We start from the raw sequence: 72,089 nt of genomic DNA, 5'->3' as shown, positions 1-72,089 counted from the left end.
CAGCCCAGGATTATGCTTTTTCCTTTTTTTAATGGTTTGTAATATTTTATGCTTATCACTCATTTGGTTAAGCCATTAGGTATGGTTTATATTTTGAAACACAGAGCAAAACCCCCAAACTGTGTTGATTTACATTTGATAAAATACTAGTGACAGTTGGGCATAGAGTTTAAGGTGAAGTGTGCTTTCCTTTTGCAATTCAGACCTCATAAACTTAAGCATATAGGCTTTTTGCAGGAGAAAAATGCAGAGATTGGGAGATGGAATAGTGCTCCTTCGGTCTCTCGGGAGAGCAGAAGGTAATAACGCGGCTCCTTCAAGTCTGGTGCTCTCCTGGTTTTATAGAGGTGGCTACTTGCTCTTACAGGCCCCGCCAGTCCATCACTTATTTCAGTTTGCAGTGCCCACAACCTAATAGTTTTTACATTATCCTGGTCGGGTTTGTCTAGCACACTTTCCCCAAGGCTTGTTTGAATGTAAAGATCTATAATCACCTACACAATTATGCTCTGTAAGTATCACTTGTCCCTGATTGTCTGGAGTAACTTGGGGTAGTTGTGGGGCAGAGGAAACTGTCATACTTTGACCAAAAAGGTCCAAATTTTAACAATGTCTGTTCTTGCAGATCTTGCACAGGTATTTCTTGTGGCAGACCCAGGGGAATTTGTGCTGAGACTCAGTCCTGGCCAGACAGCTGCAAGGGGACTGAGTGAAATGCTGAACAAGGATGTTTGAAGTTTACTTTGGTGACTTGTTTTTTAACTCTGCCTCATTGCAAAGTAAGCAAGTGCCAGCCTCAGTGAAGATGGAGCCTCTTCTGTGACCTGCCAGGAGAATTAGCCCATACTTAAAACACCTTTAAACACAAGCCAGATATTTTTTCTGTGCACACGGTAGAAGTTCAGCTGGATAGGAGTCCAGTATGAGCGTGAAACACATACATAACCCAGTGCATTTTTTCTTTACCACCACTAAGCATCAGGGATCACAGAAGCCTTGGGGGTCTCCTCACATGCTTAATTTTCAGAAGCAGTATACTGTTGCTAATAGCTTGATTAATATGCTGAATTAAATACGGCAGGTCCCTGACCATCCTCCCCCAAATACAGTTCTCATTGTTGATGGTTCTGTGAAGTTAATGTACAGTCCTAAAGTTCGTAATTACAAGTAACTTTGTTAATATAAAAGTTGTATTCGAGCAGTGCAGGGTTTTGTTTACAGAATAATTTGTAGTAGTTCAGATGATGAAGCCACCATATGTTTGAGGTGCTGATGTTTCTGACATGCTGCTACATCTGATATGAATTGATAGATAATTCTGATAATATTTTTTTACTTACAGGAGCTAAATAAGGCAAAAACTAGGAAGTTCTGTTCAATTTTGTTTGGCAATACAGTGACTTTCAAAAGTTCATCTTTTAGGAGTGCTCTGTGCAGTAACTTAGACTTAGGTAGAGTTACTGATTCAGATGGATTAAACAAATCACAAGGTTAAAGTGAAAGTAGTTATTTAGGATTGTGGTTGCCAGAATATTATTTTTATGAGCTGAAGTGGTTTTGTTGAAGCATCACTATGACATTAGTGAATTAGTGGTGTACATTTGGGCCCTTCATACCCATGTGTAAATTGTCTATAAAGAATAGTTATTCATATAAAAGGATTATCCGGAATATTCCTCAGTATACTTTTATCTTGAGCTGAAATGATGGCACCTTCAGAGGAGTGCAAACAGTTGGTGGTACATGATAAAAAGACTGTGCTGTGGGCAAAGATCTCCTCGTTCATTGCACAGAATGCGGCCAGTCCCCACTGACGTTTCTTCTTATTTTTCAGTACTGTTGTTTTAAGTGTAGAAGCAAGATGTGATATTAATGGGATTCATTCAGGACTGTTTATTTGTGTTTTATCTCAGCATGAGTATTCAGCAAGTTCATATTTGGTCATAACATGCCTGAAAATGCTTTGGTAATTACTTAAAAAAAAATGGAAATTGAATGTGCAAATAAGCAAGACTTACTTGAAAATTTCGGAGTAGTTGCTTTAGAACTGCCTTTTATACGAGCGCAGCTTTTAGTCCCTTTCATTTTTTAATCTGCTACAATATTTCAGGTTGTAAGAACTTTGATGGAAAACTTTAAAAAGGCGACCACAACTGTACCAGCGCTGCAACCCCATTAATCATACATTCATTCTTCAGAACCAGCGTCTCTGGTTTGAGAAATTCAACCAGCTTTCCCTAGGGGCCGTTCGCAGATGAGCTCTGGTGAAACTTGCTGCGGTAGCTGGATGCTCTGCGGCCCCGACGGTTCGAGGGGACGCGAAGGTCTGCGCGCTCTTAAGGGGCGTCGCGGTGAACTCGAGCTGCTGAGATGAGTGCAAGGCTGTGATTTTCCGTGTGTCACCTCCGTCGCTACAGGAGTGGGAACCTCCAGCAGAGGGTCGGTGGCAAACGGGCTGGGAGAGGAGCGATACCATCGGGATCCATTGCAGCTCCTTCCTCTGCTGACGTGACTCGGGATCCTCATGTGGTTTTAGCAAAAATCCCTCAGACCTGCTAACCCAGCTAATTCGGAGAAGCTTTCCAAAAGTATTCAGAGCTTGTGATTCACTTCAGTAGCATGCCTTTTATTTATTTGTTTTGAAAAGACCGTGATTCTGTTTCAAAAACATGGTTCTATGCTAAAAACGTAAGATGAAAACTGATAGTTGCGTACAAATGGGAGTAATAATAATGGCAAGGCACGAGTATTTGAGTCTTTTCTAGTCAGTAGGCTTTTTAACTTGGGCTTCTTTGTATTTGACCTCTAATTTGAATGGCCAAACTGCTGAAATTCACTGTTAGATCATTGCTTGTGTGGATGTATTAGAGATGTATTCTGGTGCATCTGTGTGCATCTTTTGTCTCTGCATACTTTGGATAATTTTATTAGCTATTGTTTGAAAATGTCGTTAGACATTAAATCAGTTTATTTAGCTATTGTGGGCTAATCCAAACATACAGAATATAATACACTGCTCCTGACCTTTTCCTGTTACCAAGTTTTCAGCAGCTCTTCCCTTTGCAGACCTCAGGTGGTGGGGATGGAGGAAGGGCCTTAACCCTCTTGGGTGTATTTGGGGAAGACTACAGGACAGGCTGAAGGCACTGCAGCTCACTTCGCAGCACAGGAGAAACAGGAGAGGAGATGTATAAGAAGGGAAAAAGTCCGGGGCCTTACTGTCTTCCTTACTAAATGCTTGGGTGCAGTCTCCCCACCCCTAAACCCTTTTAAAAAGTTGTAAAGCAGCAAGATTGCATGCTCAAGACTGTGGCTAGCTAGCAGGATTTCATAGCCAGCTGACCATGAAGCACTCCCATCTTCTGAAGTCTGGTTGACTGAACATTGCTTCTTGAAGCCTTCCAGATTTTGGTGAAAATTCTTGCACAAATATCTTTTAAGATGAGGTTGCATGGTTGAAGAACTACTTCTTTTACAGGATGTGGAGAACGGAAATGGAGTTAAAACATCATTTCCTCTAGCTGTCCATTTTAATATTGCTACTTTTGATCTATGTTCATTTGAAAATACAATTTACTAATAAATCTCTACTCCGACAGGTATTTTGATAGCATAAATCTATTGTGCTTGTTGTTAATAGCAAATTTTAAAGGGAAGAAGAAAAACAGAGGAAGAATGCAACAAAAATGTTGACCTCAATGAATAAAAATTGGACTGTTTGTACTGTGAGAAAATGAGGTAATTATGGCTATAAAATCCTGTGCTCAAAGAATGAAAATAAACAACATACATGCTATGTGGAAATGGGAGAGAGCCTTTATATTAGGACAGATTCACTGAAATCTTTTCTCCATAATAATTCTTAATAATGTGGGGATATTTTTTTAGTTGAGGACTAAAACTATCCTGGAGAGTGTTCCTGGAGTTTGGCAGCAGTGCAAGAGGATAGTTTACAAACATTCCACACCAGGAAAATATTTGGAAACCAGTAATGTGGTGTTTGGCCACTACTATTGTAAGCAGCATTAGATGCATTTTTTGTTGCATTAAAGCCATCTGGCAGGTAAGCGGTCCGTTTGTGTGTTAACATACAAAGATTTCCTAATCAGTCTACTTTGCAATCATTCCATATAACATTTAATTTTAGGCTTACTCTTCTTTTGGGCGAAAAAAAAGTCACTAAAAAAAAAAGGCATGTCAGAACAAAGGGTTAAACCATCAGTTAAATACAGCACAGTAGCACTGCAAAGTAGTTAGAGCCATTGTGGAGTTTGACTCTTTGTTTGTAGATTTTGAGAATGAATTCTTCCCTTAAGCGATAGCTAAATGCTTTTCTTAGATTGTTTGTGTGTTACACGAACCATATCAGATCAGTCTATGAAGTTCAGCATTTTCTCCAGAGTGTCTGAAATCCTACTACAAAGAGGACTTGCATCTTAGAGTCTGACACCAAGTAGAAATAAAAGGCTGAAATAATAACACCACTAACTTGCTTTAATTAATTGTATGTTTCTGTACTTAAGCTTGAAGGGTGGAAAGTATTGCTTTAAAGACTACCTACAAAACTGGTGAATGAGCAGCCACTTAGGGTGCCACTTCAAAGAGAAACACCCAAAAGAGCAACAGAAGGGAAGCTGCTTTTGAATTCTCTGTTCCTCCTGGCAGCCCAGAGCTTGCAAAGGAAAACAACCTCGAAATGGTTATTTTCTCTCGTGTTAGTTACATAACCAGCTCCCAGCAAATAAAGCTGGAGGTGGAGCAGCCGTACAAAGATCCACTTAATAATAACCTGTGCCTACTGTAGCTGCTAAAAGAGTCTTACCTGACTTGAATAGTTTTTCCTTCCTGGCTAAGGGAGATTCTTCACCCTGTCTCCAGACAAAAATCTGGCAAAATTCAGGAGCCAGCTGTAGCTCTCAGTTGCACTGGTGCCTATTGTGAGATTCAAGCCTTTGTGGTTACTCCACATTTATACTTTATTGCTGAAGCAAACAGGTCTTCGTTTCTACCATTTTTTATTTTTCACATTTCTCTGTATGCAATATTGCTGTAGTTAATGCTAAAGAAGTAGAAAAAAGTATCTGAAAATGGAAACCTGATTATTACAAGAGCGTTTAGCCTTTCCTTTAGGGTCAGTTGAAGCTCCAAGAATTGTGCTTTCGTGCTAATCATCCTATGCTGTTTTTAAAGTTTGCCTTTGCAGTCATGCCGTAGCTTCCATTAACCAGCATCTGAGATGCAGGCTGGTACTTCGTTCCTGTAGATGACAGCTCCAGCTGGTCAGCGTCCTTTGTTTGGCAGTTGTGCTCCTTGCCTCCCTGTTCGCATTAGCCATCCTCCCTGCTACCCACTGCACACCATGCATTGACCTAGTCAGCTGGCAGATTGCTGTCTCTGCCTCCCTTGTTATTTTCTTCCCACAGCTCTACTACTGGCCTTGTCTTGGCTTTGGGACTTCAGTTTGTGATTTACTAGTTACGAAATTCTGGGATTACATGTGTGCTCTTACAGCTGACACCTGAAGACAATGAAACACCACTGCAGAGATGTTAAAGTATAGTGCCATCATTTAAAGGATGATTAGGAGACCAGTTTGAGGGTAGCTGTTACTGATGATATGACAGGCAAAAAGGATTGAAAGACTTTATGCATTTGGCAGTTCTAACCATATTTTACACTTTATGTGAAATTAGACCTGGAAAGGAAGGACTTATTATAAGTATGAAATTCTAAAATGTCACCTGTGCTCAACTTCTACAAACTTTATTATTGTTACCTCTATAAGAATTAAAAGTGAGTTCATAGAATCATAGAATGGTTTGGGTTGGAAGGGACCTTAAAGATCATCCAGTTCCAACCCCCCTGCCATGGGCAGGGACACCTTCCACCAGACCAGGTTGCTCAAAGCCCCATCCAACCTGGCCTTGGACGCTGCCAGGGATGGGGCATCCACAGCTTCTCTGGGAAACCTGTTCCAGTGCCTCACCACCCTGTTCATGTAGTCCAGAGCAGCAAATATTGTCAGACAATGTGTAATGGAAATTTATAAGAGGCAATATTTAACATCTTGAAATGAGAAGCATCCAGGATAATTTTTGAAATCACTCGAATTCAGTATATATTACAACAAAATATGAAGGTCAATATTAAGGTATTTTCATCAGATGGCTTTAATTTAATCTCGGGAATTCCGTTTAAAAAAGCAAATAAAGAACCTTCGAGTAATGGAGAAACAGGGTACTCTTCACATGGCTATCACTCTGAAGTATGACAGTGAGAGAAAAATTACTTAGAAATAATTTCATTTCCATGTTTATAGCTCTGGTTATTTGAGTCTAGAATGCTTTTAAAGGATCTGTTTTAGGCCTTGATACTGCAAATTAACTTTGTATAGTTAGATGCATATATAGAGGCAGAACAAAACCCCACTGAAATTAATAGGTCTTGTGTGGCCTGGGGTTCTGTCTCATAGCTGTTTGCAGTGCTTTTGTTTATTTTTGAAGTGTTCTAGAATGCTTTTTACAACTAAATATATGATGTTCCGTATATGACAGATGACTAGTACCAAACTTCAAACCATCCAACAAAGCAGCTTTCCTTTGCTTTGTTTAGGAAGATCTCTTTGATTCTGCTTGTATTTAAAGTGTGCTGCTGGGTAATCATGGAACATGTATCTGTTTAAACCAAATTCAAAGAGTATCACGAACTGACACCTGCTTAAGTCTTTAATTAAAAAGTGGCTTAATCTCTAACAATCTCTACATACATAAGCAGAAAGTATCTGTGTTTAATATGTACTTTGAACTGCCATTCATTTAGAAATCAAAGATTTGTAAATGAAATACAGTATGCTAGACATGATGATGTTTGACTGGAATCCCTTCTTGTTGGCATAGCCTAGTTTTCCTGATGCTGTCAGCCCCTGGGAATACATTCTTATTAAAAATTATGTATGGAGGGAAAATATAAAAGGCTATCTTAAAAAAAAAGTGTGTGTATCAACTATATATAAAACATATTTAAAATAGGCAAATCTCTCTCTCTCATGTAGTAGAGAATTGCTCTTCCTTGGAAGGATCAGCAGAGGCAATAGTGTTTGTATTTCCAGAAGTATATACCCTATAGAAAGATATGTATTTTCTATATTTTTCCCCAACTGTGTGAATTTGGCTGGGATAATATGTCTTAAAAACTGATCTTAGTTTAGTTGACGTTCATTAATGTTAGTTTATATTCTTTCTCAAATTTCTCTGCTTTCCTTCTCCAAAAGACCTCCCCAATGTTCTTGAAACACATGTATAGACAATCTTGTATTTTCTTTCTTTTTTTTTTTTTTTTTCAGCTGGGTATGGTAAATGGCAGTAAGTGATAATAAGCATTGATTTTAACTATTGAAGAGTATTGGCTGTGGGTGGGAAGGTGGCACATGTACCAAGCCAACGGGATGGAACGGGAATGCAAGGGAATCCCTAGTATGGGTAGTGAGCTTGGCTTGCGTGAGCTTAGAAGCATTATAACTCTTTTGACATGCTCATCTTGTCTATCTTGAATTATTGCAGTGTCTGTGTTATGTATGTGTTGAGTTAAATTACTAGCAAAGATGTGTGGAAATGCATCCGGAAAGGAGATGAACATTCCTTGAAAACATTTCAGAGCTGATGTTTGAGAGTACTATGTTAAAAGCATTTGCTTTTGATTTGCTTTTGACCTCCTGCAGAGCTCACCAAACTAGTTTTGGGTAAGACAAGACAGCACGAAGAACTGTGGCTTCATTTAAATGTGGGTAGTTGTGCTTTTAGGATAGAGACTTAAATTCTGAAATGTTAGGTGTTTGATTTTTTTTTTTTTTTAAGAAACTCTCTTTTCCCCTTACACTATGCTTTGTTTGTAGTGCTAGTTTTAGAATATTTGGGATGTTGTTTGGGTCACTGTTACCTGCTGTTTATAAGTACGTTTGTATTTGCTGGGGCCAGTTTATACCGTGTTACAAAGAATCCAATGTGACAATCAAAGGATCATGGTACTTCACCCTAAGAAAGATTAGACCTAGCGTCTCTATGAGCTGCATTCAGGGAAAGACAGCTGAGGTAATTTAAAAAAAAACACCCTCTTTTAACTGTGGCACTGGTATTTCACTATGAAGTTTATTGATGGCTGTTGTCACTATATGTCCAAAACTCATTAAGGTAAATCTTTGTTTGCCCTCTTTTCTCTTGTCTGAACTTTGCTTCAAAAAGCTATAGCGACCAGTGGAAGATTTCAATTAAGATTTCCGTTAAGAAATTGGGAGTCTGAGGTTAAATGCTCTCCACAGCTGTTTTTCTATGATTATTTTAAAAAATTATTGCACCATAGTATTAGCAAACCAATATGCCTATGATTATAATAGATAGTGAGAAAAAAATAAAAAGACAGTCTGAATAAATTCCAGATGCATTCTGTTTCTGGTATTTAAAATCTTAACTATTTTTTACTGGCCTGAATCAATCATAGAATAATTTGGGTTGGAAGGTCATCTTTCCAAATTCCTGCCCAAACCCCACGGTCAGCTATGAGATCAGACCAGATCCTGAAAATCTCTGAGGATGAAGACTGTGCCATCTCTGGACAACCTGTTCTAACACTTGGTTGTCCTAATGGTAAAAAAAATATAGATATTCCCTTATATGTTGGAATCCATTTGTTTTTCAACTTATGCCCGTTGCCTTTTTTCATCCCACCACGCATCGTTGTAAAGAGCCTCAATCAGGCTTCTCAATAAGCTTCTTGTAGGTGCAACGTGGTGGTTGTTAGGTCCACCCAACACCTTCTCTTCTCCAGCCTGAGCAAGCCCAGTTCCCTCAGCATCTCATCACAGGGCAAGTGTTCCTGCCCCCTGGCTATCTCGGTGTTCCTCCATTCAACTTGCTCTAGTTTATTGAAAGCTTTCTTGTACTGGGGAGACCAAAACTATACAGAGAAGTATCAGGTTGGTCTTTGTGCAAAAAAAGACCTTTTTGTAATTCTGTTACCTGGACGCTTAGGGAGGTTTTTGTACATTTCGTATCTGGTCAATGGGATCAAACTTTTTTTAGTTGAGTGTCTTGCAGGTGTATACCTTAGAGGAGTCTTTTCTGGGCCAACTCTAGGTTTTGGGATAACGGACTTTTTTTTTTTTTTTTTTTTTTTTTTTTAACAATGGCCCCTAAAAGGATGGCTGTCCATGGAGCTGCATACATGTAATGGGTTTATGATTGGCCTTCAGTGAAGAATTTAAACTAGAAGCTTGTCTTGCTGTAGCTGGTATCTTACTCAATATATCCTTTCTGTCTTTATACATAGACTCTAAGATTAGTGTGGTTGAGTATATTGAAAGTAATAAAAAACAGACACAGAAAAATTGTTGCATGTTTAAAAAAATCATAAAATGAAAGAGGAAGTGCATCATTTATTATAACACCATGTAGACTAATGAAAAACATACTGCAGTCTGGAAATTTGTTAAGAGCTGAACTCAAAAAGTTTCCATTCCCAAAAATGCCTTGGGGCCTCTGGCTGTAAGCTTGTGGCTAAAGAGGCCCTGTGGTAAACTGGCATAAAAAATAACTACTCCATAAACATTCAGCTCCTGTTTCACAATAGTTGGAAATAAGTTTTTTAAAAGTGTTACCTATTGATACTGACTGTACTTTATCAAAGGGAGGCAGTGCATTTATGACTAGAATATTAAATTGGGAATTAAACACTGGGGAGATGGGCACTGGGCACAAAAATGTTACGCTCATTGTACATAGGAGAACGTGAAGAAGATGAAGCGACTTGCCGAGAGCAACAGAACAGCACTCGGTACTGGCAGAGTTGGTGTTAACCTTAAATAATTCCTGGCTTCTAGTCCTTTGCTCGTTAACTAGACAGGGGTGAACAACTCGCCTACCCCCCACCGCTCTGAGCAGGTGCCAACCCTTGCACTTGAGCACATTCTTCAGGCTGCATCAAAATACACCCTCAGAATATTGACGGTATTTGCATCATCAGTGCTCAGATGAGTGGTATCGACCACGCAGAGAAGACCAGGTTTTGTGTGTGTCTCCTTTAATCTGTTTGGCTTTGTTAAAGGTGCGTCTTTCCTGCAGGGTTAGCCCAAGCTGATTGACTAGGTGTTGGCTTTGCCTTTCACCTCCTCCCTGATCGGCCCTTGTCAATCTATGAAAATCTTTGATTCCTTCCTCACATGGATTGGCAAGCAGTTTGCAGAAATAATGCCAATTAAACCTCCCGAGTGCTGATGTTCCTCCAGTCTGTTTCTGTGGTTTTTCTGGATGACAGAGGTTTCCCTGCCTGGCAAGGAGCCCTGGAGCGCCTTAAAATCATGGGATTCTTCCATGAAGTCCAAATTTCACAACCTGTAAAGACGTAGTAAATTGGATGTATCTTTGTGTGAGACTACTTAGGTGGCCAGTTTGTGATCTTTGAGAAGAAGGACAATCCGGGAGTAGATATTGCTTGCCTTAGCTAACTTTTCAGTGAGGATTCAGTAGTCCAGTACCTTTTCACAGAAGTAAATAGCAGGTCTAGAAGTCCCAATTTTGGTAAATATTTGCACTGTTGTACATTGGTGAAATAAATGTATACAATACTGGTCACACTGTATTGCTATAGCTGTACTTACATGAGGTGCAGCCCAGGAGAATGTCAGTCTGAGATTGAGCCACTGGGAGGAAAACAGAAAAGAAAAGAAAGAAAAAGTGAAACAGTTGCTTGTAGGTGATTGAAAGAAATTAAAAGAAAATATAATCAGTTCTGATAAATACAGATAACTTCATTTTTTTGTCTTGCGTCTCACTGTATCATGCTCTGTGTAGCGTTTACAATACACAATGTTTTCGTCCAGTGATTAGAAAAATCTATAACATAATTGTTCATGATGTTTGGTGTTGAATTGCTGCATGTACTGACTTGACTGTAGCTGAAAAGTTGATAGAATTAATGTGTCACAGTGGTGTTGATGGTTTTATTTACATTTGTGAAGGTGAATTGAGGATCTTGAATAAAAGCTGTACGCTGATCTAAAAATAGAAACATAACTTTCTTCTCCTCATTGAAAATGTCATGCTTGGTGGGTTAAAACTGACACATAACAGTCCTGATAGGAACTATTTGTCATGTAATATGATATGATGATAAATGCCAGTTTGGTTTGTTATTGTAAAAAGTAGTGGTTTTGGCATACTGTGTTATGCTAATTCACTTTGGTTACTGAGTATATATTTGCTCCTTTGCACATTGTGGGGAACAAGTATATGTTATTAAATTATAAAAAGAAAAGTATAATACATCTGACCACTCAAAATTTGTAATCAGTATTTCAATATGCAGATGTAACTTATCTAAAGGAGAAGAAAAATGAAGTAAAGCACTAATTTCCCTATGTCTTAGAGTGAAAAAAAAAATATATACACACACACATATATAGTCATTAAAGAGGTTTAAGTGTTTTAGCTTAGATAAATGATTGAACAGTAATATTTGGAGAGCAAGATAACTTTTAAGAATAGATGAGTTTTCCTCCAAAAAGCAAAATTAGCTAGTTCAAGGGTACTTAATTATGACTGAATTTTAAGGTAAGCAGAATACTTTATTTGGGAAAAAAATGGTTTAAGATAGCAGCCTGTGCCGCTTCATTCTTTTTATATTGAAGTTTTATTGAGAGGTGCAGTAACGGTCTGTAAAAGATCTGATCTCTTTCTGGTGCCCGTTTTTCCTTCCCCTTTTCTCTGCTGTCGCCACGGGTTCTGGTCTTTACCACCACGTGTTTCGGTCAGAGCCACCCAGCTCCCCCGCTCCGCTTGGCTGCTCTTTTCCCTCTGTTTCACATATTGTGGCTGGCGTTTAAGGGCCCAAGAAAAATAAACAGTGCAACCAGTATTTTGCTTGCAATTTTAGTCTCATAATTTGATGAAGAATAGTAAATAGAAGCACAAACTGTTACTGTTATGTGGTCTTGACCTTAAGAGACAGGGATTTCCACGGCTAATGTGTGTTTGTGGTGTGTCACAGGTGGAAATCGCCCATCGCCGGCTCTGCTGGTCTCAAAAGTCTGCTGCAGTGGCTGGCCCCTCTTCTCAAGAACAAAAATGAATGTGCCACTAATTCACGCAAAGAAACAGCGGGTCTTCTGTTTAGACTTTCCTAGAAATTTAAGTTGTGTTCAAGGACCTACTAAGACAGCTGTGCCGTGCATTAGAGCAGAAAATGGATGTGGGTAGCTCTCGTCCTCTGTGTTTTTAGGTGGGAAGGAGGATTTAAATAGTTAAACTGGCTGATAGCTCTCACTGCTGAAGTCCCACCTGTGGAACAGCTGTAAGACCTGCTGGAGCTTTGGGAGCTCCTGCCGCGCAGGGACAGGCCGCGGGAGATGGCTTCTCCTGACTAATGTGGTCCTTCGGCGCCTTGGTTGGGGTCTGTGGCGTCCTATCCACGTAGGTATGGCTATGACTGGAATCAGGCACGTGAATCGTCGTCGAATTCAGCTGGCGAGGTTGCACGAACTTATTTACGTGCACGGCAAGGTGCGATAGTGAGGTCTGCGTTGCGAGGACTGCTGTCGCGTGGCCGTGGAGCTCGTGGTGTGGGCTGGAGAAGGGTTCTGTCCGCAGCGGTCACCTAGCAGTCACCCAAGAGCAGCTTTGCTTCTGCTGACCTCCAGATTCACAAGGATAACGTCTATCTCGTTGCCTTCCTCCTTAGTGATTCAGTACCTCTTCTGGATTGATCTGATTTTCTTGCTTTCCGATCCTTGTCGTTGGAGTACAATTTCTTTTATGTAGCAAACAATGTTTCAGGAATGATTAAATCGCAACATGAATCATAAGTGAAACGCTGAGCTATACACACTGCTCTTCACGTCTATAAGCCTGTGGAGATGAATAACAAGTTTTGTAGTGACAGCCTTAAAGTGGGTTTGCAGTTTTGCTGGGAGCTGAACCTACTGGTTTTTGTCTTTTAACGTAAGCAACTTGAGGGGAATAAAAAGCTGGTTAATAAGTTTGAAATGAAGTTGTAGCATGGACAGAATGAGCATAGGTAGCTTAAAGAACGGAGTACGTTTTCAAGTATCATATGTAATATATAATTTTATTCATGAGGCCTGTGTTTTCTATTCTATCAAATATAAATCGTGTTGTATTAATCATGTATAATTCTGAATCACAACATAACGTTTTGCAGTGCTATAATTAAGAAAAGTGAAAGAGATAAGGAGTAGCAGCTGTATAGCTAATGAAGGAGTTAATTTCAACATGTGTTTTAGACCATTAAGTACTATAAAGCAAAAAAGCATTGCACTGCCAGCACAAACCAAAGGAAGGCAGTTAACTACCACTCCCTTCCCCGGACTAGCATCGCTGGGGATACCGTAGAGCTCAGGCTTCACTAAAATTGATTCATTAGTTCAGGCAGTAGCGTGCACTAGAAATGTGGAAGAAGATATAAATCATTGTTGCAGATTGTCTTTTAGCATGGAAAAATCTTTTGTGTTCTGCATGTGAATATAAATTTTTCTCTATGAAAATGTTTTTTATCCTTTCAGGTTGGAATACATTTTATAAACTTATTTAACAGTTTGAGAGCCGAGAGTTCAGGTGGTTTTTTTTTCTGCCTGGCAAGACTCTCCAGAGGCCGAGATCTGCAGGCCATCCAATACATCATTGTTCACATTGTACTTTTTTTTTTAACAAGTCTGAAACGTTTTCCTTGTGTGGTTTCGCAACCCCATATTTTTTTTTCCAAACAGCGTGAGTCCTATCACTAGATCAAATTTAGAATTCGCTGCTTCCAACAATTGTCTAAAGGATCCACATGTTTACACAGCGTGACATTGGCATCCAGATAGTGTCCTGAAAGTCTCCAATCAGCACTACTGTTCATGCTTCCTCCCTGCTTTAGGGAAAAAAAAAAAAGCTACAGGCACAGTTATTCTGGTATGCAAGGGAGCAGTGAATGGTCCCTCTACTTCAGCCACCAGTATTGTCTCACAAAGTTTAGAAATCGAACCTTTTTCATCTGCTGTAAATGAAAATGCCAACTCTTGGGAATCTTATCAGTGCCCGTTGCATCCATAAATAGATCTTAAAATGATACTGAATGGGAGACTGGACCCAATCCTTTTTTGTGTCCTGAGATTCCCAGACTGAATGAAAACTTTCACCTGAGTATGCCCCTGCTACCGGCCGGTGTACCGCTGCCTTGATGAAGCTCCCAGCTCCTTCTCCCTGCCGCTGTATCTGCCTCTGTGGTGGTACTAGCGTTTGCGTAGCCTTGTGGTGAATCAAATCACCGAATTGATCTTTCTGAAAACTAACCTACCAAGCAGCAGGCTCAGTCGCTTGGCATTTGCGTAGTATGGGAAGACCTTTTGTAATTAACTTGCCCGTGTGTTTTGCAAAATGTTTAATTCCTGTTCTTTGCGATTGGATGTAAATGAATCAGTAGCAATTACTTGGCAGCAACCTTCCACAGTCATTTTCTCTGAAGAAACTTAGTCCCTGGTAGCACTAAATGAAGGAAGAGGGGTTTGGCTAGGACACCAAAACCTTTCTTTTTTTAATGCTCTCATGGGATCTTTCACTTCCACACAAGCAACTGCCTGAACTGGCCAAGTGGTCTTGATTTAATATTGCTTTATGAACACTACTTGTCCCAGCTGCAGGATGTCATAACCTCTATTTCCTTAGCTTAGATTTGAAATCTGGAGCCATATGATTCAGACGAACCACAACTGCCCTAGCTTTAACTTGATGTATTTGTTTTGAAAATACTGTTGTTTGCTCCAAGTTTTAGCTGCTAAGCAAATTAAGCTGATCTGCACTGGTAAATGGGGAATACTTACCAGCTTGATTAAAAAAAACCCTAAAACCTGCAAATGAAGCTGAAGTTGTTTTTAACTCATCAGTGCCAATGAAGATACTTCATTAGTGTAAACTTAAAAAATGCAAAACTTTTTAAAAATAAAAATACAGATTGTCCCTAAGATAAGCGTAGCTATGATGAAAAAAAAAAAAAAATCTTACAAATATAATTGCATGTTTTTCAGTATTTCCGTGAAGGTTAGTGAGCTCACAAAAAAATGTTGCTGCACACATTCAGAATAGAGGATGATGAGCAGAACTGGGTTGGCTTTGCATTCAAAATTTCATTTTACGTGGGCTCCTGTTCTTGCGCAGCTTAGAAACAAGCTTTTGGATTTGAAGTAAAGCCAACTGGATTTGTAAAGATGCTTATCTTATTCTCTGGCCCTGTTCAAATCACCAGAAAATATTAAGGCTGACAAGCCTAACTCGATATGCTTCTCAATTAATATTTTTATGCTAGATTATAGTACACAGAGATCTGCACAAATGCTGGGTTTGTAGTCACTCAACTGGTATTTCTAAGTGGCAGATGCTTGCTGCCTTTGCTACTGTGTTGTAGCCCTGTATGTCTACTCTCCACAAATAAAGTCACTGCAAATATTAGTGTCAGTTTAGTGCCTTTGCATGTAACTTGTTGCATTACAGAAATCTTAATTTCTCTGACAGACAAATTTAATATGGCACTAAACTTTTCAGTTCTAGGTTCATCTGTACAGTGTGTGTCAGCTCCTCTCAACTCCCTGTTCTTTTTGGCGTTTTGTCTCCCATTGAAATGTATGTGCTTATCGCGCAGGACATTATTTGTTGGGGTTTTTTAATTTTTTTTTTTAAAGAGTAACTTAATCCAGAGTAAGCAGGCAGAATAAATGCTGTACGACATCCTTTCTGAAGATACTTGATGGCATGCTTTAAAAACGTAAAATTAAAAAAAAACATGGAAAAACAGTCTTTGCCATGGCTGTAGCCTGTTTAAAAAACCAAAAACAAAAAACCAACAAAACCCAAACACCCACAAATAAAAACCAAAAACTTGCAAAAAAACCCCCCTTTTATTAAAAAAATTGAGGCATAGCAGAAAAAATGGAAAGTCATCCAAGAGGGTCTGCAAGTGTACCCCATTCCTGAAGATCAGTCTAAATTGCCATTATGTCCTATGAGGTTTTGTCATTACTCGTTATATAAATGAAGATGTAGAAATCTTTTACAATTAAGCTTATAAACGTCATAATCTAATTACATTCTTTACTTTTACTTCTTATAATTGCCATTTTGTAGTGGTTATTTTGTGAATTTTCTTATTTATTTATTCATAAATGCTCGGAGAGACTAAAAAGAAAGTTTGAGAGCTGGGATGGTTTCGCAAATATAGTTTAGAGCTGTTGGTCAATCAGCGAACTGCTTCTGCAATCTGAAATACAAGTAGCCCTCGCAGCACCTGCGAGTACAGCATGTAGAGGGTGCTAAGTTTGGCAAATCAAGATTTTTGTTCAGGTGACATGCAGAGGCGGATCAGTCTTAGGCATCTGCAGAGTTGCTTCTATTTGTCAGGCGTATCTTACGGATTGGAAAAATATTGAGGAAATTGCATTCAAACACTGAAAATGACCTTACAATTAAGATGCAGTTTTACTTGATGGATTTAGGCAGTTCTGCTTGCTGCCAAACTGCATGGACCGAGTGAGGTTTTTCTTCCTCCTTTTATTTCCCCTCTCTCCCAGGGTAATGCAGTTCACTGGTGTATTGGGTTTGTCTGGCAAGGTCAACCCACCACAACTGGTTCTGAGTTTGGTTTAAGACAGTGGAGCTATTCCGGATTTAAAAGCTGGTTTTGGTGTCTGAAGGCAATGCTGTGACCCAGGGACATGAGCTGAATTCCTTAGCAGTGGCTACACGACCAGCTGGAGCGGTTTCTTGCACTTCACTGCCTATTCTTTTTTGACAACGGGATTTTGCCCATCCCATTTTTATATTTTGCGCAATGTCCCGACCTCGTGGGCTGATCTGACTTTATTTACATGTACACACAAGAGCTTACGTTTCACATCTCTAGGTAGACCTGCAGAGCTGACAGCTAGAGGAGCGCTTTCTCGACCCTCCCAGCCCCTGAGAGCCGGCGGGTGCTGCTGGGCTCAACGGCACCATTGCTGGCCAAGCGGCTCCCCAAAAGGGAATATTTGTGCCTCCTGGCTTGCGAGCTGATTTGAACGTGGGCATTTTTTTGCCAAGCAGCTGGCCCATCTGAATTTGACCACCTCCTGACAAGCTGCAGCTGGGATGTCTGCATTGCCTGGCTTTCTGGCATGTGCCTGATGGCGTGAGGTTATTTCTCAGCTAACCTGCTACTAGGACGCATAGCGAGAGAAGAGAGCTGTCTTTGTGTCTTTTACTAGTAATCAGCATGACTAGAGGTAAGGATTGTAGAAGGGAGGCAGAAGAAAGCACGCCGAGCGCTGTAGCTGTAGCGCTCGTGAACGGAGAAGCTGGAGGTGGGCTGAAAGTGTTGTTACGACAGAAAAGAATGGGATTTTGCAGTGAGGAGGAAGTAGTGTGGTTGATATTGCTACACCACAGTTCTCAGTAGCCCACCCATTTGTTTTGACATAAATACCTACTATTGAGCTATGGGGAGGCGTGAAGACTAGATGCATACATTCAGACTTGTGGCCTCCAGGGTTTGTTATTACTCTTTGAAGCTTGAGCTTGATGTTTTAATATTTTGTTTGGAGACTTAAGCGTTTAGATTTATAATTCTGCCCTTCTAGCCATCTCCTTGATTTACCTTGCAGAGTAAACACACTTTCGTTCTGTTCTCCAGACTTCCTTTTCCTTTTCTTTGCTGTTGGCTTAATTTTAAGATACAATATTCAAGTCAGAGGCAAGTGTCTCTTTGGGAGCGAAAGAAAAAACCAGCTAAGGATTTGAATGAGCGAACTATTTTCTCTGTTGAGAAGCAACAGCTTATTTTTCAGTATTCTGCAAGTCCTCAAGCACAGGTCCTGCCAAAGGCACTGACTTTAACAGCAGCAGTGCTTAGGAGAATGTGCTCAGGTTTTCTGGCAGTGCTTACAAGCCACTTAGGAAAAACAGGCATATTGCTTGTAGCAAGTGCCCCACAGTTTGGAAAGCACTGCTTAAGATGAATTTGTAAAGAATTTCTTTTTGTCATGATAGTTCTCCATTTTCATTTCATCTAGAGTGGGCCCAGTTTCCTCAGTGTTTGATATCTAGGATCTTAACATCAGATCTGTAATTAATACAGCTGCATTTAGAGACTAAGACATTTGCAGTGTTTATAGCAATAATTCACAATGTGGAACTCAGCATGTTTTAAATATTCTCCACTTGTGCATGTACAGATTTTTATAGATGAATTAAGAATTTATAACATGCTGGGTCTCATATTCCAGGTCTGTTTGTTTCTAAAGCTATACACAGAACTTGGACGAGGTCATAAATTTCTGTAGATGAAATGAAGGCTGATTAGAATTTTAATATTAAGGAAGGAAATGGCCTTGGGTAGTGCACTAGGGAGCAGAACAGGCCTTCTGTTAATACACAAGAGTATTACTGTTTTCTTGAACTTTGCCTTCCAATCCAATTACCACTTGTGCCTAGAAATCATAACTCTGATGCCTCCCATTTGATAATGTTGAATGTTATCCTTGTCCAAGTTTATATAATTTCCAGTAGTAAAAATGATCTTGATTATAAAACTGCTAGATAATACACTCCTAACATTGAATTATGGGCAGTAGTGTGTGGTATTTGTTGATAAACAAAGCAGAGTCATGATGGTATATCAAATTGACCCAGTTCTGTCTCTTTTTAAATTAAATGAAATCAAGAGGGTTTTCTTGTGACATGTTTTTCTTGTGATAACATATTGTATATTGCACTCTTCGTGATATGAATGAAGACAAAGCTTTCAGTGTAAATGATTTCTTTTTTTTCCGGTCAAGCAAAATAACAGGAATCTGTGCTGTCGGCTTTCATTTTAAGCACTTCTGTGATAGCATCATGCTCACGGTATGTAATGAGCTCATACAAGGAGTAGTTCCAGCCAGCTCCTTTATCAGCGTAAGCCATCATAGCTCAGTATGTGTCCTCCTGTGTCCTCCTCCCCTGCCCTCACTGGTAACTGGATTGGACTAGATGCTGCATAATTCTCTGGATCTGTATTACCGAGCCCTCACTGCACACATCTTTGCTGCACATTTACAGCAGAATGTTATTACCAAAGTGTGGAATCACATTCTGGTATTATTACATGAAAATCGATTCTGATTCCTCGGTATTTCAGAGTATATTATTAGCATAGTACAGCTAATCATTTTCTTACAAGGGGAATGACAATCGTAGCCTTGTTTAGATGCCGCGTGTGTATTTATAGGATCGTGGTGCCCAAATCTGGTGGCTAAACTTGGCTGCTTCTCCTGCTGGTTTCTGTGGTTTCATTTCATTGTCCAGAAAAAGTGACAACATTCTCAACCCTGTAGCATCCATCACCAGGATTCCTGTGATGTCGACTTTTGGCAGGAAAGGAAAGGTGTATATTTGTTTATTTGGTCCTTTAAATGGTACAGCAGACTTCATAGTTTATTATCTGTCTTTAAGAAGTTTTGTTTATAGTTCTCACACCATTAAAACATCACATTAGTGGTACAGTCTGAAACATTTATCCCACTCAAAAGACTCAACCGTTTATGCACAGTCTATTATGCAAGTTGCTTTACTTTAGATTTCTTCCTTTTTTTCTTTGATCACTTGTGTAATGTGTTTGAAATGTATGTCTGATGTTGATTCTTTTTTTGTGTTCCATTGGGTGCATTTGATTTTGCAGCTAAAAGGATTGAATACTAAATGTTCTTTTTGCATGTGTACATAACAACATTTTAGTTTTCTTCTTTCAGACAGAGCAAGGGCATTCCTAGGATTTAAGGCCTGATAAAGTAATTAAAAAATACAGCAAAACCAAAAAGACTGAAAGAGAAATGTATTTTTATCATTTGGGGGATTTTATACTGTAAATCAGAGCAGAAGGAACAAACTGTATCAGAGATAATATTGAAAATGAAAACATTCAAATCATTATATTATGTCATCCACATTGTAAAAACAGTATGGATAAACTCTGACTTCCTTAGTGCATTTTTTCCCCCTATATTAACCCACCAGTGTTTCAGTAACCAGCAATATATGGGTTTATGGTGACTTGGTATAATGAATCCGGTGCTGAGAAAGGGACTTGTATTCAAAGATTTTTGTTTTGCCCTTCTTTCTTAAAGCAGAAAAATGCTAATGTTTCCTTTCCTTCCTGAACTTCCAGACTGGAACAGTATTTGATAAGCTGGCTCCCAGGGTAAAAGTGCCCTTCAGAGATCCTCTTTGTAGAGCATATGAATTCTTTTGTTTCATTTGTTGCAGTTTTTAGGCACGGCACAGCAAGTATAGTTTAGTTTTGGTATCTGCATTAGACGTAGCATTTCAATAACGTTCCTGTTAAAGGGTTCTGTAGTGATTCAGTGCTGAACATGCAATGATTCTACAGCTTGGGAGAGACTCATTTCTTTTCGGTCCCTGCTATCTTTAATGAGGAAACCATTTGAACTGTGATGCCTTCAGATATAATATGAGCAAATATAGAAGTTCAGACCTTACTAGACAGTTTTACAAACTGCAAGGGAAGATCCAATTGTGGTTTTGCCAACAAACGCTTTTTATTTGTTGAGTTACAGTTTTTAATTACTCACAACTGTGAGTGATTTTATGTCAGCCATGTGAGCTGTATGAGCATTCAAAACTGAATTATCATTACAAGTTTTCCATGTATTTTTACCTCTTCCCCCTCCTCAATTTACTTCACTGAAAAGCTGAGAAGAAGGGAGCACTGGCCTTGGGCGACTGGAGGGACACCTCTTCCTTCAGTAGACAAAAATGGAAAGCCTTAATGCAGTGATCCAGCTGACATCTCATACCAAAAGCTTCTCAAATGACCCAGGCATCACACAAAACGCTAGCATCAAACCAGCCAGTATAGCGATACTCAGCGCTACCAGAACGGAACAGTACTGCTCTTAGTGAAAGACACTGAGAAGCCCTGTGGTACATCGCGTGCCAGGAGCAGTGTTCCTAGCACTAACCCTGGAGATCTTCCCACCCTCGGTGGGACCTGCCCTGCTGGACGTGGATATGAAACAACCAACCAACTACAGAACCGACCAGGCACGTCTGTGCAGACCGGAGCGCTCCCATGAGCATTGGAAGAATATTTGCAGCTTTGTCAAAGGTATCTCCATCGAAGAGTTTACAGAAGAACTGGTGGGAGTGCAGATTATGCCTTCACCCATCATTTCTTCCTGAAGGACGATGCTACGTCCAACGCTTGTTCTGGCAAAGCCATTTTAGTCTTATTGTAATAGTTTCTAATTACTCATTTCTGCAGGATCGCTGCCTGAGAGTCACCGCACGCCAAATACTCTGTGAACAATTATCCCAAGAAGTTGTTAATTACTGTGGAGCCACTACAGCTCTTTAAAATGTATTGCCTGTACCAATACCATAAATCCACTTTCCTCTCCACTTTTTATGGAGCCCTTTGTATTCTGGATTCTGCATTAATGAAGGCACTGAAGTGCTGCTGTGGCTTACTCCTCGTGCTGCTGGCCGTCATGTACAGACGAGCATGTGAGATGGAGACCCAGCTACAAAGGACCCTGCTAACCAAGCAAGTTAGGTATTTCATGGTCTAGTTTTTTAAATTCTGATTATCGCTCCAGAGCCACAAAAATGCTACAAAATTTTCTATCTTTGTAGTGGATTTTGCAGCTTCCCATTTGCAACGTTTGTTGCATGTAAATTTTTGCACTTTGGCCAAAACAAGACTGTTTTTATGACTTTACTTGCAAATGTGTTGAAAGCATATGTTGCTGGATTATTTATTGTACAGCACTTAAATAACTTTATATACTGAACATATGCTAAAGCAGAATTCACAAATGGCATCTCTGTCAGTGTAACTTTTGAAGTATTTCAGAGAACCTACAGTTGGTGTCCTATTGTAACCATGTAACTTTGTAAGGAAGACAGATTATTAACATTTTTCTGACAGAATTATGAAAATTATTAATAGTTGAAATTATTACAGTACCAGGAACATTAAGCCTAATTTGATTGAAATCCAAATACAAACCTTATTCTAAAAAGCTAAAAAGAAAGCAATGAAAGTTTTAAGGCATTTGTTATGGGTGAAAGATTTCAGAAGCCGTTAGAGGTCTGTGTGCTCTTTTATGTTTCTGACACCTCTCAATGTGGGATTGAAAGTAGTTTTTTTACTTAAAAGGCAAAATACACAAACAGTTTGGCAGTAGATCTACTCTTTGAACAGATAAAAATGCTTAAAAAACTTGACAATTGCATGTAAGAGGAACTGTATTAGAAAGTTATTTTTCTGCTTTTATTTCTAATAAATTTATAGGCTGAACAGTTTATTCATTTGGAAGTAACAGCTCTTTTTCAGTCTTTTGATCATGCTTCCAGTTTTAAACTGAAGATAAACCTTGAGATGATTATGCTTTTTGCTTCTTTAGACTTTGTGTTTTGCAGCCTGTCAGAAATTTTGCATAGATTTTAATATGAATGTTTCTACTGTCAAATGTTTCTTCCTTTCACCTAAATGGTATAGTGATGTATTCCACTGCAGTAAGGATGGGTGTTCTCTGGTTCAAAATTTAGCAAGTAGTAGCGTATATCAGCTCAGGAGTACCTGAGCTGCGTGGTGTTAATTGCATCTTTAATTTTTTTGTGGAAACGTTATAGATTTGCGCTTAAAGTATTTACTTGTTGAGTACTGTATTGTTGAAAAGGATATTTAAATATTATGGATAAAAAATGTCTGGTAGAATAGTAACGTAATAACTGATGTATAATTCCTTTTCTACTTGGGCCAAATCCCCTCCCTAGGAGGAGGTCACCAAGACGCTGGAGCCAGGCTCCTTGCTGAGATGCACAGCGGGAGAATGAGAAGTGGTCATAAAATGAAACAGGGCACTACATCTGAATATGAGGAAAACATTTTTCACTGTAATTAAGCACCAGAGCACATTGCCCGAGGAATCTCTCCGCTCTGGGAGGCATTCCACACCCAGCTGGAGAAAGCCATCTCGCCTGCAGCCAGCACTGCTGGACCAGGAGTGGGGACAGGATCCTGATTTCTGCACGCCCCTTGCTCAAATTCCCCACTTAATGTCTCACCTTCACACAACTATTATCGAAACTGTCTTTAATGAAATCTCGTTGCAATGTAAAACTCTATCCCAAGAATTGGTCTGAGACCAAATTTAATTTTTTGTTCTTGGGATACTGAACTTTGCCCTGACACGAGGGGAAGGAGATCAGCTGCACAGGTGGAGACAACCTGAAACGTGTAAGAATATCATGGATGTGCTTGGAGGGGAATTACAAGGAGCATAGAGGCTGAGCGTTTCTTTTAAACAAAAGGACAGATTTTACTTGTGGTCATGACTGGAAGACATCATGATTCCTCCAGATGTTACTTTTACAGCAGAACTCATCATGAAGAACAGCTCATACTTAATACCTAATTCAGGGGTAAAACTAGTACCTAAATTAAGGGTAAAACTAAGCCTTGGTTATTTAAGTAGTAGATGAAGAGTGTTTTGCAATATCAGTTCTTACAGCATATCTGTTCTTGCCTATTAAAGCACTCCTATTCCTAAAGCATTTCTCATTTCCCACTAGTGTCCTTACAACAATAATCTGTTAGGAGGAGTCTAATCTGAGACCAGGTGAAATAATCTTAAAATTTGGTGAGCTCGATCTAACTTTTGTTCTATGGTGACTGAAGGGGAAAAATTAATTTTAAATAAATGTGTTCTCTTTCTAAATAGATAACTAGTCAAATGCATTTCAAATATTTGCTCAACTGATCAAATATTGGTTTAGGTTTAGAAAACAAATTAACCTAACGTTTGAAGAATTAGACATTTTGTACCTGAACACTTTTCTGTGTCATTACTTCTGTACCAATGACCCTAAGTACTTTGGTCAAAATAAAAGACCCTTCTGCATTCATGTTAAATAGCACAGGTTTATGGTTAAATTCTAGTAGTTTCACTAGGGAAAGGCCAGTCAAATTGTAGTGCTGTCTAATGCTGGTAATGTGGAAATTTCTTTCTGAAGGAACTGAAAATTTAAAGAATAGTTAAAATGACAATGTTTTGTTAGTCCGTCAGTATTGGGTGAAATCAGTTTCATATGCCTATATGTAACATTAAATGAGAAAACAAAGGTGTAAGATGGAGCAATTTTATAGCAAAGGTGAATAAAATTGCCAAACTAGCTTGTTTACTGATTTTTCTTTTTTTTTTGAAGTTCTGCATAAAACAACTAAACTATGGAAGTTCTTACTCATTTTCTTTTACCCTTTTGCGTATGAGGAAGGCACATCAGTGTGTCAAATTTAAGTTATTACTTCTACTGTAGATACACTGATTCGCTGAGTTACTTTTATATTAGCTATATATTTTTGGCAAAAAGATAACTTCATAGTTGAACATCAAATTGATTTTGAGATAAACACATTTCTAAGTGGGTGGTTTTAAGAAGGCAGAGCAGTCTTCTGTCCTGACACTAAATAAGAGCAGTTCCCAGGTGGAAAATCTCCATATCGTTTTTTTAGAGGGGTGTTGGATCTAGTTGTCTCGTTACCTTCTATTTCAATGGCTGTGCTTCAAGATCCTGGTAGTATTTAAATTGTTAGTATTAGATACCATTTCTCTTCCTGTTCTTGAAGTAGAAGGTGTGAACTCCTTTTCCGCACCGGTAGTGTAAGACTTCGTACTAAGTAGCCAATAATGTGAGTGTACTCAGAGACACATAGGCATGTAAAAGACATTTTTTCATGCTTCCCATGACTAAGAGTTTTAAGTAGACCAAATTAAAGTTTTTGCAGTAAGATTTCAAATTCTCAGTTGATTCTTAGGATTTCTGTGCCCTGTTCTGCTGGTAGTGTAGCATATCACAGTGTGTGTCTGCTGTGAGGTTACAGACTTCAGTGATTATTGTGTGTTCTGTTTACATAATTGTAAGTCTTTTTAAAAGGTTGCTAGAGTTTAACTTTTAGCAGGGTACTGCTGCTTGCTTTGAGTAATTGCTGAACTGAATGATGTCTTCGGACATGATGCAACTCCAAGAGGAAATGCAAAGGGCAGGACAGAGTGTGGTGATGCAAATTGTTCTCCTCTCTCTTCAACTGCCTTGACCGCATCTTGTCATGTGTTTGTACAGTATGTGAAGATAATATATTTTCTCAATTAGATATCTTAATAAAGTTATGGGTATGGGTTATTATTAGTTGGTAGCATTTGTTTATTTAATTAGCTAAATAATAAAAGCAAAATTTTTATATTGAACACAGTCATCATCTGTTAAACTACTGGAGCAATTTAATAATTGACTGCTACCATTACCCATCCCAGAATTAGCAAGCAAAAGCATGAATTTTTGCAACAAAAGCAAAAAATTGCTTCTGATGTGTTTGTTGACCACTGATCACTAGGTAGTAAGGGGATTTTCTTGCTCATTCTAAAATGCAGGAAGCTAACCAGCATCTTCTCACTGCAGTTATAATTTGAAAAGGCTAGAAAACTCGACAACTCCAATTTTAGTCTATCTGTTTCCCTGGCTGTTTGTTTCCTGGCTATGCTTCAGTTTTTGATGGGCAGGAAGTCAGTGTATGTGCTGAACAGTTAAACACTGAGGTTCAAGGAGTAACAGCTCTAGCAGCCAGAGAATGTCATCTAAAGGGAGAATATAATTGAACAAGGAGGATGAAGAACAGAGAGGGACTTCTCTTTTATACTAATACTTTCAGTGTTGTGAAAATGTGAGTTCTGTACACTATAAAAATTTCTAAATTGCTATACTGGTTATCTGTTGATTTTTTAAAAAATTTACTTTCTTGTGTCTCCAAGAAAAATATCTTTATCAAAATTATCAAATACCTAGTGAAGGTATTTGGTCCATGCTGTTACGGTCCTATGGCAAATGCTCACCCTCTGTGTAGAAGGCAAATGGTTCTCTTGGATCCCCAACAGGCTGATTCTTGCCTAACACATTTTGAATAATAAAAACATGAAGCGTATGTTACTGGTAGTCTTGGGTTAAATGACAAATTGGAAATCATACATTTAAAAATACCACCTCATTGTTTGCTTTCTGGTTTGCTTAACTTTGAGAAATAGTAGCTGCCTTCTAGGTGATGTTCTCAGATTCTGTACTCGATGTTAAGTATCCATATCTGAGCAACGAGCAGGGAGAGCTGCCTGTTCTCCATTTGGAGGTGTTTCTGTTTACCTGCTCTGTCCTGTGCTTTGTTTGGGGAGATGCCATTTTTACTCTTGACCATCTCTCTAAACACAGAAGAACAGCAGCTATTCCAGTCATATTGCTTATGTGCTCTAGGGTTTTATGTCCTCCACTTTTCTCATGGGTTTACTTTTGCCTTGGTTTCCCTTTCTTCCACTGCACTCCCCCTTTGTGGTATTTCGTGTGGTTTAGCACATCCGTCAGCCTTGTTTTGCTTCTTGTGTTACCCCATCTATTCCCCGCGGTCCCCCGTCCTGCCCCGCAGTGCCCTCCTGTGCAGTTACCAGATACTCCTGCTCCTTGTACTTTCAGTTCTCCTTCTGTTCCTCCTATGTATAAACACTAATTCTTCTGACTCCCTTCAGTTTCCTGTTCCTTTTTACTAAAACCTTTCCCGCTCCCTGCTGCCTCCTTTTTCTTAGTTTTTTGCAGCCTCTGCCTGAGGTCACTGGAAATGTTATCACCGGTCTTGATAACGGAACTAGGCTCTTGGTGACTGACGTACCCTCATGCTTCATGGGAACAGCCTGAGTTCAGGCCCTCGGCAGCAAAAATTGTTTTCTGCCTTTACTAGGCCTCTACTGTCATTTTGAAATTAGAGGGAAATAATTGAAAGCCCAGAACCGTGCAGTGCATGGCACTCCTGAAAAGCAGCAAATGCCAAAAGTTCTGTGATAATTTGAGAGTTGGCAAGCTGAAGTTCATCACCCCTATACGTAAAAGGTAGGATACCCATAGCAACATTACGTATTTTACACTTATATTTATTACACTATGTATTTTACACTTTTTTATTTTAAGGAATGGTGCCTTCAGCCAGAGGCTGCAAAAAATGGGATCCCACAAGCTGCACAGGCACTTGCTTCCACCTTTCTATCGCCTCCTCTTTTTACTGGCAGAAATATTCACAGTGAATCGCATTAAGGAACTGATTTGGTTTTAAAGTAACCTTTGCGGGGGGATAGAGAGGTAATTTTAACCTAGATGAGTTTACAAGACTGTACAAGCACTTGTGCCAACCCAAGGAAGAGGTGGGAGAAAATGGAGACTGTGTCTTTTGGCAGCAGTACTAACTCATGCGGGTTTAAATTGCTCCTGAAACTATTACCTGAGATTCTTTTATTCCTAAGTAAAGCTTTCCTTAGAGCCTAAACAGAAGTATTTGGTTGTGTAGTCTTTCACTGTTAGCAAAATATACGACATCTAATTTATAATCGTATTGTTTGTACTGCTACAGTCACTGTATTACTATATTTCTTCCAGTAAGTTAATAATTTCTATTATATATAATGTGGATATTCTAGTGTAAGGCGGGAAAGGAAGAAATCAGAGCTCTGTGTAATGGCATTAAGCTTTTAGACGTATAGACAGCTTAAACGGACTCACAGCTGCTTAACATATGCCCTCTGCCTGAACTCGTTTTATCATTTGGTATCTGAATTCTCTCAACATATAAAAAGTTGATGTGATTGATAGTTGGTTATACCATATTTGTCAGGGTGAACTGAATCATTACGTGTATAGATTCAAGAATATAGAAAAATAAAGCTGAAAGAACAACAAGAAAAAAGCTGACATTTTTTCCATTCATTAAGCTTACTTAAAGCAACTCTTTTTGTTTGCTGGAGTTAGTGGTTGCTGGTTTTTCTAAGCAGCAATTGCTGAGTGATTTAGAGTACGTCTCTGCTCTTTTGTTTGGATTTCATTTGCGAAACCATTTAGAGTTATAAAACTGTCAACTTAAGAACATTCTATATATTTTGCCAGTGAGGGCCTCATGTATGCAGAGTTTATATTTTTCGCTCTATTTTGTGTGCCGTTTGAATTCTCCAGTATATATCACCATTCTTCTTTGGGCTGGTCATTAGAGTAAGTCCCATGGCCTTCTTTAGAGCAGCAGGAATCTTCACAGTAATTATGAAATTGCATCTCAGATTAGTCATTAGATAAACGAATGTATAAGATCTGCCAACCACAACATCTCGCCCTTGGCCAAGGCTAGCCTAGCAGTGTAGGAGTAGAAGGCTCTGCTGATGCATAAAAACATATGAAAATTAGAAGGCCTGACTGCAACTAGGGTTGTATCGTACATCTAAGCTTTAGAAAGCATAGACCAGAACTGTTAGTTATGTTGATTACCATAGTTAAAACACAGTATGGTACCTTTCTGAACTCTCGCATTCCCTAAGATCACTACCAGCTGAGAGCTGAACGTTACGCAAACTGTATTACCTACTACTTGGAGTTTTGCTTGCTATGTTTCACTCCTGCAGAATTCCCCTGGCAGCTAAGCTCAGCTTTACACTGGGTGGAAGTTGTAGGGCCCAGGTCTATCGTCATTCTGCACGAGGGTCGCCTCTCGTGGCCTTCCTGCTGGGTCTGCGTGCAGAAAACTCTGCAGTATTGTCCAGGTGGTTTCGCGTATTTGTTTCAGATTTTCTAGTCCTGCTGTTCATAAGGTATGGCGGATTTAAGATATCAAGTTCTTAATCAAATTATGTAAATGTTGATGTGACAAATCTAGAACGAGAGAGGAGCCGTATCACCTTTGGGGACAGAATAGCATCGTAGCTAATTCTTTAAGGTTCTTTGATTTTTTTATTTATTTTTTTTAAATTTTTTAAATTTTTTTAAATCTCTGAGCAGCGTTTCCACCTTGTTGAAGAACTCTCTCTGTCATGTTGCCAAGCACGACGGCGCTTTAGGCTTTGTTGCCGTATTTCCTGAGCCGAGGGCTCCCTGCGAGGGACAGGGAGCGCAGAAGCCCCTGGGTGGGATGCAGGAGGCGATGGCTGGCAGCTCTGTTTGCCACGTTGGGCCATGCTAATTGCAGCTACGTCGGGCAGACACATAAACGTGCAAAAGAGCTGACATGCAAAAATGTCTACAAAACAAAATAGTTTGGGAATGTTTATCCAGTTGGAGGCTCTAGGAGCTGCAATGCTTTTTGATTTTATGTATGTAAAAATGAATACATACTGCATGAAAGGAGAAAATGTTGTTCTGTGATATATTGTTGTGCTGAACATGTGCCTGAAAGCTAGAAATTTTTAAGCTGAGAAGTTCCACAATTGGTTTAAATTTATGTTACTTTGGACAAGTTGCAAAGTTTGGCTTAAAACTGCCACCATGAAGCATACTTCCTGCCATGAAAGTTGTCAAGAGTGTTTGAAGAATCAGATTATTATCTTTCATTTCCAGTTGTATCCCAAGTCTAATCATAGCAAGATCTGGGTGTAGAAGTAAAAAAAAAAAAAAAAAAAACTGCTGTAAACATTTTCAAAGCCAGGAAAAGTATGAATCATGCTCCTGCTTATAACTTGAAAGTTGGAATTAATCATGAATTACCTCTTATTGTTACTGGATGCCTGGTTGGTCATGTACAGTGGGAGATAAGTCAGTGCTTCAAAACTGCTTTAGAATTTTTTGAGTCAATTAATAGAAGTTTTTAAGGGTCAATGACAGATTTTATGAAAGCATTAAATAAATGAAGAGTTCATTCAGAGAATCTGGAAGAATCCTGTGCAGGAACTACAGTGTTTTGTCTTTGCTATCTTGAAAGAAAAATAGGTGCTGATTTTCCTGGCTTCTCTAACTTTTCCAGTGTTCCCTATTCTCCTTGACTTCACATTTCAGTAACTATGCTGCCTGCATCACTGGGAGGAGGTTGTCTCTCCATTTCTACCTTATGACATTCCAGTATGATTTTAGCTCCCAGTATTCCAAGGGAAAGTACTCATTTCTAAACAAAGTTTAAAAAAAGAAAAGGAAAAAATGAGAAAATTTCTTTGCCAAACTTGTGTGTTTTGTGTTTTTTTTTTCTTTTGGAGATTGCAATTTTATGTAAAGTGGTTTAGGAGACATCTTGACTTTAAATTTAATCTTCAACAGAGAAGTGTGACATCTGCTTTCTCATTTCACATTCATAATACCGGAACATCTCATGTTAAGGTAGAATCTTCATTTTAATTTTGGTTTTACTTTGATTTTTCTGTTTCAAAGTAAGTTGTATTGTTGGCAAGTAAAAAAAAATATAAAGCTTTTCTGTTGCCATTCAAAAAAGAATTCTGATGTCTTGGCTTTTTTCCAGACCAGTTAAAAGTATTTAAAAATTTCCTGAAGATCAGAATCTCCCTTGAGATGGACCTTCCATTTGCTATTAATCTCTCTCTTCCTTTGGTCTCTTTTCCTTCTGCCAAGCATAAACTCCTTCACTTTGAAAGCTTTGCAATCTGTTCCCACCCTAACCATTATCCTGGATGTGCTATGGAAATCTTGACTCTTCTTTCACTAACAATTCAAACATTTACCTTTGGCGGTCTGCATTTTCTAATGAGCATCTCCAGTGCTTTTTGCTGGGCTGCCCTGTGTGCAATGAAGAAGTTGCTTGTTGTTCCTACTTTAAAACTTTCCTTTCTTTTGATCCCTGCAAAATGACACGATAACAGAACAGGTATGTGATAAACTTAATCCTCCTGTTAGTCTGTTGGTCCGTTCTTTTTTGTATTTTACATGTTATTCCATCTGTAATTATCCATTCTATTTTATACTTAACTTTAAAATCATGTGGCCAACTGCCATTTTCTGTTGTGTTTATACTTGGTTTGTCAAAGATGTAAAATGTAACTTCTGCATGTAAACTTGACTTTGAAACTAACACGAGTTGTAAATTCAATCCATGTAAATTATACTATGTATTTTATAGATATGTGTAAGCTACTTATTATTGAAATGTAGATTAATACAATTTTATTTTAGGATAACTTGCTATGTTCCTTAATTCCAAAATAAGCAAACACCACCAACACCGTCTTTTGTGCTGCTTTTACAATGATATCCTTCAGTGTGGTCTGTTGAAATACAAACAGGTTTTATGGAGTATTTTTACTAAACAGTCGACAGGTTTTAATTTAGGGTCTTAAATCATAATTGTTTTTCAATTTTCTGCTCTGCCTCACAAAAGCATAATGAGGGCACACCTGATGCTATAAAAACCAGATGTCATTTCAGTATTCCAGGGCTGTGTGATAAATCTGGAGAGCTTAAGAGTTAGTATCATAGATGTATAGTTATCAGGGACCTCACAAGAACAGAAAGCATGTAAAGCGTTGCTAAATAAATAGGATTTGGGGAATGGATTGTACTTTAATTTCAGCGACTTTCAAAATGATGAAAATATGGATGACATTTTCTTAAGGCGCTTTCAGGAGACCATTTCAAACTGACAAACAATATATTCAAATTCTTTCTTCCTACCAGTCATGTTTAATGAGACAGTACTACTTGCACTTGATCATTGTGATCGGAAGAACAGCAAGCAGACCTGAAGGAAAGCTAGATTGTGTAATTTGTGCCAACTCTTAGAAACTTTATTCCTTTACCTTCCTCCTTGAGATAAAACTCCTTAGGATAAGATGTTCAGTGGGAACTGAACTGTACATGACATACAAGTGGAGCTTTATAGTTTCTTGAAACAGGTTCAGATTCTGCATACAGGTGTTCAAAGGTCTATTCATGGAAATTACATATATTTACAAGAATAATCATTTCACAGAAATTAACTGTCACAGTCTAAGTCACCCATCTCTGGTTATCACTGGGCATAAAGTCAAATGCAAAAATCTGTAATGTCCATCATATTCATTCCTTATTTTGTGTTAAGATGTCTCTCTTTTCATAACCAAACTTAGGGTCCAGTTCTCTGTCTCCCAAACCATTTATCCTATTGTAAGGCAAATCAAGTGGCAAACCATGAGTTGAGGTTGTTGATACCCTTATGCTCATTTGTCATGGTATGAACGTGCAGGACAGTTGAGGTCCTGCCTGTGTTCTGGGTGTTGCTGTGGTTGCCTATTTTAGGATCGCTGAATCATGAACACATTCTGCTAAAGAAATTAATCCTGCCCACTCCCTTTTATTGAGTGTCTCCTTTTGGGTCTTGTTCATCACAAATTGAAAATTCCATGTTCCTGCATACATGTGTGTGTGCAGTTGAGTGTATATAAATGTATGTATGAAATACATTCTGGAATATTTAGCTAGTTTTTTTAAAAGATCTTAGTATAGCAAACTACAAGTGATGCTAGTTTTATTTAATAATAAATTAATGAATAGAAGTTTTGTTGAGGTCTCGGAGAATACAGAGGGTTTGAAAGTAGAGTGTATATACACCAGGACATTAATTCCCTCTAGATATACATCCTGTTGAACTCTGGAGCTAATGACAACTTCTTGGTAAAGAGGTCTGAAGTTTTTCTACAGGTTTTGATGGCTTTTTTGTTTTTAACAAAAAATGTCTTCCTAAGTCAAACATAAGGATTCCTGTTTGAATTGTAAGGAAAGCCACCTTTCCTAGGGATTGATAACCATTTATTTTTTTCATTTAATAATTAGTCTTCTGCTTCTCTAGTCTTTCCCATAGATGGGGAAAAATGTACCTTCTCCAACTGTATGCTTAATTGTGTTCCATTTTTGAGTCAGAATGGGTATGTTGCAGAGAAACTGTCAATTTCAGCAAACTAAATATATGCAGCTGAATGAATCCAGTACTGTGAACATGAACCACTGGTGTAAATAAGAAAGGAGATACCTTGGAAGCTTTAGAGTATTCAAGAAGTGTCAGATCACGTTCATTGGAAAGGGATGGCAACGCTTTTTCCACCAGTGCAGACACAAGTATTGTGTTTCACCCAAGATGGGCTATCCAGGTGTTCAGCAGACCCTGATGTTTGCACTTCTATTGTTGAATTTCAGCATTTTTTGAATAGCCATTCCACTTGTTTTGTAGAATCCCAGATCTTTCCTTTCATAAAGATTTAGATGGGCGAGATTAAAACAAATGTTTGTCCTTCCACCTTTAGAATCATTTCATCTACTTTGCTAACTGTTACAAAACCTTATATACCGTTTTCAAAAAGCTCTTTTACCAACGTATATTGCTGGAAGGACAATTGGCATGAACTATTAGGAACTCTTGACTATGGTGAAGATGTGATGTGTTGTTAAGGATGAAGTACTCCTGATGATATGGGACTCTCAAGACTAGTGGAAATGTAAGAAATAGGTTCCCATTAGTTCTGTTTTGTTGTATCCAACTCAGCAAAGCAACATGGGATTCTTCCAGATCTCCATACTCTAAAGGAAGAGGCTGAAGGACTGGGTCACTGTTCAGGGCGTCTGCTTTAATAACATCGGTGTAACTGAAAATCTCTGACAAGTCTTGCCTTGTGGTGTGACTGCTAGAATATCTGTATTTGGTCAAAACTTCTGAATGAGAAAATATTTTTTTTTCGATGTTGTGTGTTTGAAAAGAACACGTTCCATTAACAGTAAATACTGTGGAAACTCATACTGCTTAGCTTCTGAAAAATGCATTACTATGAACTAAAATACCCTGCGCTCTGCTTTAAAGATAATATTTATATTTTCTGCTGAGGGAGTAATGGGGAGGAGTATCATTTGAGCTTGAGAACATTGGTACAAATGATATGCATTGTCTAAGTCCCACCTAAGCTTTCCTTGTTTGAAATTTTAAGTAAAGGCTTCAGTGAGTTCCTCTGCATAAGGTTAAATTTAGCTTCAAGAGCAGTGCAAAACAGACTTGTTGATTGGTGTGGGAGTGATTGCTGTGATTCCTGAACTATGAAGGTGCTGTCATTTCTCCAAAGGATCTCTGCAGGGGGAGGCAAAACATGGAACAGATTTTGAAAAGGTGAATCGTGGGTCTGTGGATATGCCCAAAAACTCATATCGGGCCATATTCGATTATGAATCACGCCTTTGCTTTTTTATTGTAAATTATTGTTCTTTAATTACATCTTCAGCTATAATTTTGCAACTGTTTTGTGTGAAGAGTTCAAAACTGGACTGATAAAATCAGCGTAAAAACTTACTATTTAAATATTGCCTTAGCTATTTTCATAGCTTGATCAGAACAGTTCATGCTTTAAAAATGCTTAAACTTCCGTGCAAAAATAACAGTCCCTTACTTTTGCCATGGAGGTGTTCTCCAGGGCACTCTTCAAGTGTGTGGGTCATTTCCATTTCCACGTGATGCGAAAATAGTAAAATCACCCTTAAAAGGCTGCATTTTCCAAAGAAAGAGCAAAATTGCACCTGCAGAAATACATATGCACTTGCTGTACTAAATTCTTGCGTTTTCTCTGCCGGTACTGAAATGGAGGAGATGGTGGGAAGTCTCTTCTCTCTACCATCGGAGTCATCCAGACTACGTACCCTACAGGTTTTGGGATAACGAGGTGCCGAAACATTGAGTGGAAGTGGAGGCATCCAGTCCCTCTCCAGCCTTCCCTGGCAGTGAGTGTGTGTGTCGCTGTCAACATCTAACGATGACCAGCATGGGGGAGCAAGCATGGTTGCTCTTGCTCCACAGGCACCTATTTATTATCCATTCCACTGAATTCCTGCCACTGCTGGAAAAAGGATGTAGCTATCATCGTTTTTGCTTGCCTTGCAAAAGGCAGGCTTTGATTTCACCTTTTGTGTCTCACTGAAGTCTAGATAAATCATCTGAAGTTGGCCAAAAAACTTGAGAAGAATGTTGTGATCTACAGCTGCGATCTGTGTCTCTCCCATTTTTATAGGAGTGTCTGTATAAAAACTGCATGCATTAGGGTAATGGCAGAATATACACGTGCTGGGTAAACCTATGTTGGTCATTCCTAAACAACGTGCCAGAAATCCCCCTTGGCTCTATTAACAAGTAATTGCAAAGTTCTTTTCGACAAAACAATCGGGCGAGCCTCTGTGCATGCAAGTTGCTGTAATTTGTAGTACAGATCAGCGCACGGAACTCTGCAAGTATGTACTGTATGTGGCTGCTATGGTGATTAAAATATATAAATAAAATAGATAAATATGGACCATATTAGAAATTCATTACTGGCACTCTCTCCGATCACAGTCGGCTCCAGCGTGCGGTGTCCGCCGTGTTCCCCTACTCCGAGCGGGTCCTCCTGGACCAGGAGCGTGAGCTCCTGGAGGGGCTGCACTCACGCAACGGCCCCGTCCTACCTTGTCAACTGGCAAATTCAACGCAAAAATGGTAAACAAAGGGCCTTTGTGCTTGTTTTACAGTTCAGTGAGGATTAGCGGCCCGACGCGATTTTCCGACGGGACGGGCTTAGTGTTAACGTGCGTGAGGTTAATGAGGAAGGACGTGGGGCAATCTGCAGAGGCTGAAGCAGAAAGGTCTCGCCCTGATTTCGGACGCGGTACAGGGAATTGTTAAAAGCGGGTTCTGCTTACCTGGGTCGGCGCGTCGGTCACGTGTTGCCTAACGTTTTGGCTGCTTTAGGATGTGGATCGTGCCAATTTCAGGCATTTGCTTGCAGTCCTTCCCGCGGTTCCAGAGGTCCCCTCCGCCGTGGTGGGCATCCTAGCCTGTACGTGGGCTCTGGCTGAATCAGATTCCTGCTTTTTCTTTCCCCTCTCACCTTTTAGCGTTCTCTGACTGTAAAATCCATCCCTTTCCTGAAACGCAGAACGATGCACTTGTCCGATGAAGTTTTTCCAGGCAGGATTCAGATTCCAAACAAGCCTTTCATTTCCTTCGCGCCGGGGGCGGGGGGGAGCGGAGCGGGGAGGCGAAGGAAAGCGCTCGCTTCCTTTAAATCCCCACCAGCGTCTTCCCAGCGCTGGAAGCGAAGTAGCTTGTCATGGTGATCTTCAGAGTTTAACTTTAGGGGGGGAGGGAGAAAGTGGAAAGCAAACTGAATGCTGTAGCGGAGATTTCTCTCTTCCCCCACTGGGCCCCTTGCCGACTGTTTTTATTGATTTCAATCACTGGAGGCTAGCTGGTTCTCAGAAGAAACACTGTGTAATGTGTTCTTTCCTGGCTTTCATTAAAGAAACTCAATGCAGTGCGGTCACGCTGCCGAGCTCGCCTGGCAACCTGCCTACACCCTGTGGTACCTCTTTCATTGGAGGAGATCGAGCTCGTGGTTTGGGGTTGCTTTATTTTATTTATTTATTTTCTTTTTAATCCTCCAGCAAGGATTTCAGAGCAGCCTATGCTCTGCTTCGACCTCCTCTTGCAGCCTAAAGCCTTTTTAAGCTTTGGAAGAGATTGTCAGCACCCCTAAAGGGGACGACTTTGGTGGCGATGAAAATGCCGAGCGCTGCGACTGTCTCGTGCTCCTTCTATTAAAATTCCTCTGTGCGTTTCTGGGGAGGGGTTAAAAGGGCTGTGTGTAAGCCACAGGGATGTGGATACAAATTATTTCCGAGGGGTTTCCTTTTTTTTTTTAATTCCATCTTCTGCTGATTGGTTAACATGGTTTAATTAAGGGTAAGAGAGTAAGCAAAATCCTTCGACAAATATGTGAAAATTCCTGGCAGTGCTGTAGTTGCAAATGAAGCAAAACTGCATTCTCCAAGCCTGCAGTCGCGGTGTTGTCTTAAATATTTCTGTTGTACTCAGGACTGTGATACTGGTGAATAAAAACGAGAAATAAAATACGGTACTAATTTATGCCTTAGAACTTAATCTGCTAAAGTATGTATTTTACAGGAGCAAACAATCTATAAAGTGGAATTCAATGAGCTAGGTTCTGTAAATCGTATTGTTCCGTGTGCCTATAAATGCTTTCATTTAATTTGGTAAATTGTTCAATTTCTTCTTATTCAGCAGTTCTTAATGATAACACTTTATGTGCTCTTCAGAATTGGCTGTAAATCTATGAAATATGTAAAGATCACATAGTTGCAAATTAAGCCCAGTTTCAAGCTAATAAAGGTGCATCTATTCTAAATTACAGCTGCAAATTTAGGGTGCTACCTGATCTCTTGTGCTTATGAGATATTATAGCTGTGTACACAAGGCTGCTTTTTTTTTTTAAAAAAAACATTTACACAAGCACTAGGAGAATCCTTTCCTGGATCAGAAAGATAAAAAGCTTGTTCTTTTTTAAATCTGGCTTCTTGCAGAACTTGTCTGAGGCTTTTCTGCCTGGGTTGCGTCTACAGAAACCTTTCCAAATCAACTTGTTGTAAGTTACTCCCAGTGTTTTTGTTGTGAGGAATTGAGATTCTAAAACCACCTAGCTTTTATGAAAAATTTTAATTTTTTCTTTGAGCAATGTATAATTTAAAAAAAAATCCTCCTCTGTGAGTGCTACAGACATGATGTAAGGAGGTATACTTCTACAAATGTTACTTTTCATTCAAAATTTGCTTTCTTCATGGTAATGAAATTTCATATGCCCTCTCTGGTCATACTACTACTTTTCATAAGGTGCTAAATGATAGAAAATAGTTATTTAAATTCAATATGGCCATGAACTATTTTATGCAAATTCTATAGCTGTAGTTGTAGCACAGTTCTTTGGCAAGCCTCCAATAATAAATCATTTGTCAATCTTTCTTTTATGAACCTTGCATCTAAGGATTTGCCAGCCTTTCTTCTTTATAGGTTTTGAACTGTGTTTATAGATTCCGCTTTTTGTTTTTGAGCTGGCAGATGGCCAGTTATTTATCTGGGTTCGTATGTATTGTGTAAGACAGAAACAGAACGTTTTGCATGCTGATATCGTGCACGGGGCATTTTTGGGGCAAAAGGCTACTTGTAAGCAGAATCCATTATGTGACGAGTTGGTAGCTCCTCGTCAGCCCTTGGTCAGTGAACAAAGCACCTTTTGACATTTCTCTATGTTAAAAGTTATGAAATAACATGAGCTTAATGAACAAACAAGGCGATACAATGCTCCTACTATGAAATAAGCCGTATGATCCATTTCCCCATCTTTCTTTTTGGAGTTCAAAAATTTGATGCCCTTTTTATACATTTGTCGCTGTTAGTTGAGTTACAATTTATTCCTCCGGATTTCTGATGTTGCTTGCTTTGCTCTTGTACAGACTTGTGTTGCTGTGCTGGTAGAAAAGGACAAAAGCCTACTGGCTTTTGGGGGAGCTGGATTCACTGGTACTAAGAAATAGTAAATTTGGTGGTGTGGCTGATCAAGGTGTGGCTGCTTCAAGAAATCCTGTCTTGGGTACATCTTTCTGCCAGTTTCTCTTGCAGTTATAGTTACTTTTTTACTGTTCTGAATTGCTTAGCAGGACTGCTTTACACTATTAAATGCTGTACTTCTGTTTGAGATGGCTCCCCTTTTATGATGGGTAAGCTCATTTCTAAAGATCACTTACAAAATGTTACAATTTGTGCAGTATTTCCAGATTACAAATAATAGTGGAAAACTTTAACTGGTATCTAAAACTGCCACAGCTGAAGCCTCGGGATATTTTGAGTCAGATGTCTTAGACTATTTACAGTATATTACTATGTTTACGTCCAATTCAGAAATTTAGAGCCTGGCATTGGTGAAAGGCACTGTATGGGCAGTCACAGCGCTTCGCACGCAGATGGACATGGTGTGGTGTGAACTTTGGGAATTTGCTGGAAGATGTCTGAGCTCACATCTCCATACCCTTGCAAAGATGACATGGGTTTTTATGAGCAGAAGTGTTAAAGACTTGGGGTTCTGTCTTTTACTCCAAATGTGGCATCCAGTGGCAATACGCCTTTTAGCACCTTTTGAGGCCTTCTGGAGAGTTTCCAAATAGAAGACTCCCACCTCCTTAATCACGAGAAAACACTGGCTCTCCTCTGAATGTCATTCATTCAAGTGTACTGACCTAGCCTGACCTTGTTTAGATTGAGATCTAATGAGCCCACAATCCAAGGTGGTGTGGCAGCTCTCAGCAGGCTTTGCAAATAAGCAAGTGTTGTGTTTTTCTGTATGCATGTGGTTTAAATTTATCACATCAATAAACAAGTGTCTCACATGCTCAAATAGGGACTTTACAATGTTGTAGTTAAGACTAAATTGTAGCACTACAAATTGTGATGTCACTTTATAAATATAGAAGGAGACAACGTGGAATATTTATGACCTCAAAACAATGAAGTCCTGTTGGTTGGGGTTTTTTTTAATTTAAATAATGACATAATACTAAAACTCTTAATCCAAATGGCTCACAAACTCTGGACACATCTTTCAGGAACACAGTCACACTAATGGTTCAGGGAAGGAGAAATTAAAAAATAAGGCTGTTGATTTAAAGAAAGGAGAGATGCATCAGTAAAGTATCATAACAAAGGTCATCCGAGTTAAAATAAATACAGCTAGGCTTTAAATTCCAGTGGAAGGTTTGGTTTTGTTTTCTTTCGAGTCCCAGGTTTTGGGGAAGGTTGGGTTTGGTTGTGTTGGGGTTTTTTACATTGCGATAAAATTACCCTCAGCTTCAGTGGCGAATATACCACCAAGTGTAGGTATTTTATGAAGCACATAAAACTTGAGGCTTTCAAATTAAAGCCCAGTCAAGGACAGATGGTGGTGCGTACTACTAGATTAATCAAGTTGACGTGGATGGATAGAAGTAGAGTTCCAACTAGAAGAGTTGTTTGAGCTGTGAGGTTGCGATCTCTTTCGCAGTATGTGTGCTGGGAGTCCCAAACAGAAGCCTGATGAATCCGATTTTCCTTGAATGATGCTGTGGACTAGCAGAAGGTACCTCCAGCTGTAAATCCTGACTTTTTCACGCCCGGGACAGCCCCAGCCCTGCAGGGAGAACAAAGTCCTCGTTTCAGACAGCCGACGGCGCATCAACTGCGATGCTGGAAACAAACGTTGTTAGGGCTCGGTATTTACGTTGGGACCTACAGGGAGGGAGCAACTTGTTTTGTTTTTAATGGAGCAGCCGGGGAGGGGGATAAAAAGCTTTTTATAATGCGAGGAATGTGGGGGTGGAGGGAAAGTACAGAGATACGCGTTTACTGTAAGTATGAAGAAGCAGAGGCCTCTTTATCAGACCGGCTCTAATGATGTGCTACAGTCACTTTATTTGAAAGCTTCATGGCTCACAGAAAAGTAAACAAATTCATTACATTATTTTTAAAGGAAGATTAACTGTAGTGTGTCGTCTGTTGGACAGCTGCTGTAGTAATCTTTTACAAACACTTTATAAATGACCACCCTCAGTGTTTTCCTGGGCTTTGTGTGGCTGGATTGTTATTTTAGTAAGTACCAGGGTGGCTTTTCAAATGAAAACGTTGTTTCCTGTGTAACAATTACGTACCTACCTTCACCCTAAATATTATTATATTCTCAGCATGTGTTATAAAACGTCTTCTATACAAATGCAACATATGTTGCTTTTTTGCATGTGTTTGCACATGAATGCTGGCTTTTCCACAGAAGTAGCTAAAAAATATTTTAAACAAAAAAGGCAAATCCTCTTTACTGTCCCACTCCCATTTATTCTAATTTCTGCTTTCTTGCCCTTTTTTGGTCTTTGAAAACAGCAAGTTGAAAAGATGAGTCAGAGTAAACTTAGATGATACATGAATTGACACTGAACAAATGTTTAGTCCTCAGCAGGTATCTTTGGCAAATAAGATTGTGCTCAGGTATTGTCTTCTTGAACCATCCTTTGCTCGAATGTCAGCAAGAATAATGTTATTTAGCACCATGTCTGGATTTTCATTTGAAAGCACTTCACTAACACAAATTAATGTAACACTAAGGATTTGTGAGTTTATAAAGCGGTTTTAACCACTCTTTCCATAAAGCAGTTGATCTTGTGCATTCAGGTTTCGGTTATGGGTTCCTTGGACAGGTCAGGAGGGAGCAGAGAGAGGAGGAACGGCGTTTCTTCTGCACTCAGTTTGGCCTCCGTGAGTTTCCGATGCTCTAGCAGAGGACCTGACCTGGCAAGTACGATGCTATATAGTAAAGCTGCTGGACCTGAACCAAGTCCGCTCTGTGAACGTAATTCTCGTTCCTGGGAATGTTGGTGGCGGTTAGGCTCCTTTATCTTCCCCAGCCTTGGGATGTGAGATGCTCATACAGCTGCCATAGGCATGGGTGGCCTCTCCGGACTGCCTTGTCTCTGTATACTCTACCTTCGTCAGCTTATAGTTGAAGTGTCCGAGGGCATGCAGATTTGGCAGAAACATCAGAAAGCGTACTTCATTTATTTTCAGCAGAAGAATTATGGATTTAAATAACTCGACAAATGCATGCAACCTCCCGTTTTTCTGTCCTTGTCATACAGAAGTCTGCTTCAAAGTCCACCTGGGCCACCTTAACACCCGTGCCATTTCCACTGCTGTCGGTGGGTGGGTTTTCCCTACCCAGAGACCCCATCTTCTTATAAATATAGCCTGGCCTTGCAGGAGTCTGTTCCTTGCTCAGGTTGTCTTAACAAATTCGGTACAACTGTGGCTGAGGAAGTGGATTAATTAATGGAGTCAGTCACAAATCATTACTGCTTGGGCAGCATCTCTATCACATTTCACTTTACTGCAAACACTATTTCCACAGCATTGTCCACAGCCCCATCTCTTCTCATTAAATGTCATGAGGAGGATGTTTAAACCGTCTTGACTGAAGGTGCTAAATAGGGTTAGTTAAAAAAATGGGAGCCTGACGACCTATTCCAGTCTGAGCCCGTAATTCAGAAGTGTGTCAATGTTTGCAATTTTGACTTGGCTCCAAATGATAGTAGGGAAGTAGTACAGCACAGCAAACAGGAGCTAAAACCCCCGAGCTCATCACAAGAGCTAATACGTCTAGTATTTTTGCTACTGGATTTCTGTTCTTGGAAGAGAAGGTGATACTTAAATGGTCCTTGTGCATACCTTTAGCCTGCATTTTATCTCAGTGCCTGACCCATGGAGGTGGCTGAGAAGCAGCAGTTCCTTAAACCACGATGAAGGTATCTAAGTTTTATTTGGGACTGTGTGAGATCTGTAACTATCATATAAGCTAAGAATTAGCACCACCCCTTCAATCTTGGACTTGGAAATATCTAAAAGCAAGACCAATACAGAGTTTTGTTTGCAGAATTTCATACTTTTTTCATTGCTCAGTTGTTACTGGGAGGTTGTACAGAAGAGGTGGCTTCATAGTGTCCAAATCCCTTCTGCTTCCCAAGGTACATAGGGGTTTGGGTACCCAGAAACTACTTCATCTACAGTTTCGTGAAGGTCTATGTATGATGATCATCAGAGTAGTTAGGGTTCTGTAAAGAGTAAATCTCTCTCTCTCGGGGAAATCTTGGGGAGGGCATTGAATAAACAGCCATCTAGTATTAGACCAGCTGCAGTTTTTATGCTTCTAATTGATACGTAGTAATTCGGTGAGACTATTGCCTGGAAAGTTATGAATGAACCTCTCTCAGATGTCTAGGAGTCCCTGGAGTCAATCTCATCTTGCTATGGAACAACATTTTATTTCTACACTGTGTGATCTCACACTGGATTTTCCCTGATAACCTCAGTGTATCTATTTAATGCTCTTCATCTGTGTGTGAAATACTTTCATTTGGGGTGTGCTTATGCATATATTTATCGTAATATGGGTTTAGACGTGAATAGTTAACTGTTCTGTCTGCAGACCTAAAGCAACTTTAACTTTTGTGGGATATATGTGTATATGTTTATTGAAGATCGTGCATATATTTACCCAAGATTGCTAAAGGATCTCCAAGAGGTCTTGGATGAAAATGGTAGTTGTCACATCTCCTTTGGCATAATGGAGGTGAAGCCCCTGTGTGGCAGACAGAGGTTTTCTCTGTCCGGGGAGGTGTGAGTTTACACAACAAACAGCCCCAGAAGCTAAGAATCTTAAGGAAACCCTACTTCTACTTAAATGTGTGTATGCTAAAAACAATCCATACCCTCCCTACACTATGAAACAGCCTCTGCTGTTCACATTCCCCCCTCAGGTTTGAGTATGGGAGAATAAACAGCACAACAAATTTGAGATATGATGTTTAATACATAGCTCGAAGGTGCTCACATTACTGTACTGCTGAGAGCAGTATAATCATCTACAGAGGGCAGTTCTACAGATTTCTGCAAGTGCAGTATTTACAGTTCTGTGAATTGAGCAGAGTAGAGAGGTGATGGAAGTATAGTGAACAGTAAAATTATGAAGCTTGAAGCTTCTGGTTTTAAATATTACCTGTACCCTTCAATTGCATTTATGCATATTTTGTTCACTTTCCTATAGAAATATAAACACTTTATTTAAATGTTGATTATTTCAGGTGACAAAAGAAGAGGAAGAACTTACCGCAGAGGAAAGGAGGAAACTGGAAAGAAAATTAAAAAAAGAGCGCAAGAAGAAGGAAAAACAGCTGATGAGGGAAGCTGGAATCTCTACTAAAAAGGTGGAACCCAAAAAGCAGTCGGGATCTGAGCTGGCTCTGGCCTATTTAACCAGGTAAGAATAGTAAAACCACTGCAGGTGCTCCCTAGAAAGTAAGCTGTAAACCGTGCCAGAAATCCAGAACAAGCTGAACCAAGTAATAACACATTAAAGGAAATTGCTGCAGTTAAGTGTTAAGTTAATGTTTCATCTCAGTTGACACCCTCGGGTACGGCTGATCACCCCATTGTATTTATATCACAGGAACAAGTGAGAGATGTTAAGTATGGTGCAAACATTTTATAGAAAGACAGCTCATGTCCTGAAGATCTTATGGTTGATATATAAATACCACTGGGTTAGCTGCACTTACAAAGATGAAAGGCACATGGCAGAAAAGATTGCATTGCGGAAGTTAGTTTTGTTTCTTGAGTACGCTGTTCTAATTGAAAGAGTTCCAGTTTTTCTTTTCATATGAGCAAATTGCATGAAATGGTTAAGCATTATGGAGTCTGAACTTAACCACCTGCATAGCGTTTGGATATTTGTAACTTGAGATGGGTTTATGCCACTATATTAAAGTTAATAGTGTACAATGCCTTATTTTTGCGTACCAAAGTATATGGCAAGTATGGTGGCTGATTTCAGATCAGAAGCGATTACTTCATCTAGTTAGTGCGCTTACGTATAATACTTAAAATTCCAACATAAAGCAAAAGCTATGGTTAAACTAAAGAACTACAGGAAAGCGTTCATAGGACCCTACAGACAGTAAGAGGTCATGTATAAACAGGACGATAGTGTTTATTTTTTTTCCAAACTGAAAAATATACCCTGTCTGTAAGACCTCCAGAAGAGGCGTGTTACAAATACTGGGTTACCACGTGGAACAGTTCCAGGGTTGCATCTCTGGCCATGCTCAAAACTGAAGCATCCAGACTGTCTGAATTGTTACTTACCACTCTCAGTGGGGAGGGAGGAAATTAATTGCATTCCAGGCAGAGGGACATGTGCATTTTTGTTACATAACCCTCAGCACGCAGCGATAGCAAAATGACAATAATATTTTTGATCTGGAAAACAGCTGGAGTAGTTCACCACTGTTTTGAACTGCAAACGGATTGACAGTTAGCTTTGAACATCTGCTCAGACTATACTCTGGTGTGTGTTCTACTAAGTGGTGGATCTCTGGATAACGGTTTGGAAAGCAAAGGAACAAGCTATGGGTTTTTGCTTGATATTCCACTGTTATCTGTATGGATTTTTGCCTTCTTAGGTGAGAGAATGTGAAACTACATTTGAACTAATATTTGAACCAATTTGACTCTAGAGTTTCACTTAACCTTTACCTTGAAATAGTAAACCTGCAATGTCGTTTGGTCTCACACAGAGTCCAAGGGCTGTATATACAGCAGCAGGTTGTGAGGGTTTATTTCAGCAACAGACAATTTGAATGTTGTGGACTTAACAGGGATAGTTCTAAGATGCTGAACTGCCAAGCAAACATAACCGTAGACACCGTTCTAGCCTCAAATGTGCTGGAACCATCTTGCACCATTGTAAATTACAGAAAAACAGCTTAATCCTTTTACACCTCAGGCGTGTTTTTAACCCAGCAAGATCGGAAAAAGAAACAACTGGATTTAAAGTAATCAAAGAAATAATATATTAGCTGGGGAAAGGAAACTAAAATCCAAGCTCTGGAAGTCCACTGCAAAATCCCCAGCAACTTTAGTGGGTTAAGGATTTCAGTCTACATGTTTTTGTAGGGCTACAGGTGTGAATAATATGTGGGAGGATAAGTTAATCTTAGCGATGTGAGAGATTAATATAATTGGAAGTAAACAAAAGGGTGCTGTGGGTTTATGTTTTGACCCACCTACAATAAAAAGCTTTGCATGACATAAGGGTTGCTAAGTGAAGTGGCATCTTAATTCCCTGCTGGCATGTGAATCTCCTGTAGGACAGGTGGAACTTGAAGTACCATATGATAACTAAAACTGTCATTTTTATTTATTAAGAGACTATTCGCAGTGTGAGAGCACAACTCTGTGAGGCTTTAGCCTATGACAGGAAAATACTGGATTTATTTTAGTGAAATTTTGTTTGATAACTTTTAAAGAAAAATGTTAGAAAGCATTCAGTGAAAGATTTTTTGTTACATATCTAGACTTTTGATGTGCAAGGGAAAATTAAACTAATTTTGTAAGTCATTCCTATTTTAAGAGGTAGTAGTTGCCTCAGAGTGCAGAATCATCTTTTCTGGTATGTGGAATTCTTCACCAGGAGAATAAATTTCTGTTTCAAGCAGTAAGGTCAGGGAGAAATAACAAAATTTTACTTGGAGGAAATAAAACATAGTGAACAACAGTTACTGTTTTGTGGGGGTTCCTGTGCTTAGAAAGCCCTGCTTCTGCGATAGCCTTATATGTTCCGTTTAAAAAATAAAATGGAAGTAGCAGGCAGCCCACAGGCAGCGCTCCTCTCTTCGCTGAGGCACAAGGTGACTTTCACAAAGACATGCCTCCTTCTTTTAGTCGAGATGAGTTAGTGAAGAGAGCACGGATGAGAGGGAGTAAGGCATGCAGGGTGCGGGGGGCAGGACCAGGCTAATTGCATACTGCCCTTCCTGACGGCTTTAAGAGCGGCATCGCAGCAAGAGAGCTAGAGTCGGAGTGATGCTTCGCACGAAGAGCAACGGTGGACGGAGGCACGTGGCTGCCTTTGATAGCGCTGCCGACGCGTGGGGGTCTTTGTCAACCTCCGTGCTACAAGCTGACCAGTTCTTCCCATTTTCCAGGTTCGTTATTTGAGTCTAAAACCAAATAGCCCTTGATGCTTTGCCAGCCTCCAGAGAGGTCAAATGATCATTTTACTGGAGGACCACCCTAGCACTTGAGAGGTGCTTTTTCCCCATGGGTATGGGATGGCCATGGGCAACAGCAGCTGATGCCAACTAGCAAACTGCAGCCCCCAGCTAGACCTGAGGGTGCTGAAGGGTTTCCCCTGTGAGCTGGGTGACCTTGATAGCCCAGGCTTTTCAGCAGCTTTCTCATTTGAATGAGACCAGGACAAGTATGCACCAGGTTTTGCACTCCTGATAGAGGAGAAGCAGCCAAACGGCTCCTGGTTTTTTCCTCTCTCGCTTTCTACTGGCCTGTTGGGAAAAAGAAAGGGCGAGAAAAAAATCTCTTTGCTTCACCAATTTTTATCTCACCTTTTCCCTCGATGGGATAAGCTCAGGCCGTTTCCCAATGCAATTCTGTCTAACGCAGCAATCACAGCATGCCTGCGGAAACAGAAGAAAGTCTGCTACCATCAGATTCTCCAGCTTGCTGGGGGAGCAGAGAGGAAGATCTGAAGTTATACAGAGGATTAAAAATAGGGAGCTAAAGCGAAAAAGGAAGCAGAAAGGTTATGAAGCTGTGAGAAGGAAAAAAGAAAATGTGGAATAATGAAAAAAAAAGGAGTGGTACTGAACAGAAGAGAAAAAAACCTGTAAAATTACTGCAGAGGAATAGGGAAAAGCAGGAGTGAGGAAGTATTAGTGGTTCAATAAACTGCAAAAATCTCTTCCTTTTAATGATGACATGCCTTTTTTCTTTATGATGGTAAGTGATGATTCAGGTTTAAAGCCAAGATTACAATGTCTCATTACTGTGCTGCTTGGAAAAGATAAAATAAAAATTCATCCTTTTCTGAGCACTAAGCGCCTTCATGTGAAAAGATGTTGCAATTCATGAGAATGGTAATTAGACTTAATTATAACCTAACTGACCTTCTGTGGTGTTAAAATGTTGGCAGAACTTGTTTGTCTTGGCAAGCCACTCTCTCCTAGAAACGCTTCTGTTCTTGTGTTTGGCTTAGAAAGTTCATTGCTATATGGATCTGCACATATGGTTTTCTTCATCACCCATCAAAGGAATAGACAGAGATCTGAAAAGATGTCACTAAAAGTATGTGGAATTACAAGACTGATATCATCTGAAGTAGAAGTAATAGGTAATATCGTTATCTGGATATTGCTGTGAATTACCTAAGCCCTGCAACATTATTTATCACATGTTAAAATTTAAAAAATAAGCTGCTGGAGTACATTTGTTTTCTTTCTGTAATGATTTATGTTATAGTAGTAATATATGTCACCAGAATGTTTCCCAAGGCATTGTCTTTTCAGTTTTCTTTATAGATCTTACTGTCCTCAACCCTAATTTAAATTTAGGTGAGATTCAGAGAATGCCAGAGACTTTTTTAAAGAAAAAAAGATGCTTATAAGAATAATGCAAAGCAAGGGGACATTACAGAAATACAAAAGTGAGAGACAGTCAGAATTGCCCATCCAGTGGGGAAATAGTCTGACTCTGCAGAACGCAAGGTGGTTTTTGCTGAGCGCAGTGGCAGTACTGCTGAAAGCAGTGTACAACCCAGGGCGGTTGTTTATCTGCTGTGTTTGCAGGATGGAAACAGATCCCAGTCCTTGGTCAGACTTTACTACAAACGCTGCCAAGCATGGGAGATTTTAAAGCTGAAACATTGTTCTTCCTTTCAAAGAATACAGAAATCTGAGCTGTGTTGCTGTAAGCATTTATTTTGATACTTTGATATTTTTAAATATATGTAATATATTATATTATCTATATTATATAGATATATATATGATATAAATAAAAATAACATGTATAAAGTATATCAAGTTTTCACTCCTACCGGAGCAGAGGCCAACTGGAGAAGAGCATTAATAGGTAGCATAGTGTTCACTTTGTGTTAGCATCTAAGAAGTTTCTGATTTTTGAAGGAACTAGGAGATGCTTTTGCTGGGCTGTAAAGAGGGCAGCAACGTTTGAGGTTTGTGGCCAAACAGCTGAGATGACGGTGGCCCTTCAGGAAATCACAAAACCATTCATCCTACCACGTTTGGGGCCAAGTGACTCTATTGGGAGAGCTTCTGCGCAAATACAACCACACTCATTAATGTTGAAAAACAGCTTCTAAATTTAAAGTACATTGAGTGGGCTTGTGTCAGATTTAGTTTACTTTGTTGATCCATAACGTTTTGAAGCTGTTTTGCCTTTCACAGGTTAAGTATTTGTTTAGCCGCGGTCAGTGATGACTTTCGATGTTTGATTCTGAACTTATTTAAGTCATTCTCATTGCTGCTGGCCTTAATCTTTATTAATTTCAAACTTGGGCACTGGTGTTGATGTTTCACCATCGATGGCTTAAGCTTTTAGATATTAAGAGTAACTGAAGCACTAGAAATCTAAACATACATGGATTTTTTTTTTTCTTCCTCCAGAGACAGACTCTTTCGGTTTGATAGCAACTAACATTAGCACTTAGTGTCATTCCTCCTTCCCCCACCCTCCGGGATGGAGAATGAGTTTCCTTCCTGATAGGGAGGTGCAGCATATATAAAAGGTCATCAGTTATCTTGAATTTCATAAAATATTGGAGAGCTGCTCAAGTGATAAATCTCAATTAGCCAGTAGCAAAAACAGTATGTGAACTTAAGAGAAACCATTGTAATTAGACACAGAAATGTTGCTGAATTCCCTTCAACAAGTGGGGCTTTAAGGTGTCTTGAAAGAGCAGCTTTTCCTTGAAGATTAGGGGAATAGCAATGGAGGCTAGTTTTGCTTTAATAATCATAGGGCTATTTTTTAAAGGTTCTGGGGCAAGCATTAACTATGGATGTAATTAATTAGTTCCATAAGAAGCCTCATGAATCCAGAGAGTCACACACAGGATAAATTTGCATTTGGTGTTGTTCTGTCGCTGTTTTATATGAACTCAGGCAGGCACTTGCTACCATCTGATTTCAAAGGCTTGCACGTTTCCTAATATTCTAGAGATCAGTGAATTTTAGTACTTCTCCAACTTTCTGTGTTGCTTGGCTTTTAACTTCTACCAGGGCCTGCCCTGCCTCTAAGTGGGATTGTTCTCCTTGACCTAAATCAGCATGTCTGTTAAACTGAATGTTTTCTAATTGATGTTAATAGTTGGACAGATCTTCCTCATTTTAAAGGAAGCCACTGTCTCTGTTTGTGGCAGAGAAAATTGTGTCGTCTTATTAAGAGAGAGTTACCTTATCATTATCCTACACTCCCTTGTGTAACTTAAGTACCCCATGGCATCTGATGAAGCCACCTCAGTTTGTTTGCAGTTCCCTAGCAGCCCCGGCATTACTCAGAAACTCTACAAAGCTCTCAGTTGCAACGCCCACACCTTCCTATTTTTAGGGTGCCGGTATGCCAGCAGTTATTCTTGTGGGGGTAGGTGGAGAGGTCCTATTCACTCTACAGATTTGGTGCTGCTTAGGGCTATTCCGTAAAGATACTCAAGCATATTATCTTCTGCAGAAGGCAAAGCTTGCTGTTAGGGTATATGAAGCAGAAAAATTGTTCTGCTACATTGGACCTGTTATTCAGCAAGATTTTCTAGATCGTTGCATTGCCCCACATTTTGTAAATAACTTCTCCCCGTCCTGCTGTTTACATCCTTCACGTGGCTGTTACTGGTTTTCTCAATCTCACTGCCCCTTTGGTGAAGCAGTACATCTGTAATCCTTCATCTGTTGCTAGTCCTTCCAGACACTGATGTGTTCTATTGCTCTTCTTTGAACTCCTGTGTCTGTGATCATTCTGGAAAGGCGAGACCTGGAAGCAAGCACGCTGTTTTACTGGAGCCACCTTCCAGCTTCACGCAGAAGGGACTGAGAGTCTGTGATTCCTTCCTGCTCCCTGTCACTCCGGCTTGGTTTATGGGCAACAACACTGGATTCATCTTTGAGCCATAGCGCATTGCGATTTCACGTTTAATTTGCTGCACACTAAAAACCTTTACTTTTTTTTCTCCCCCCCAAACTATTCAGTTTTGTGTTAATGACAGCGTTGGCATGAACGTGACAACTATAGCCATAATAAATTTTTCACTGACTGTAAAAGGGACAGTGCTTCTCATTCTACTTCAGCCTGGCTGCAGCAAGTCAGATACTCTACTGTTTCAGAGTTGGCTTTATGATATATATTTCCAGATGTTAGTGTCCTCGTTATCATCTGATTAGTCCAACTATGCATTTAGGATTCTGTGGATGTCACGTTACAGTCTTGGTAATAGCAGCATACAGCTTTTGCCTGTTTAATCAAGATGTCTGACGGCAGCCCAACTTGATGATTTTCAGTCCCTATGATACACTCATTGACTTCTGGATTCACTTTTCTGTGTCTTGATGGCAAGTGATATGCGGAACTGTGTTGGAGCCATGCCTGTGTTTTTCTAACCCCCACGTGACATCCACAGGATGTCATATTGTGCAGGAATTGCTTTTAAACCGTTATTAACTTCTTGGTGGGTTAGCTGCTTTTTATGGTTCTAATACAACAATTTCACTGCTTCGCAAGAAGCACATTAACATCTTACTCTTAATTTAGTGAGTTCATGCAGATTACTGCTCCTTATGTAGATCTCATCTCTTTTTCCAGCTATAAATATTACAGCTATCCAGACTGAGTGATCCAGGCTTTGCCTGACGAAGACTCACCAAAAAAAGGAAGGCAACAATTTTGGTCTGCAGCTCTTCCATGCAAGTCCAGCTTTGCAATGCAGATGGTTAAAGAGGTGTCTGCGCCGGTGCTGAGCAGCAGAAGGTGCCTGCACAGCACAGTGCTGTGCAGAACTACTGACTCGACGCTGGAAGCTGAATAACCAGGTCAACACCCAGATGAGCCTGAATTAAGAAGTCACGGCTCTCTGCAAATGAGCTCAGGCACTGCACAGAGGTCGTTTATAAGTTACACCGCTTCCAATGCCAGAGCCGGCACCGAGGCTTCGTTAGCTGTTACTGAAGAGAAACTTGTCAGTTAAAGTTAATGCTGACAAATAATAGTATTATTTACTACATAATTCTAAAAACAGCAACCAAAAGTAAGAACAAAAAACAACTTTAAGTAGCTCAGAGCCAATCTTAGCTATTTTTACCACGAATTTCTGGGAAGAAAATGAACCGTAGGACTATATTCTGGGTATCTGTAATACTATCCTGGAAATGGTCCAGATGGACAGAATTACTTTTTTTTTTATAATGTCAGTCATTTCTAGCAAGTCCTCTCCATAGTGGTGTATCAAGTCATGAAGATCCTAGGTACTTACAAGTGTATTTTGCCATTTCTAGCTTGCTGGACTCTGGTTTCTAGAGACAAAACAGGTGATTGTTTTGAAGATACTGAAATGTCAGGTTCCAAGACTTTTAAGCTTAGTTAGATGTGGAAGTTCTCAGACGTTGCAGATATTTCTGTGGTATTTTCAACTCATTCAGAAGTAGGAAGTTTTAGAAACATCAATGATTGCATGATTTCCCAGCCAAATTAGTAAATGCTTATGATGCAACTCATTCAACTGAGCTTTGGAAAAGCAGCTGGACTAGCACAACTTTCCCTGAACCAAACCTCTTATGGTTTAGTTATTAATAAACTTCTTTCTACAGGGAATGGTTTTGGAGTAGCTTTCTTAACCCTTTGCTTAGCGCTAAGGTGTGGCTTAAGAGGCGAAAGCAAGGGAAGCTCATGTCCATGCTGAATTTTTCTCAGTCAGAGTCAGTAGCTGTTCTATCTTTCTAAATTTGCTCATTGTCCTATTTAGTTTATGGCAGAGGAAAGAGATTTCTTCTTGTAATTTCCATAACCATAAATGGTCACTAAATTTAACAAAAAGGGAGAAGTAGATTAGCAAATTCTAATCCTGCTTTATGGCTCCAAATCAAATAATTCATCTTTCTAAATCTTTGAATTAATTTTATGGAAGGTCACAAGTACATATCTCAAAGCATATTTCAGTAAAAGCTGCAGAGTGATTTACTTTGAAATTTTCTGTCTCTTTGCACTTCTACCCTTTTTTTCAGTGTGAAACAAAGCTGTCAAAATATTTACTTGGGCATTTGGTTCAAACTTTCTCATAGGGAAATACTGTATTTAATAGCATCATTAACATGAACTCATAAATCCTTTCATCTGACATCTATCATTTACAGGATCGGCTGAAAAATATGTTATCGACTAACCAGCCCCATCTTTAAAGGGATTTTTATTTTTGTTTTTTAAAAAATATTTTCTCTATCTTCTCCCCGTCATAGTAATGGTAATTTGCTTTCCCATAATACCTTTCCTGATAGCATATCATGACTGTATTTTGACAAAGTAAATGAAAAATATTTTGACGCTAATTTATTCACTCTTGTTATGACAGCTTTTGAGAAATTGTTATATTACTGTGTTTTTCAGATGGATAAATTAAACAGTGATGAAGTTTGTCACTCACCCAAGTCCTTGTACTATCCAAAGGTCTCCTTTAAAGCAAGTGACATAAGGGAGACTAGACATAGCTTTCTTCTCATCTGAACACAAGCTCTGTTTTCTTTGGCCCTATACCAATGTCTCGTCCCAACAGACCTGGAGGATTTTTCTCAATTCCTTATTTTGAAAGAGGAGTTTACATGGATTTTTTTTTCTGTAGTGGTGTCTCAAGACATTACTAAAGGCCGCTAGCAACTCTACTAATCTCTGGGTGGGAATGCAATGTATGGCTTAGTATTCCAAACCCTTTTAGCTACTTTGGGAGAGATTTCTGTCTTCCATGGTTGGGGTCTCCTTGCGGTTGTGGTCCTTTGTGGTATTGCTGCAGATGACCAGAGCAGCTTTGTTCCATCTTATTGCTGCTGATAAAACTAGGAACAAAAATTCCCGAGTTAGCCAGCCAGCACTTTTATTATTCTCAGTCACTTATATAAGATTTTTCTCCTGCGTATGATCTTGTATCAGATGAGATTGGTGGCTTTTAAGACGGCTCGTTCTCACGTGCCTGAGGAGACTTCCCATGCATTCTTGGTGAATTGTTTTTTTTCAAAGTTTAGTTTGCTTTTATTTGTTTATAATTTTTTCAGTAAGGTTTTTAAGATTCCTCATAAATTTTCCCATATATGTTGTCACAGCTATAAATTGTATTAGTGGTAATTAACCATCGTGCTGTAAAGTGCTTCCTCAGATGGGGAAAACTCGATTATGTGTGTTAACTGCATAAATATTGGGGCAAAAATAGTTAAGGTTTCTTTGCTTGATTCTCTTTCCTGTAAAATAAGGTCTTTATTTCCAAACCTTGTTAAGAAAATTTAATGCATCCTTTCTTAATGACTCTCATTTCCAGTAAAATAAAATTTAGTATAAATGAATTTTCTTAACAGTTTATTAAATGTAGCCATTAGATATTTCTCACTGAGATCCAGCTTTCATCTGTCCATAGTATTATACAAAAGAGATTGCATCTAATTGAATAATTAAGCAGTTTTAAGATATTATTTCATCTGAAATGACTTTTAGAAACCTTGTGAGATATATTAGGGGGATTCAGAAGCAGAAGTCATTAATAACAGGCCAGTCTGCTTCAGGACCGTATCCTGACAGTAACTAGACACCTTCATTTCTCACTGAAGTTGTGAGCGCTCAACACTTCACACAATCACTTTGACCTTTTCCATTTGTCTTGAGGAAAACTTGTGCACTATTCAGGCCAAATAAAACCAGAATAATTAAAATTACCCGCTTCACATATAACTATTACAACAAACTACCTCTTGATATTTTTAAACTAAAAGCAGATTGCAGGGATTATTTACTTTATTTTAGTAAAATTTCATTTGCGGTGAGGCTTCGTTGAAGGAGCGTGAGGCATAGCTTTTTCCTCCCAGCCTCTGAAGCCAGCTTTTCCCCCGGCTCTCCAAACTCCTTGCCTAGTGCCTGGCTCTGAGCCCAGGCATCCCATCCTTAACCCATCTTCTGGATTTGAGAAAAGGCATTTTGTACTCACCCATCGTCTTCATGGCAAAAATGCAAAAGGAAGGGTTTATGTTTTCTCTGTGTCATAAAATTTAGATCTAGGAGAATTAACACTGCTGCTCACTTCTTCAAACACATTCAAACCATTCATCCAATGCCCAAATAATCAAAATAGTGGCGAGTAGTTTCATAGCTCTAGGGAATCATTTAGTCTAGTCGGGCAAAGCCAAAATTAAAATTTAAAATGCAGTTGGCAATGATTATTAATCAATTAGCTCCAGGGAGCCATCAAGGCTTCCTAGCCAGAGTTAGAATAACAAGCAATATTTTTGAAATAATATAACTGGATCCTTAATAAAACTTGTCTCCTGCTCCACACATTTATTAATATGATGATGCCCAAAAAGGTATCAGTAATTACTTTTATATGAATAAAATTGAATTGGAATGAGAGCCATCTGCAGGAAGCAGTAATTGGCAGATCAGTTTCTTTAAGTGTAGATTACTTAAAATCTTAATAATGCAATGCATATGACAGGATATTAGAAGAGGAGACTCTGATGCTGTCCTGAATACCATAGTGCAGCGGCAGTTTCTATTATGCAGTGAGAGATACCTGAACATATCAGCTAAAGCAAGAAAATGCAAGTGGGCTGTCAACTGGTATACACTTTTAGGTTGATCTTGATATTTTCATTGGCTTGTCCCTCTTTAGAACTCTTCTGCAAAAAAGAAGAGTAAATAATTCTGTAACATTACAACTTAGGAGATTCAAATGGCCAGGAGTCTGTAACACTCTCTCTCCTTCTGCCTCTGCTTTACTTCCTAATGAATGCAGCCACCAGATGTCGAAATTGGGATGTAAAAAATGACAAGGATGGTTGATGGGTCTTTTTAAAAAAAAAAACAAACACCAAAACTTCTATATAGGTTCTTGCTGTTGGTCCAGAATAACCCCAAATGTCGTATCCTCTGAGATGCACTGTAAGCTGTCTGTGTGATGCGTTACTTGAAGAGGGCTGTGCGGGGCTTCCTGTAACAAAGATGAGCTATGCCTAATTAGCCAGCAATAAAAATACTTGGATTTTATTTAAAAAAAAAAAAAAAGCCCGCAAATGTAATTTCTGTAACTGTGCCTCTAGGGCTGGTATCCAAATTAATAAATACCTGTTCTTCAATACTGTCCTAAGAGAACTCAGTTACGTAAAGGGACTAGGTAAGAATCTGACAATCCAGGATGACTTCTATATGCCTACAGAACATCGTCCCCAGAACGGGCCAGCCTGTGGAAAAGGTATGGGACCAGTCCTACAGCATAGGCTCAAGGTTCCGCTTGCCTTCGAGGGAGGGATTTCTCCTTTCCTGGAGACTTCAGCTAGAGCCCCTGGATACCCCAACGGATGGGATTGATTAGAGGCCAGCTGTTTGTCAGCGTGAGTATCTCTGCTTGTCAAGGAAGGAGAGGACACGGGAGGTACTTCTTCACAGATGCTGCTGGCACTGGCCATCCTCCAGGTCGCAGTGGGGGGGTCGCACCCCTTTTGCATCCCTCAAGTTCAGTGACACCGCGCTCCGCAGGCTAAGCAGCTCCTGTTCCTCCAGGATGCGGGGAAGCCCTGTTGGGAAGTCTTCGGGAGCAGGATTTGGATCTTGTGGGGAGGAAAGGAGGCCAGTTGGGCTCCATGCAACTGGGGCTAGATGTCCTGGGTGTTGAGAGTCAGACGGGAAGAATATGCATGGTGCTGGGACTTAGCGCAGGTGGGCATCTCATTAGCGTAATGAGAGAGCATTTCTTTTTCATATTATAGTCAAATGTTACTCTGGAGTTTGGAACTGCAGAAGTGGACATCTGATCTTGCTGGCTATGGAAGTCCACAAGGTATTTGCAAAGGTAGAAAGAGTGCAGAAACACCCAACCTGAAATTAAATTAGAGACATCTGGTTACAAAAAAGCAATGCATTTTCAGCAGCGTTGCTCATCAGAGGTCCAGCTGGATTAGACACCTTCATAGGGTGCCAGCTTCACTTTGCAGCTTCAGGGCTTCTTGAAATAGCCCATGCATAATAAGTGAATAACACAAACTTTCAACTCAGTATACTGAGCAATAAATTGGCACTTTGGCATCCTGGCTGGTTCAAAGCAAAATCGATCAGCCAACATCTTCAGTATTCAAACCCTTCTCCAAGTGGTCAGTTCTTCATCCCTCCTCAGAAACTTTCACTGATAAATTTTTGCATGAAGTTGGTTTCTCTTCCAGCATTTTCTTTCAGCATCACTAGGTGAAAAACCATGACACTTTCATACATTTCTGGTGTTTTCTTATTAAATTTAATCATTGCTAGCTTTGAGATAGGCCTGAAAATTTTACAGACTTTTTAAGTTACATTAGTAAATATTTGACTTTTCATAGCAGCTTTTTGTAGCTTGTCTAATTATTCTTTCATTAACACTGTAATATTCTAAGTATAACTAGTATATGTATGACCCAGCACTGCTGAAACTATAGAATTTTTTGTATTGATACCAAGAGCAAGATTAGGGTATATTAATGCTCCATGAGCTGTATACCCATGACTAGGTGTTACTGTTGTAGTTTTGTGGCACTGAACAATAGAATTGAATCTTCTAGATCTAGCTTGAAAGCACTTGCATTGCTTATGCTGGTGAGCAGTGAAATCCAGTGATTATTTTCTCTAGCTGAGAACTACTCCAGAACCTAGTCTTCTCCCAACAACATGGAATTACAGAGTCACAAGCAGTGATTTCAGCCTGATTTCAATCTACATGGTCTTCAAATCCCTCCTTTGAAATGCAATAATTAGTTTAAGATTAAATTTTTTTTTTCATTTGTTCTTAATTGTTTAATCTTGTCTATTACTCTTTTCTTCTTTGAGATGGTTGGGGTGGGGGAACCTTTAAAAGTTCTAAAAGCTGATTTAAAATTCAAAAAAAAAAGCAACCAAAATGAGCTACTGGTTGCAGCTCAGCTTGAATCCATGCCTTGGCAGGAGTATTCTGTACCACAGTTGGACTTTATGTGGTGTAATGGTAAGGCAGAAGAGAAGTGACCATATTTTTTTTTTCTGGGTCTGGTAGCATATCCCACATCTGATCATCAGAAAGCATTTATATAAATGGATTGTTGCCAACTTTTGAAAATTATTTTACTTGCAGCTGGCTTCTTACATGATTTTCATACAGACTATGGGGCCCTCTTTATCCCCTCATACCCCCCAGGATGTTCGTCATGGGAGGGAGGCATAACAGTAGTTTCCATTTTCTCTTTCCCTTATTTCTGGTCTGGGCATCAGTGTGACCAGAATTAAGTGCAAGAAAAGATGGACATCTGGAGAGGAGATGGGACTTCAGCACAGCATTGGGGTAGCACTTAGTTGTATATTCCTTGCAGGAGCAGAACAAATTGGCTGTGAAGGGCTCAAATTCTGGTTTTTATTCTTCTTCTGTGATAAGTCAACTCCTGCTTTGCCTTCTTTTTATGAATGTATGTAAAATAAAAAGCACATTTAGCGTAATAATATAGTAATATTAGCTGTGGGCTTTCAAGCCTACTGCTGACCTTTTTGTTATTACTGAAAACAACAGAAAGTTCTCAGCATATTATTACTGCTGAATATATATTTTCAGATCAAAATGCAATTTTGCTGCAGGCAGGGTAATACAGATACAGCAACTAAATAACTGTACTAGAAAAATAATTTAAAAAAAAATTGTAAAGGTTTTTTCGCAGTGAAACACTCTTGGCATTTGCAGGTGGGTTGTTGTCTATGAAAAGTTGACAAGTTGAATCACAGTAAGATACCCTACGTGTATTGTACCATATATAAGAGATAGGAGCTCTGCTGATGACCTGCTGTATGATTTTGAAGCATTGTTACAATTTTCTGGGTCAACTTTCCTTTCCACTTATCATCTGTCTCATCTGTTTATACTCGAAGCTCTTCAAGGGAACGTCTCATGTTGCGTTTGAACAGTGCCTACAGTGGGGGAGGAAGGGGATTTCTAGCTTGGCTGAAGCTTCAGGATGCAAACACAATATCAAACGTTACAAATAATGGCAAGTGATAAAAGTACATATAATAAAAGATACTGTGATAAACATTTTATGTAGATGTAATCAAAGCTTTGCTTTAAGGCACAAAGGCCCTTTCCTTTTGCTTTATAAATACTTTCTAAGAAAATTCTGTGACCTGTGTAGTGTGCTGTACAGACACAATCAGATACAATCTGTCCTTATATTTGACATCAGGACAAAAATGGGACACTAAAAAGCAAGTTTATTTCTTCCTGCATGTGTGATTCCTAAATTTAAAAAGATGAAAAATAAAAGCTTCCTCCCCTCGCCTTTTCACAAGTCTTTAGTCATTATGCTGGTCTAAACCAGATGGAAGAATATATTAAAAATTGTTTTTAAACCACAGATTGAGAAATGGTGCCAGGATTTTCAACCAAAAATGTGGCACTGATTCTAAAATCTGTTGACGATTTTAGAAGGTTTTCTTCTGGCAAAAGAGCTCCATTAGTATCACTTCTTCTCTTCCAGGAAAATAAGGAAAATCTTTATCTGAGTCATAATTTAATTAGCTTCCAAACTGGATTTGAGAATATCAGTATAAATATATTAACTGTCCCCAGGAATTGGAGTTGGGAGATAAACAGAGTCATCCATAATGCGAGAAAAAGACAGTTAAGAATAAAGACTATGACTCTCTCTTACGTCTCTATCTTGAGTCCTGACACAGATTAGTGTGTCTAAGATTTTAACTACAGCCACTCCAGTCAAGTGTTTGAAAATCTATTTTGAATTTAAATTTTGGATATTTTTTCCAAATGAGGAGAATCAGCATCACATACACTTGAAATGAGATTTCTTCTTATCTTGCACTGAGCACTGAAGTGCACCACAAGGCGGCTTTCTGGGCATGCAGGTGTTGACAAAGACAGACATTCAAAAACTATCTGTTAAAAAGTAAATTCATTTTAAATGCCTCTGAGAGAAATAGAAGAAATTCTGAATACCCCCAATAAAAAGAAACACTTTTACATTTCCCTTTAAATAATTGTAAGTGTTATAACTGGACAAAAAATTATTATTCCTACTTCACTATATGCACTATAGGACATTATAAAACTTCCATGCACATCCATATATTTTTTATATACCCATATAAAACCTCCATCCATAAAATGGCTCTTCTCCCACAAGAAAGAGCTTATGCCAGATTTCTACTCCCTGCGTGCTGCTTCCAGTGGTTCCAGGGAGCCTCTTTGAGGTGCTGGGTTCCCGTGCTCACCTGTTGCCCATATGTGGCATTACACACGCCGCCGAACTGACTTGATAACGGTATTCAGAGTTTCCAAATTCGGGCCTTATAAGGGCGGTGAGCTTCCTTAAACATAAGTGCATGGTATTTTAAAGTCGCTGCTATTGTGTGTGTGGCATTGTGAAATATTACAGCAAAGCGCTTGAGTGCCAAGTGTTTCAGCAAGGCTTTAAGTGTCTTTAAGGGAATTTTGGTATGGTTGTTCTTTATTGAGGAAGCACCTGTTATCCACATTTTAGGGATAGGGCAGTGAGCACAGAAATGATACCTTTTACATTGTGTGCAGAGCGCTTGGGGAAATAACGTGCTTAATTCCTGCGAGCCTTAATCATGTGCCGTAACTTCTGTTCAGCCTTCCTTGTGCGGCACATAGAAGAGCATGGGTGATCCTTAAGGTTTCAGGGTGATGAGTAACTGAGTGTATCAAATCAGAAAAGTACGCAGATAAATGAGGTGGGAAGAATGGGACAATTTTTGTATAGTGTTGCAGTATGCTGCTTTTAACGTTTTCAATAGATCTTTTCAATGTAGCCTTGAGTGTGGTCTAATGGACCAGATCCGTTGCTCTGTCCATCCTTTGAGATTCAGTGAAGCTTGAGAGCGTGAGACCTAAGGGTCTTCATGGGTAAATCACAGGAGAGCAAGAGGAGGCTGCACCGACCTGGTCCTCAGGGCTGGAGAAACCTTGTCAAATTAATTCCCTGATGCTAAGCCTGGGCTGTGTGCTGGAGAAATCCAAATTTGGTGGCAGTCTACTTTACCTTGGACGGATAACCCGGGCTGGAAGGTGTATCCAAGGTGGGCTGGACCGTCAGTGGCACAAAATCGGAGCAGTAGATGTAGGTGAGTCTAGGCGGCCTTGCATTTGGCATGCAGCAGTGCTCTCGTGTCTTCTGGAAGGTTATCGGCAGTCACACATCTGTCTGTCTGTCTGGTTTCTCGAGACTTGTCTCCTCCCCAATAATCTTTTCAAGTTGAATGAATAAAATGGTTGGTTCTCAGCACAGTGCTTTTCTACACATAGGACGTTATTTTATCATTTTGACAGCTTTGTAGTGTTTTGTCCTGGCCAGTAGTCTAAGCAAATGCATTGTGTTGTCTTCCTGAATCCAATTTGTAACAATAATGTTTTTCTTTTACTGTGTTTCTGGAACCAATTTGACTACTTTCCCTTCCCCTTCTCTTTCTAATAGGACATCCGAGAGAGCGCTCTGCCCTGCACGCTACCAGCTGTCACTGCCTACTTACGCTGCCCATATTCCCACGTTTTGGGAATAGATCTGTGTGAAATTACTTTAATGTAGAGACTCAAAGTCATTTCTGAGATAGACCACTGAGAATCTTGGGCAGCTTTTCTACATGAGACTCGCATGCTAAAAACCAAAAGTCCAAATGTGAAATTCCCTAAGCCGCTTGATTAATTTGATTCATTTCCTCTGTATCTTCAGTTTCAAAGCCATTTAGGAAGATCATTTGCACAAACATAAAAGTTCTCTTTAACTAAAGTCAACCAATGTGTTTTTTCAATGAGCTAGAGCTCATAAGAAAGATTCAAACATTAACTGTGTAAAGAAGGCAATTAGAGTTTGTACAATATATTGAAAATTAGCCTGAGGCATACTGGAAAAATACATGTTTTACACATGTATATTTTCCATCCAGTTCCATAGTTTATATTAGATCTGGACATAGATGCTTCTGAAGGCTACCAAATTAATTCAAACTGTGAAAGGGGTTGTGATTGTCTATAAAAAGGTTTTTTTAAACTATGATGTAGTTGGTCTTACTCTGTATATTTAATCACTCAAAGGAAAAGCCTCTTCTACTGCTGTAGTATGTCAAGGAAGCTTATCTGCATATAAACAGCAAAATGAGACCTCTCTCATGTTACAAAGCTTTAACTTTTGTAGCTTAAAAGTTGAGCATTTCTAAAAAGGTACTCATTATGTCATTCTGATAGAAGGAGATACCCCTCTCACTTTGTCACGGAGTGATACTTTCCATAGGTTTTAAAGCTGTCATAGGAGTAGGAAAAAAGCAGTCATAGGAATCAGTGGAAAACTTTTATTTTAATAACTGTTGGGGGGTCCAGTTACAGGGAGCAACTGCCACGTTATTTGTCTTAAAGATTGTGCATCTGTTATTGTGAGTGGTTTGCCCACAGTTTGATAGGAATTAAGGTCAAGAGAAGGATCATTTTCCTGAAGGGGGAGAAACAGGAATTGATGTAACCATGGGTAGAGTACCAGTTAAAAACTTGGGAGCATTTTCTGAGAATATGAGTACACCCATAGTCTATTAAGGGAAATACTGCTTTTTTTACCATACTCATTTAGCATTTGATTCTAAAAGGACAGAGTGCAAACCAAAAGAAACAGATTTGTGAGGCTCCGGTGCTATAGTAAGCACAAATGTACTTTCTGCAGTTGATTACGTTAAAGTATTTCTTGTTTATATGAATTACTATGGTGTATATGGAGTGAAACCTTTCAGGAAGACTAGGTGAAACTTTTGTTTGTTTCTACAAGAGAATTCACGAGAGTGAAAGTCAATGTGGGATCTTAGATGCAGGAGTATAATGGCTTGCCTTAACATGTAGAAGGGAGCATATGGTTTTGGTAATAGGCTAATAAGAGCAATTAACCTTACAGTGCACTCATTTGTTGGTCTCAGTTGTTTATAAACTAGGTAATAAAGATATTTTAACATCCTATAGCTTTATAGGAGATTAGTGAAATCAGGTTGTATTTTTCAAGTTAATGCCTAACAGTACTCAGGTGACAGCATAAGTGATAGAAGCATAAAATTAGCAGAGAAAAAAGTATTCAGAGTACTATGTGGTGTGTCTAACCAATGAATATAATCACAAATATATAAATACATAGTATAGTTTAAAGAAATAAAAACATGTGTTAAAGGTTTTCATTAGAAGAGGGACTGTTTTCACAGGATGCGGTCACGGATCTGTCATTCATCTTGTTCTTGTCACCTTGCAAAGATTGTAATGTAAACTGTTTCCAGGCTTATTTAATGTCAGAAAGAATTTTAAACTTACCTTCTTCTTCGTACTGTGTAAATAGACAGCATTTCTTAAACATCTTCCATGTAATCTTTTCAGAAGGATGAACCTCGTAAAAGAATGGGTTTCTTTTAACAGCAAGCACCATTTTTTTTTTTAAGGACTTCTAGAAGTTAAGCCAATTCCTGCAGAAGTTACAGTTTCTCAGTTAGGAGCTACTGCATTTGCTTGGCAAACAGAGAGATTGGGTACAAATGGGCAAGTAGCTTGCCCCACAGACTGCACCCTCAAGAAAATCCCTCTTTACTTCGTTCTTTGTCAGCTCCTTGCATTACAGGTTGTAATTTTGACAGTCATTGTCCAGTTGGGCACCTGGCTGCGAAGACAAGTGACACCAAGGGTTGAATGATCTTTATTTTGCAAGTACTTTGGTTGCTAGGTTGGTGGTGATGGGAGAAGGATGGTTTCCCCATAATAATATTTTATTATTTGAGTCTATAACTTTTGGCAGTCAGCTTTTGGGCTCCTGCTTTTGTGCAATATTTGTTTTGCAGACTTCTGCCTATTTATTGTCAATGTGCCAAAAGAGACATCTAAATCAGTTTGTTTGTGGATTTAACTTGAGCATGTAAAATATGATGTATTGTGGTTATTAGTGTTTTGTCTGTCCTTCCTGGTTTACTGTTATTTGCCTGATTTTTACTTTATGTGTTGGTTACTGACATTTTTATTGAGTTTAGCTAGTCATAACCGTAATGAGTTGTTGCTGCTTTTTCTTTATCCTGAATTTCAAAGTCAAGACAGTATATTTTTTTTCTTTTGAGTTTTCTGCAGAGGCTTCTATGAAACCCTTCTGTACAAATTTGCGGTCTTTGTTTTTTCTCTTTCATTGAATTGACTGAACAATGTATTTGCTGGTGCAGCATTCACTGAATATGAGGACTCTTTTGCTTTATTAGACTTGACAGTGTTTAAACAATACTAATTCTGATACCCAGCTGGCTTTTCAATTGATTTCTGTGCTCTCTGTTGCTGTGTAAAACAAGCCAGAACATTAAAGACATCTTGCATGCTACCCTCTGGAGACTTGTTTTACTTTACAGAAAAATCAAATAAGTGTAAAATTTTCTGGGTTTTCTCCTCATATATTTTCTTCTGGATCTTTAAATGATATTTCAGTGTACTGACAAATTTTGTACATGTTAAGATGCTAATTTTCAAGCATATACTTTTAAAACGCAGTGTTCATTTTATAGTGAGATTTGCCGGTTTGCTCATTTGGTTATAGAAATAAATGTCTCTTTCTTCATCTAAAACAGAATATACCAGCTTTAAAATCATGTTCAAGTTGTACATAAATGTGCCATTTTAACCCAGCTAAGATTTTGCATATTTAAAATATGTTTGCTAAACAGTCAAAGAATATTTGCAGATGTTAATCATTTGTTTTACCCGCTCACTTTTAACAGTATTGAAGCAGCTTGAAGTTTTGAGCTAAATATTGGAATCAGGATTCCTGGGGAGACCGAGACATAAAAAGCGTTTTTCTATCCTGTAAATGTCAATATTTAAGTCACACCTTTAGACAAATCCAAGCCTTAAAACATACACTCCTGAAAAATGAATTTTCTCTGCTCTAGAGCAGTCAGCTGGGATGGGCTTCAGCCCGGTGACCATTCTAGCACAAGACTCTCCTTCCAGTCCTTTAGAGGCTGCTTAATTTCATAAAAATTTCGGTTTATTGTGAAATACCAACTTTCTGAAACCCAAACTTGATTCCTCGTCCACTCCACATCCCCAAATACTTGGATAGCCCTGCGGCTGGGGTAGGGATTTGGGGTGCTCGGTTGTTGTGGTCAAAAGAGGGCAATGACCTCTCATAAAGGGCTGGTCAAAGCTGAGGAGTGGGACTTGATTTTTAACTTCAAGGAATCAGTGCTTTCTGATGAAAATTTGTAACATTCTTGGCCGCAATATCCTCCTATAATCTTTTCACTTTTTGCACAGAAGCCAGGTAGCTGTCCCTTGTGTTCTTTTTTGCCACTTGTACAAAATGTGAGCTAGTATCTATTTCACACAATGTCATGTAACTCCATGTCGTGCATACAAAGTCACTTGGAGTCATTGTAGGAAATATTGTATGAATAATGAATGTTTTGATCCCACAGTATTTCATTTAAGCAATTTTTTTTTTTTAATTTACTACAGCTGGTCTGAAAACCCAGAAGAATGGAAGTTTCAAAAGACAAGACAAACCTGGCTTCTCTTGCACATGTATGATAAAGAGAAGGTTTGTATTAATGCTGCTTTTTGTCAGAACAAATATGACATGAAGTTTTGTACATTAGTTGTACCTATTCTTTATTAACCAAAAGTCGCTAGTACTAGCCATGCACTTTTCTAATAATTTTTTAATAGTTTATAAATCAATTACTTTGTTTTTAACCAGAATGCTGAATCATTTTAATTGCTTGCAATTAATCTTTTTATTTTGTTGGTGACCATTCTCCTGTGTATGCTACATTTTTATACTTGATATATGTCAAGCATAAATAAAGCAGATTCATGTTTTATATAAATCTGGAGCTTACTGAGAATTGGAGTCATATCCTTAATTTGAATTTCTGAATGTGGAACCCAATACTGTAAACCAGGATTCTCATATTGCTTCAGATATCTCTGGCTCCATCTAAGATGTACAGCCATATTGCCAAGATGTTAAAATAGCTTTCCCATTAAAACATAAGTGAAACCTGATGTTGATTCTAAAAAGCATAAAGTATAACCAGAAGCTAGGCTTGCATCATTACTGAAATCCATTCATTTCATAACCTAAAAAACAACATAGATTGAATTTCCAATAAGCGTCTGACCATCGTGGTATTGAATGGGGGTTTCAGGTCATTCATTTTGTTGTGTAATAGAACAAACATCTAGCCATTTGCACAGTGCCCTTCTTATTGATTCATTTATTTGACATTCAGTTAGTTTTTGCTGATTTTTTTGTGCACTTAAACACTTAAGCATACCAATCTTCCTGACCCAAATTACTCAGCAGCTCTTAAGCCAGTCACCTGACATAGGGTGTTAACTTTAGATTAAAAATACTTTTAGAAAACCAGATAATTAAAAGCGGAGTTTCGTGAAGGCAAAAATGTTCACACAGTATAATACTTTAAAAAGATTAGTTGCAGAATACAAATTTGATTATAGGTAACTAGGTTGTTTGCACGGTCTTCTATTTTTAAGTTTCTCCTTTAAAAGTCTTTATCAAGCGTTCAAAATCAATGTATGCTCTTTAAAGCTACCTAGAAATTGTTTTACAGGCAGAACAATGTTTTTACTTTTTTACCTGTTTACTTTGGGTTTTGTGTTGAAATATACTGGGAAATAATTAACTGTAAGTAGCATTTGTTTTATGTATCAAAACACAGCTTAACTCCTTATTTCTCAACACTGAAATGAAACTTTCTTTCTGTTTTTTTTTTAAATCTGATGAAAGTGCTATGATTTATTTAAATCACAGATTTTATAGTTTAATAATCAGAGATGCACTGAATGTGAGCTTTAGATAATGATTAACATCTGCATCCCGATTCAGTAAAGTTAGTAGAACTGCTCAAGTGCTTATAATTAAGCATGTGATGAAGCCTCTTTCTTCATCAGGGCTGTAGGGAGGGCAGACCAGCTTCTTTTGAATATTTTTTTATACCCAAATTCAACTTCCTGTCCATTACAGAATAAAATCTGTCGGATATCCAAGCATGACTAAAATACAAAAGGAGACAGGAGTTCTTTCCTTCCTAAGCCACATCTTTGATCTCATGGTGTCACTCGGATGCTTACTGAAAAGCCATGCAAAGGAGCGAATTGAGTTTCCCGTACTGATAGGCCTCCTTCTGTAAGAAATAAGTTGAGGTTTTAAAGTTCTTTGCAGCGTGGGTTGTTTGGTTTTTTTTTTTTTTAATTCCCTTTAAAATCCATCTGGTGGTTGGCTGACAGCTTCCAAGCCAAGCCTGTGTACCTGCCATGTATATACTTCTTCAGGACCCAGTATAAAATAAACACTAGATCATTTGTTGATAGTTGTCATCTGGCACAGCATTTTTAGAGAGTAGCTGTATCAGCTCTCTTCAGCTTCTGGACTGCAAGGCCCTGGAGGGGTTTCTGAAGCTTCCTCAGAAGGTAACTGAGAAAAGCAAGCTTGGCAGCAGTAAGCTGCAGTTCTCCGTGGAGATATCTGTATTTGCTTTGCAAAAGATGCGGGGATCTGCAAGTCTAAAAAGTCTGAAAACTCTTGAGTTACATACTATTATTTAAAAGTGGTAACTGTTCTTTTCCTGCTACTATTTTGCAGCGTGTGTCCCCTTTTCCCGATGATTATTTCACTTTGGGATATTTCTGTGTTGGCTCCAGTGCATATTAGCTAGTTAGAACAGAGGCAAGGTTAGTCTGTGAGAGAGAAAAAGAAACAAGAAGAAGGGTCAGAACAGTTTAACAAAAGAGTAATAATAAAATCCCATAAGCATCACTTCCACTTGCCAGAGCTGTGGTGGGAGATCTTGATACCCGATTTCAAGCCAGCCCAAAAGGTGATATTAGAAGGATTGTGTTCCTTCTTGTAAAACCTCCCCAACGGTCCCTGAAATTTCAGCTCTTGTCCTACTGTCTTTGAAGAATTGAAATTTGGATTTCATTAACTTTTTGCTGGCACTTTCTATGTTCCAGTCCTTGCTATGGCTCTATTGTATGTGTAAGTTAGGAGGAAATATGATATTATCTTGCCTACGTGGTGCTGTATTGTAAACTCTTGCTGAAATAAACCTAATAGCTGTGTTAAAGAAAAAAATCAGACTTTTTTTAACACTTGAGCACTTATCCTTAGAGCCAAATGCTAAATGTTTTCTATGCTTCAGGCAGCCACATGTCTGTCTGCACACTTAGTATTTCTAAGTTTAGAGTAGGCTTTTAATTGCTCCTTCAAGCACTTTGCTTAAATGATATAATAATAACTGTAATTCCACAGAGTTATGACTATACCATGAGGCCTGAGAACAAGAGGTGTAAATTACGTAGATAATTTGGCTGAGGTTTGAAACACAGAAATGTTGCTAAGCTTTAAAAACCTGGTACTGAGCATCTGCATTGAAGGAGCACTCTCATGCTGAAATTGTGTCTGAATGTTTTTGTCTGTTATTAGTACCAGTTTACTGTGAGTAAAAAGGTTTCAAAAATATAAACATTTTTCATTAGGTTTAAATGTGTTTGATTTGTATATTATAGCAACATTTCATATATCATCCATTTCAGTGTTAGTCGCCCTAAAATTAATATTTTTTTCATATCTGTATTGTTTCTTTAATGCAACAGTGTTTGTGTGAAGAATTAGAAGGTTTTCCATAGCGTGTAAGTTACGAGGCTGAATGCAGACTTCAGTTTTGATTTATTACTTTGTAATATCCCTGATTGATGAAGGCAATGTTGGAATATTCTTTCTTCCTCTTCTTTTGGAGTGATAGAAGTTTTAGTGATCAAAGTTATGCTGCCAAATGTCAATGGAGAAATAAGTTGTAAATTAAGTATCTGTTGAAGCTCTGTCTTCTCTGAAATGTTGATACTTTGCAAAATTGAAACAGCCCTCGAATAATTAGTCTCCAATCCTTTAAATACTTACGTATGTGTTTAACTTGACTCATGTCAAGTATGCCTTTTAAAGTTATATGTGTAAAGTTAAACATGGAGAAAAATACTTGCAGGACTAGGTCATTTTAACATCTCCTGATTCACAGCAAAAATATTCTCTTATTGGCTGAAACCTGTTCCACAGATATACAACATAAAATTAAGATACGCTTCAACCTGGTACTTTTGAAAATACATTGGTTTGAAATACTGAATAAATCATTCAGAAGTTTTTGCTAGGTTATTGCCAAGATTATTTAATGTAATGATCATTTAAATTTTATGTTGTACCAGATAAGCTAAAATTTAACATATGACTAGTTAATTAGAAAGGGAGTGAAATGGGGGTAATGCAACTGTAGATGACTAAACTGCTTTTAATGTTAGACATATTAGTAAAGCCTATCAGTTTTAGTCAGCATAATTTAAAAATTATTTCCATATGTCTGAATTCAATTTGTTTTTCAAATTAAATTCTATTCCTTCGTATAAGCATTCTGTCAAAGTGCTTGATGGTGGGTGGTATCTCATCTTAGCAAAGGAATAATTTTGGGTAGGGGCAAGGGTAATTCCAGCAAAATTCTTTCCTCGGACACATGCATGCAATTCTCACTGAATTTAGCAGGTTTCCACACATATTTCCAAAAGGAGGATTTGGCTAGTGGGTTTTTTTCTTCCAACAGCCCTCACAGCCTTGAGCTCACTGTCAGGGAGTGTTTGCATTTGCTGATCAGCATTTCCACATCTGCTTAGAATTTCCTTTCAGATGCTTTGCCCATCTGAGCACATGACAGTCTTCTCACCACGGTCCGTCCCTCCCGGCAGTTTGAACCTTGGCCAGAAACACTTCCACTCAGAGGTGGGCACTGGCAAATGCAAAAGCCCGTGCAGTTCTCCTAATGATCTTCCAGGTGGTGATTTGACATGATTGTGAGTGAGTATTGAGAGAGAAGACAATAAAGCAGGTTTTTTTCTTCCTTGTTTTTTAATTTAAAGGTTCCAGACAAGTATTTCACCATTTTACTGGATTATCTGCAAGGGCTTCAAGGTGGTGCGCGAGACATAACTGTGCAGAAAGCTGAAGCTTTTATGAAGGAATTTGATGGTTCTGATGCAGAAGACCCAAACCTGTTGGAGAAGTGCGAGCGCATACGACAAGTTCTGCAGCTGCTGTCCTGAGAGTATTTTTGTGTTTTAATGACTGTCTGGTGGAGAGAAGAATAAGATGTCGTATACAGAGACTGTAAATTAGTTGTAAAGACATATTTTCTAATAGGAATCCTAATACTAAATTTTCAGATTTTCTACCTGTAATTTTTTTCCAATTGCAAATATTTATCATGTTTTGAGTTGATGAAATAAAAATAACATTTGGTCCGTAGACGTGCTATTAAAAGTAATCTTACCATGTATCTTTAGAAAAATAAACCTCTCTTTCTTGTTGGTTTTTCTCTACCTCCCTCTGTAATTACTGTTAAATAAGAGAAGCTTTCCAGTTCTTAATAAGAAGAGCAAAGGAACCAACAAAAAGCCTGGAGGGTCTTTTACAATGGCAGATTTTAAAATGAGCATACAGTACAGTGCTTGCTCAGCCAGCTGTAATCTATCACTTTCAGCTTTAGAACTATGTCATTTGGATTTGGGAAAGATCATTTTCAGTCTGTTGAACATGGGTTGTATAACACAGTTGCTTATTAGTACTTCACACAGCGATCTGGAGATACCGTCAGCTTTGTTAGTTTTCCTTTTATATTTTAAAGTTTTCAAATGCATTATGGCAATTGTTTAGATATTCAGATAATGCATGGATGGGAGCAGATCAAATCCTTTGACTATATGCAGCGAAATCATCATTGTACATAAACTTACCCGACGATGCAAAGTGCTGTGCTGCAACATTTTGTATCTAGCCTGCCGATACTGCATTTTCATCTTTCTCTTGTAATTGGCATCCAAAAGAGTTAATTTGTGTTCATTCACTTTGACGTGGGACATTTGTCTCCTATGAACATGCTGAAAACGAGGTTTTCAAGTAAAAACCAAGGACATTAATTACTCAAAAGTCAGATGATTGGCTTATTTAATAACACTGGTATTCAGACAATGTTCTTGACCTGATTCTTTAATGTTTCTGCAAACATTGTTCATACTTTATTAATAACAACCATATAAATGCGTAGTGTTTTGGAAGAGTGGCTGTCTTGGGGAATTACAGCTTTAATTTGGATGGGTGAAGGAGGGGAGGCTCTATGGATATGCAGGCCTAATTTTTCAATAAGAAGCATTTGAGTGGATTTGACAGCCTTCGCAGTCGTGGATTACTACAAATCTTTAAAAGTATGAACCATATTACTAGTAACAAATAACATGCTTTCTGACTTCTTGAAGATGATGTTTTCAGCCGGAAAAAAAACTAGACAACAGCGTGCCCTGCTCTGACACCATAACTGTGATGGGAGTTTAACGCCAACTGCGAGAGAATTCAGCAGCAGTGGCCACCCTCTCCGCTGAGCTGCCGATGGTTCGTCAGCAGCTCGGGTGCTGGTCCTGTACCGCGGGGCGACCGACGGCTGGAGGAGGGTTGCAGAGGGTGCGTGCAGGAGTGTCAAAGCCTTTCTGAGGCCCAAAGCTCTATAAAACTGATCTTCCAGTGTAAAAGCTGGTGAAAAGGCTCTGTAATAAAAAGAAGTGATACTGACGTTTAGTGAACTCGTAAAAGATCATTGGATCCTATGTCTGAGAATATGCAGCTGGGAAAAAGTACTGTCACTCCAAGCAGAAGCTGATACTTTTTTCTTTCCATCAGGAAAAATAGGAATTTCTCGGGGATGAAGTTTGCAAAGTGTCTTTTTGCGACTTTATGATTCCATTTTAGGTGTCAGGGAAGAGTTTGTATTCTTTCTTAAGATATTTGAAAATCACCACTTTTGATTATCACACAAAAATGTGGGTCCTCATTGTGCACTTAATATACCCTGTAGTTTAAAAGCAAAAGCACATTGCAACTGTATTTTGGAAGAGACTTGTAAGAAAGAGTGTAAAGGTAAGGTCCAGGCAAAAAGATGTGAACCTTTTATGATTTTGACTGATTTGGCAAGATTTGCCTTTCTTGGACCTTGGTTCTGACCACGTGTAAATGTTGACAAATCTGTGAGAACAGAGGCTTTGTAGATCAAGAACGTCATATTTCTTTTTGTATCAATTAATATTAAAAGCGCATAAGGCCTGCCAATCTGGAGTCCATGTAAACAATAACATTTGGAAAAGAAGTTAGAGACTCTCACCAGTGCAGTAATAGACCTCTGTGAGTGAGGTCCTGCTCCGCTCTCCTCTTCCTCAGCCTCAGTTCTAACTTTCCCTTCAGTGTGACCGATTACTGGGTGAAGGACATGCTTCTTGCTGTTTTGGAAAATTCAGAAGCTAAAAGCTAAGGTAATTGTTGCTATGGTTGTGCTTGGTAGAGAAAGCAAAGTATGATGTTTTCTGCCACATGTCTCTTGGTGTATGGTGCTGTTCAGTGGTCAGTGGTGTGTCAAAATTGGGTAAAAGGCTTGTAAAATTTCCGCCTTTTATTGTTACTGTGTATGTCTTGCGTTTCAAAGCTCAATACGAAATATTTTAAGTGTTCTCTTAAACTTGATGTTGTAGTGCAAATAGGAAAGGACACTTAATTGCATTTTGCTTTTTTACTTTGCCCCTTTTTCTTAAAGAATCTTCAACTGGTTGGCAAACAGGTCATCTTCAAAACACCCAGGAAACACAAAACCAAACACTG

The 72,089-nt window shown here is 39.0% G+C and overlaps 1 protein-coding gene across 1 annotated transcript; it reads left to right on the top strand.

The window, feature by feature from the left end:
* The first annotated feature begins 12,464 nt into the window (after positions 1-12,464).
* Positions 12,465-69,576, top strand: LOC104833708 (chromosome unknown open reading frame, human C7orf50). The gene is made up of 4 exons (XM_010570586.1): positions 12,465-12,548; positions 43,347-43,522; positions 64,841-64,922; positions 69,311-69,576. Exons 1-4 carry the CDS (start codon positions 12,465-12,467, stop codon positions 69,491-69,493), a joined length of 525 nt encoding a protein of 174 aa, XP_010568888.1. The 3' UTR covers positions 69,494-69,576.
* The last annotated feature ends 2,513 nt before the right edge of the window (positions 69,577-72,089 follow it).

The sequence above is a fragment of the Haliaeetus leucocephalus genome, unplaced genomic scaffold, assembly GCF_000737465.1.
Source record: "Haliaeetus leucocephalus isolate CR32 unplaced genomic scaffold, Haliaeetus_leucocephalus-4.0 Scaffold295, whole genome shotgun sequence".
Taxonomy (NCBI): domain Eukaryota; kingdom Metazoa; phylum Chordata; class Aves; order Accipitriformes; family Accipitridae; genus Haliaeetus; species Haliaeetus leucocephalus.
This window is presented reverse-complemented; position numbering and strand designations above follow the sequence as displayed.

What these genes read in the sequence shown, in the direction of transcription:
- LOC104833708 (XM_010570586.1), top strand. Translation starts at nt 12,465, where the DNA reads ATGGCTATGACTGGAATCAGGCACGTGAATCGTCGTCGAATTCAGCTG. An exon ending in TTATTTACGTGCACGGCAAG is followed by an intron (nt 12,549 to 43,346) that starts GTGCGATAGTGA and finishes TGATTATTTCAG; the next exon opens with GTGACAAAAGAAGAGGAAGA. An exon ending in GCTCTGGCCTATTTAACCAG is followed by an intron (nt 43,523 to 64,840) that starts GTAAGAATAGTA and finishes AATTTACTACAG; the next exon opens with CTGGTCTGAAAACCCAGAAG.